Below are 71,799 nucleotides of genomic sequence, written 5' to 3'. Positions count from 1 at the left end.
GGAGGGGGCCGGCCCCCCCAAGACCCTCGCTTGGCCGCCCCTTGAGTGGCCGGCCACCCCCTCCCAAACCCTAGCTTTGCTCCTCCACTTCATATTGTCCGGTTTGCTTAGCGAAGCTCCGCCGGACTTCTACACCGCCACCGACACCACGCCGTCGTGCTGTCGGATTCAAGAGGAGCTACTACTTCCGCTGCCCGCTGGAACGGGGAGGTGGACGTCGTCTTCATCAACAACCGAACGTGTGACCGAGTACGGAGGTGCTGCCCGTTCGTGGCGCCGGAACCGATCGTGATCAAGATCTTCTACGCGCTTTTGCAAGCGGCAAGTGATCGTCTACCGCAGCAACAAGAGCCTCCTCTTGTAGGCTTTGGAATCTCTTCAAGGGTGAGACTCGATACCCCCTCGTTGCTACCGTCTTCTAGATTGCATCTTGGCTTGGATTGCGTGTTCGCGGTAGGAAATTTTTTGTTTTCTATGCTACGTTATCCTACACATCACTCAACTCAAGGTCAATCGAGACTGAGCCGCAATCATGTCCAAGCCCTCGCACTCAGAGGCAGCCGACTCGTGAGGGAGCGATGATGGGCCACGAGGAGAGAAACAACCGTGGAGGTGCTCTTCCTCAACCACCGACTTCTGCTCAGAGGAGTCAAGCGCGACCGAAGCCTGCACTTTGGCGAGCTCCAAACTAACATAAGGACATGCCTCAGTTGGCTCCACAGAAACACCAGCACGCGCCAACAACAGCTTGAGAGCTGCCACCTCTTCACGAAGTGGGCGAGACGCCTCCTCGACATGGACATCAACCAGCTGAAGGAGCTCCATGCGCATCAAGGCAACCTGGGACTGAAAGAGAGAGTCCAGAGTGGCGTTGATCTTGAACTGCTCGTAACTTGTAGGAGAGGGTCTTGGCGCCACCGCCGAGTGGTCCACGACCTCAACCCAACTCCGAGGCGATGAAGGATGACGAGGCTGAGCAGACAGAGAGTTGCCCCGCTGGCAAGGAGCAAAAGCGACCGGAGATCCAACACAAGGGAGCACCTCTTCACCCATAGTGGCGGGAAATCGAGCATGAAAGAAACGCTCCCGGTGACTAGGACGACGACAACGGATGCATCTGAAGGGCCCATGACATGTGCTGACCTGGTGGTCACGCTCGAGGCACCTGAAACATCTCCCACGAGCCCAACGCTTGAAGGCGAGACTACACTCAAGACCTTCTCCTCGAAGCAAAGGTGTTGGCTCACGGCCAGGGCGGCCGCCTGATGACGCGTAAAGCACACGCCCATTGGGAACCCCAAGAGGAAGGTGTGATGCGTACAGCAGCAAGTTTTCCCTCAGTAAAAAACCAAGGTTATCGAACCAGTAGGAGTCAAGGAGCACGTGAAGGTTGTTGGTGACGGATTGTAGTGTGGCGCAACACCAGGGATTCCGGCGCCAACGTGGAACCTGCACAACATAATCCAAATACTTTGCCCCAACTTAACAGCGAGGTTGTCAATCTCACCGGCTTGCTGTAACAAAGGATTAAATGTATAGTGTGGAAGATGATGTTTGCGAAGAACAGTAAGAACAAGTATTGCAGTAGATTGTATTCAGATGTAAAGAATGGACCGGGGTCCACAGTTCACTAGTGGTGTCTCTCCAATAAGAAATAGCATGTTGGGTGAACAAATTATGGATCCAAAGCTTTGGGTCAACATGAGAAATATGCTGCAAAAGTAATTATTTTCAATCATTTGCGGTCTATATCGATCGGCTTCTTTCGTTCATTTCCTAATATCAAGTAACTAATAACTCCCTTGTTCATTTAATTTTCTTTGCCCTGTAGGGTTTGGAGACGGTTCTCATATCAAACGGTCGGTGAATTCAAAAAAGAGCTAGAATTTAGAAGGTTACTGTTTAGGGATATTCAGCCACCGGAGACCAATCTATGTGGATACTTGATGACCCACAAGTATAGGGGGTGTATCGTAGTATTTTCGATAAGTAAGAATGTCGATCCCAACGAGGAGCAGAAGGTGTTGACAAGCAGTTTCGATGAAGGATTCCCTGTAAATGCTCACAGACAAGTATTCAGGGGGTTTTGATGTAACAGTTGAATAAAATACGAGTAAGTAAATTGCGAGAATAACAATTGCAGCGAGTGGCCCAATCCTTTTTAGCACAAAGGACAAGCCGGTTTGTTTACTTATAATGACCAAACGTTCTCGAGGACACACGGGATTTTAGTCTAGTGCTTTCGCTACATACGGCTAAATAATCTTCATTGTTATGATAAGTGTTGTGTGGGTGAACCTATGCTAATGTACCGCCCTTCCTAGGACTAATACATACTTGTGATTATACCCCTTGCAAGCATCCGCAACTACAAGAAAGTAATTAAGAATAAATCTAACCACAGCCTTAAACTCTGAGATCCTGTTATCCCTCCTGCATCGATATACCAACGGGGGTTTAGGTTTCTGTCACTCCGGCAACCCCGCAATTGGCAAACGAGTACAAGATGCATTCCCCTAGGCCCATAAAGGTGAAGTGTCATGTAGTCGACGTTCACATGACACCACTAGAAGAATAGCACCACAACTTAAATATCATAACATTGAATATTATTCAAACATAGTTCACTACTAACATTTAGACTTCACCCATGTCCTCAAGAACTAAACGAACTACTCACGAGATATCATATGGAACATGATCAGAGGTGATATGATGATGAATAACAATCTGAACATAAACCTTGGTTCAATGGTTTCACTCAATAGCATCAACAACAAGTAGAAATCGATACCGGGAGAGTTTCCCCTATCAAACAATCAAGATCAAACCCAAATTGCTACGGCGGTGACGGTGTCCAGCGGTGGAGACGGCGGTGATGATGGTGGAGATGATGATGATGGTGATGGAGATGATGTCCAGCTCGATGACGGTGACGATGGCGTCGATTTCCCCCCCCCCCCCGGAGGGAATTTCCCCGGCGGATCTCAGCCCGCCGGAGAGCTCTTTTCTCTCTGGTGCTCTCCGCCCCGCAGAGGCGGCTGTAACTCTTCGTGAGGTATCCTCTGTGGCTTAGGTCTTCGGGACGAAGGGTTTCGCGAAGAAAAGGAGGCGAAAGGGGCTGTGGGGCCCCCACACCACAAGGTGGCGCGGCCAGGCCATGGGCCGCGCCGGCCTATGGTCTGGCCCCACCTTGGGCCTTCTCAGCTCCTCCTTCTGGCTTCCTTCGTCATCTTGAAAAATAGGATTTTTGGCATAATTTCCTTCCACAGTTGATCTTCCGAAATATTGCGTTCTGACGGTGCTTTTTCCAATGAGAATCCACGGCTCCGGTGCTTGATCCTCCAATAATGATGAAACATGCAAAATAGATGAAATAACATAAGTATTGTGTCCAAATATGAAATATATCAATGAATAACAGCAAATTATGATACAAAATAGTGATGCAAATTGGACGTATCAACTCCCCCCAAGCTTAGACTTCGCTTGTCCCCAAGCGAAACGAACTCGATAAACAGGACCACATGTTTATGGAGTGAAGAGTCGATAAATAAAATACGGACAAGAAGCATCATATTCATTCACACAAGACATTCTAGTAAACAACTTCCTCATATAACTCAACTTGAAACAAGTATAAAGTAATCACAAATAAAGGTGCATAAGAAATCATAGTTGGTGATGGCAAACTTCGTTCTTGGTCAGAGAACAATTAACAGATTATACTTATCTCATTGAGCAGCGCTCTCATGTTAAAGTTTATATGGCACAACTTGCATACTCAATCATAATGGTCTCCTCATGATCATTGATAACTTGCAAAGCTATATTCATTCAGATAAAACTTGTACTAAACAAGGAAGAATAAAAGACATGATAAAGCAAATCACAATATAATGGTTTGATCACAACTACTCAAATGCTTGCTTGAGATGGAGGGAAATAGGTTTACTGACTCAACATAAAGTAAAAGACAGGCCCTTCGCAGAGGGAAGCAGTGATTAAATCATGTGCTAGAGCTTTTTCAGTTTTGAAATCATATAGAGATAATAAAAGTAACATTTTGAGAGGTGTTTGTTGTTGTCAACGACTGGTAGCGGGTACTCTAACCCCCTTGCTAGACAACCTTCAAAGAGCGGCTCCCATTTTATTTTCATTTTGTGTGGCACTCCTTCCAACCTTTCTTTCACAAACCATGGCTAACCGAATCCTCGGGTGCCTGCCAACAATCTCATACCATGAAGGAGTGCCTTTTTATTTTAGTTTTATTATGATGATGACACTCCCCCCAACCTTTGCTTACACAAGCCATGGCTAACCGAATCCTTCGGGTGCCGTCCATCAATCACATACCATGGAGGAGTGTCTATTTAGTTTAATTAATTTGGGACTGGGAATCCCATTGCCAGCTCTTTTTGCAAAATTATTGGATAAGCGGATGAAGCCACTAGTCCATTGGTGAAAGTTGCCCAACAAGATTGAAAGATAAAACTCCACATACTTCCTCATGAGCTATAAAACATTGACACAAATAAGAGATAATAAGTTTTGAATTGTTTAAAGGTAGCACATGAAGTATTTACTTGGAATGGCAGAAAATACCATGTAGTAGGTAGGTATGGTGGACACAAATGGCATAGGTTTGGGCTAAGGTTTGGATGTACGAGAAGTATTCCCACTCAGTACAGGTCTTTGGCTAGCAAGGTTAATTAGCAAGCATAAGAGTTGAAGGAAACAAACAAATATACATGTGATAGAAACAATCATGCATCTTCCTTGTAAGCACAAACAATTTTAACTTCAGAATAATAAGCTATGAGCTAACAAGAAAGAAAGACAATGAAACATCTACATGTATTTCTCTTTTCTACTTAAACCTCAAAGTGTTGTTGCTAATGACCAATGCTAAGTTTGCCAAAACCAAATAGATTTATTCAATGCTCCCAAAGTGATACCAATACTAACAACAAGGTAAATCATATAATAGAGATTGCAAACTAAAATAAGATGTGCAATACGCAAATGATAAGACTTCTCATTGATATTCCATAATGATAACTCACACCAAGGGATACACAGATAACCAACTAAAGGAGAGATACTTCCAAACTGCAACCCATCTTATATGATAACTGCCCTACTCATGATATGACAATACTTGACAATAAAAAGTAAAAGGTAGTGATGATGTGATACCGCGGCACTCCCCCAAAGCTTGGAACAAACCAAGGGGATGCCAATACCGATGATGAATTACTCCTTCGGTGATGGTGGTGATAGATTCCTGACAAGCTTCTCAACAAGCTCCTGAAGCTCATCAATCTTGTACGTGAGGTTGCGAATCATCTCCGAATTGTGCTCGACGCGATTAAGAAGTATGTCCGACGGCGAGTCCCAATTCTTGGAGTTATTTCCCCACTCTTCCCCCTCAGGCTTCGTCCTTCCTGCAGTGTCAGAACGATCTATATCCCAATTGCTAGGCAATGCTGCCCTGGGAATCCTTTCAATTTGATTATTGAAAATTAGATTGCGGAAGGGATGGTGAGTGCCTGATAAAGATGTCTTCGGAGCTAGGTAATGACGTGGAACCCATCCTCCGGTGCGAATTCTTGCGCTTTTGTTTGCACTAAAAGGGTTGTCCACCACCTTGATGCTTGCGACGGTAGCACGCGGGTGTGTGCGCGAGTCTTCCTCCACCTCTTCTTCATCCTCCTCCTTGACGCTCTTGTCCTCCTCTTTCCACTCACGATCTTGATTATCTTCATCCGGAAGCTCCTTGCCCTTGTTCTTGGAGACCATGGTGCTTCTAAACTGAAAACAGATCCTGGCAGAAACAGCTCGAAACAAAACACGTCGAGAAAACGATATACGGACCTCCAGGGGTCCGGGGGATTATATAGCAAAAAATTTCACGACAAAAGGAAAGTACCAGATCGAACTAGAGTCGGAAAGGGGCGACGAGGCGGCCAGACCATAGGGCGGCGCGGGCCCAGGCCAGGCCGCGCCAGCCTATGGTGGCACGCCCTCGTGCGTCTTTTCCACTCCGTTTCGATCTCGTAATTTTTCATATTTTCCAAAAACAGCAAAAATATTGTTCGGAAAGTAAATTGCGTACTTTTCATTACCGATCTTTGTTACCTATTCAAAGTCGAGTTCTGGCGGACTGTCTATTTGCCCTTTGATGAAAGCCTCCGGCGTTTCCACTCGAATAATATCAACATCAACATTATAGGAATCACCTGAGATATAATGCTTGAGTCTTTGTCCATTTACCATTTGCGTGGCATTGCCTTGGAGAGAGCTAATTTTGATTGCTCCTGAACGATACACCTCCTCGACAACATATGGTCCTTCCCATTTCGAGAGTAATTTCCCTGCAAAGAATCTGAGACGAGACCGATACAATAGGACTTTATCCCCAATATTAAATTCTCTTTTGATAATCCTTCTATCATGCCATTTTTTAACTTTCTCTTTAAAGAGTTTAGCATTTTCATAAGCTTCACTTCTCCATTCATCTAGAGAACTTAATTGCAACAACCTCTTATTACCGGCAAGTTTAGGATCTTTATTTAATTCTCTAACTGCCCAATAAGCTTTGTGTTCTAGTTCTAAAGGTAAATGACAAGCTTTCCCATAAACCATTTTATAAGGTGACATTCCCATGGGATTTTTATAAGCAGTTCTATAAGCCCAAAGTGCATCCTTCAATTTACTAGCCCAATTCTTTCTAGTTTTATTAACAGTCTTTTGCAAGATAGATTTAATCTCTCTATTTGATAATTCTACTTGCCCACTAGTTTGAGGATGATAAGCGGAAGCAATTCTATGATTAATACCATATCTAGCAAGAGTCTTTCTAAAACCACCATGAATAAAATGAGAACCTCCATCAGTTATAATATACCTAGGAACTCCAAATCTAGGAAAAATAATATCTAAAAGCATTCTTAAAGAGGTCTCACCATCAGCACTTTTTGTAGGTATGGCTTCCACCCATTTAGTAACATAATCAACAGCAACAAGTATATGAGTGTTACCTTCTGAAGAGGGAAAAGGTCCCATGAAGTCAAATCCCCAACAATCAAACGGTTCAATAACAAGAGTATAATTCATCGGCATTTCATTGCGTCTAGAGATATTACCAACCCTTTGACATTCATCACAAGATAAAATAAACTTCCTTGCATCTTTGAAGAGAGTTGGCCAATAAAAACCTGATTGTAGAACCTTTTGCGCGGTCCTTTCTCCGGCGTGATGTCCTCCATAAGCACTACCATGGCATTTACTCAATATCTCCTGTTGTTCATATTCGGGAACACATCTTCGCATAATACCATCCACTCCTTCTTTATATAAGTGTGGGTCATCCCAGAAATAATGCCTCAAATCATAAAAGAATTTCCTCCTTTGCTGAGCTGAAAAGGTTGGAGGCAAATACTTGGAAATAATAAAGTTAGCATAATCAGCATACCAAGGACTGTCTCGCGAACTCACCTTTATTGCAGCCAATTGTTCATTTGGAAAACTATCATTAACAGGAACAGGATCATAAGCAATATTTTCCAATCTAGACAAATTATCAGCAACAGGATTATCAGCACCTTTCCTATCTACAATATGTAAATCAAATTCTTGCAACAGAAGTACCCATCTAATAAGCCTTGGCTTAGCATCTTTCTTTTGCATAAGGTATCTGATTGCAGCATGATCAGTATGAATAGTAACTTTTGAATCAACAATATAAGATCTAAACTTATCACAAGCAAAGACTACAGCTAACAATTCCTTTTCAGTAGTAGCATAATTTCTTTGAGCAGCATCAAGAGTTTTACTAGCATAATGAATAACATTCAATTTTTTATTTACCCGCTGTCCAAGAACAGCGCCTACAGCAAAATCACTAGCATCACACATAATTTCAAATGGTAAGTTCCAATCAGGAGGTTCAACTATAGGAGCGGTTGTTAAGGCTTTCTTAAGAGTTTCAAAAGCTTCCTTACAATCATCATCAAAAACAAAAGGTACATCTTTTTGAAGAAGATTAGTAAGAGGCTTTGAAATCTTGGAGAAATCTTTAATAAACCTCCTATAAAACCCAGCATGACCAAGAACACTACGAATACCTTTAACATCCCTAGGATAGGGCATCTTTTCAATTGCTTCAACTTTAGCTCTATCAACTTCAATACCTCTCTCGGAAATTTTATGTCCCAATACAATTCCTTCATTAACCATAAAGTGGCATTTCTCCCAATTAAGAACAAGGTTAGTTTCTTCACATCTCTGCAAAACTTTATCGAGGTTTCGCAAGCAATTATCAAAAGAATTCCCATAGACAGAAAAATCATCCATGAATACCTCTACAATACTTTCGCAAAAACCATGAAAAATAGCAGACATGCATCTTTGAAAAGTAGCAGGAGCATTACACAAACCAAAAGGCATACGTCTATAAGCGTAAGTTCCATAGGGACAAGTGAAAGTGGTTTTCTCTTGATCTTTAGTTTTAACAGCAATTTGTGAAAACCTAGAATAGCCATCAAGAAAACAAAAATGAGTATTTTTAGATAACCTTTCTAACATTTGATCAATAAAAGGCAAAGGGTAATGATCTTTCTTAGTAACCTTATTAACTTTTCGATAATCAATGCACATTCTATATCCTACAACCACTCTTTGAGGTATGAGCTCATCATTATCATTAGGCACAACAGTCATTCCTCCTTTCTTAGGAACACAATGCACATGACTAACCCATCTACTATCAGCAATAGGATATATAATACCAGCTTCAAGAAGTCGTAATACCTCATTTCTTACCACATCCTTCATTTTGGGAATTAGACGACGCTGAGGTTCAACAATAGGCTTCGCATCATCTTCCATATTGATGGCGTGTTGGCATATAGAGGGAGAAATCCCCTTCAAGTCATCAAGAGTGTAGCCAATAGCGCCTCGGTGTTTCTTCAATATTTCCAATAGCCTTTCTTCTTCAAACTCTGTAAGCTTAGAACTAATAATAACAGGATATATTTTCTTATCATCAATATGAGCATATTTAAGATTATCAGGCAAAGGTTTTAAATCAAAGACAGGATCTTCCTTTGGTGGTGGTGTTGTACCCAGATCTTCCACCGGTAAATCATGCTTGAGAATAGGTTGGCGAAGAAAAATTTCTTCAAGCTCATCTCTTTCTTTCCTAAAAACTTCACTCTCGCTATTCTCCAAATGTTGCTGCAAAGGATTAGTAGGAACAAGAACAATAGATGCACACTGTTCCATTTTAAAATCATTACTAGGCAAATCAGCTTTATAAGGAGCTTTGGTAAATTTAGAGAAGTTAAACTCATAAGATTCACCAGCAAATTTAGTCAAAATTTTCTCTTTCTTGCAATCTATAATAGCTCCACAAGTATTTAGAAAAGGTCTACCAAAAATAATAGGACAATAATCACTAGCAGCAGAACCAAGTACCAAAAAGTCAGCAGGATATTTAATCTTACCACATAGAACTTCCACATCTCGAACAATACCAATTGGAGAAATAGTTTCTCTATTAGCCAGCTGAATAACCACATCAATATCTTCAAGTTCACAAGAACCAATTTCGTGCATAATCTCCGTATAAAGCTCATAAGGAATAGCACTAATACTTGCACCAATATCACATAAACCATAATAGCAATGATCACCAATTCTAACAGATAGCATAGGAACACTAGCTTGCTTGGGTTTATTAGGATGTGAAACAATATTAGAAGCATCTTCACAGAAAATAATATGACCTTCCTCCAAATTTTCAGTCACAAGATCTTTAACTGTTGCAACAATGAGGTTCAACTTTTATTTGTTCTTCGGGTTCTATAGGTTTCTTTTCACTTTTATGAACCGCACTATTTATAACAGTACTCCTTCATTTTAGCAGGGAAAGGAGTTTTTTCAATATAAGCTTCAGGAATAACATGATCAACAGTTTCAACTACAACGCATTTATTAATAGATGAATCAATTTTATCTTTATACGGTTCATGATACTTATCAAAATTCTTCTTAGGCAATTCATAATGACAGGCAAAAGCTTTATAAAGTTTTGCAGCAACTTGAGAATCAAGACCATAAGTAGCACTCATATTACGAAATTTATCAGTATCCATAAAAGCTTCAATGCATTTGTAATCATAATTTATACCTGATTCTTGATCTTTGTCGATCTCCCATCCTTCAGTATTTTCCTGGATCCGATTAAGAAGGTCCCTTTTAAACTCTTCCTTATTGCGCGTGAATGATCCAGAACAAGAAGTATCCAGCAAGGTCTTGTCTTCAAAAGAAAGTCTTGCATAGAAATTATCAATAATAACATTACCAGGAAGCTCATGAATGGGGCATTTGAGCATTAAAGACTTCAATCTCCCCCAAGCTTGGGCAATACTCTCTCCATCATGAGGCCAAAAAATATATATGCGATTCCGATCCTTGTGAATTTCACTTGGAGGATAGAACTTAGAATAAAACCGGGGCACAATATCATTCCATTCAAGAGTATCCCCATTATCCAGTAATTTATACCAATGCGCCGCTTTACCAGACAGCGATATAGAGAATAGTTTCTTCCTCACTTCATCCATAGCAATACCTGCACACTTGAATAAACCGCATAATTCATGTAAGAACAGTAAATGATCTCCAGGGTGGACAGTTCCATCCCCTGTATAACGGTTATCCACTACACGTTCAATAATTTTCATAGGTATTTTGTATGGTATCTCTTCTTTACCTGGCGCCTCATCCACTACCTTTGCAGTAGTAGCGGATTTCCCAAATAAACATTCGAGAGAAGATCTCTCCATAATGAATTATGGCAGCAGGCAGAAATAAAATCAGCACAAACAATAGATATTTCCCTTACCAATTCCACTTACCAATAGCGCTTCACTCCCCGGCAACGGCGCCAGAAAATAGTCTTGATGACCCACAAGTATAGGGGGTGTATCTTAGTATTTTCGATAAGTAAGAATGTCGATCCCAACGAGGAGCAGAAGGTGTTGACAAGCAGTTTCGATGAAGGATTCCCTGTAAATCCTCACAGACAAGTATTCAGGGGGTTTTGATGTAACAGTTGAATAAAATACGAGTAAGTAAATTGCGAGAATAACAATTGCAGCGAGTGGCCCAATCCTTTTTAGCACAAAGGACAAGCCGGTTTGTTTACTTATAATGACCAAACGTTCTCGAGGACACACGGGATTTTAGTCTAGTGCTTTCGCTACATACGGCTAAATAATCTTCATTGTTATGATAAGTGTTGTGTGGGTGAACCTATGCTAATGTACCGCCCTTCCTAGGACTAATACATACTTGTGATTATACCCCTTGCAAGCATCCGCAACTACAAGAAAGTAATTAAGAATAAATCTAACCACAGCCTTAAACTCTGAGATCCTGCTATCCCCCCTGCATCGATATACCAACGGGGGTTTAGGTTTCTGTCACTCCGGCAACCCCGCAATTGGCAAACGAGTACAAGATGCATTCCCCTAGGCCCATAAAGGTGAAGTGTCATGTAGTCGACGTTCACATGACACCACTAGAAGAATAGCACCACAACTTAAATATCATAACATTGAATATTATTCAACCATAGTTCACTACTAACATTTAGACTTCACCCATGTCCTCAAGAACTAAACAAACTACTCACGAGACATCATATGGAACATGATCAGAGGTGATATGATGATGAATAACAATCTGAACATAAACCTTGGTTCAATGGTTTTACTCAATAGCATCAACAACAAGTAGAAATCGATACCGGGAGAGTTTCCCCTATCAAACAATCAAGATCAAACCCAAATTGCTACGGCGGTGACGGTGTCCAGCGGTGGATACGGCGGTGATGATGGTGGAGATGATGATGATGGTGATGGAGATGATGTCCAGCTCGATGACGGTGACGATGGCGTCGATTCCCGCCCCCCCGGAGGGAATTTCCCCGGCGGATCTCAGCCCGCCGGAGAGCTCTTTTCTCTCTGGTGCTCTCCGCCCCGCAGAGGCGGCTGTAACTCTTCGTGAGGTATCCTCTGTGGCTTAGGTCTTCGGGACGAAGGGTTTCGCGAAGAAAAGGAGGCGAAAGGGGCTGTGGGGCCCCCACACCACAAGGTGGCGCGGCCAGGCCATGGGCCGCGTCGGCCTGTGGTCTGGCCCCACCTTGGGCCTTCTCAGCTCCTCCTTCTGGCTTCCTTCGTCATCTTGAAAAATAGGATTTTTGGCATAATTTCCTTCCACAGTTGATCTTCCGAAATATTGCGTTCTGACGGTGCTTTTTCCAGCAGAATCCTGGCTCCGGTGCTTGATCCTCCAATAATGATGAAACATGCAAAATAGATGAAATAACATAAGTATTGTGTCCAAATATGAAATATATCAATGAATAACTGATGGCGTGTAACTCACACGTTCGTTGGGAACCCCAAGAGGAAGGTATGATGCGCACAGCAGCAAGTTTTCCCTCGGAAAGAAACCAAGGTTTATCGAACCAGGAGGAGCCAAGAAGCACGTTGAAGGTTGATGGCGGCGGGATGTAGTGCGGCGCAACACCAGGGATTCCGGCGCCAACGTGGAACCTGTACAACACAACCAAAGTACTTTGCCCCAACGAAACAGTGAGGTTGTCAATCTCACCGGCTTGCTGTAACAAAGGATTAACCGTATTGTGTGGAAGATGATTGTTTGCAGAAAACAGTAGCACATGTATTGCAAAGAGATTGTATTTCAGTAAAGAGAATTGGACCGGGGTCCACAGTTCACTAGAGGTGTCTCTCCCATAAGACAAACAGCATGTTGGGTGAACAAATTACAGTTGGGCAATTGACAAATAAAGAGAGCATGACCATGCACATACATATCATGATGAGTATAGTGAGATTTAATTGGGCATTACGACAAAGTACATAGACCGCCATCCAACTGCATCTATGCCTAAAAAGTCCACCTTCAGGTTATCATCCGAACCCCCTCCAGTATTAAGTTGCTAACAACAGACAATTGCATTAAGTATTGCGCGTAATGTAACTAGTGACTACATCCTTGAACATAGCACTAATGTTTTATCCCTAGTGGCAACAGCACATCCATAACCTTAGAGGTTCTTGTCACCCCTCTAGATTCACGGAGACATGAACCCACTATCGAGCATAAATACTCCCTCTTGGAGTTACTAGCATCAACTTGGCCAGAGCATCTACTAATAACGGAGAGCATGCAAGATCATAAACAACACATAGATATAACTTTGATAATCAACATAACAAGTATTCTCTATTCATCGGATCCCAACAAACGCAACATATAGAATTACAGATAGATGATCTTGATCATGTTAGGCAGCTCACAAGATCCGACAATGATAGCACAATGGGGAGAAGACAACCATCGCTACTGCTATGGACCCATAGTCCAGGGGTAGACTACTCACACATCACACCGGAGGCGACCATGGCGGCGTAGAGTCCTCCGGGGAGATGATTCCCCTCTCCGGCAGGGTGCCGGAGGCGATCTCTGGATCCCCCGAGATGGGATCGGCGTTGGCGGCGTCTCGGAAGGTTTTCCGTATCGTGGTTCTCGGTGCGGGGGTTTCGTCACGGAGGCTATTTGTAGGCGGAAGGGCAGGTCAAGAGGCGGCACGGGGGCCCCACACCACAGGCCGCGCGGCCAAGGGGGCCGCGCCGCCTAGGGTGTGGCCCTCGTGGCCCCTCTTCGTCTCTCCTTCGGACTTGGAAGCTTCGTGGAAAAATAGGCCCCTGGGCTTTGATTTCGTCCAATTCCGAGAATATTTCCTTACTAGGATTTCTGAAACCAAAAACAGCAGAAACAAAGAATCGGCACTTCGGCATCTTGTTAATAGGTTAGTTCCAGAAAATGCACGAATATGACATAAAGTGTGCATAAAACATGTAGATAACATCAATAATGTGGCATGGAACATAAGAAATTATCGATACGTTGGAGACGTATCAGCATCCCCAAGCTTAGTTCTGCTCGTCCCGAGCAGGTAAAACGATAACACAGATAATTTCTGGAGTGACATGCCATCATAATCTTGATCATACTATTTGTAAAGCATATGTAGTGAATGCAGCGATCAAAACAATGTATATGACATGAGTAAACAAGTGAATCATAAAGCAAAGACTTTTCATGAATAGCACTTCAAGACAAGCATCAATAAGTCTTGCATAAGAGTTAACTCATAAAGCAATAATTCAAAGTAAAAGCATTGAAGCAACACAAAAGAAGATTAAGTTTCAGCGGTTGCTTTCAACTTGTAACATGTATATCTCATGGATATTGTCAACATAGAGTAATATAATAAGTGCAATAAGCAATTATGTAGGAATCAATGCACAGTTCACACAAGTGTTTGCTTCTTGAGGTGGGGAGAAATAGGTGAACTGACTCAACATTGAAAGTAAAAGAATGGTCCTCATAGAGGAAAAGCATCGATTGCTATATTTGTGCTAGAGCTTTGATTTTGAAAACATGAAACAATTTTGTCAACGGTAGTAATAAAGCATATGCATCATGTAAATTATATCTTATAAGTTGCAAGCCTCATGCATAGTGTACCAATAGTGCCCGCACCTTGTCCTAATTAGCTTGGACTACCGGATCATCACAATGCATTGTTTTTACCAAGTGTCACAAAGGGGTACCTCTATGCACTTTGTACAAAGGTCTAAGGAGAAAGCTCGCATTGGATTTCTCGCTATTGATTATTCTTCAACTTAGACATCCATACCGGGACAACATAGACAACAGATAATGGACTCCTCTTTTATGCATAAGCATATAACAACAATTAATAATTTTCTCATTTGAGATTTGAGGATTGTTGTCCAAAACTGAAACTTCCACCATGGATCATGGCTTTAGTTAGCGGCCCAATGTTCTTCTCTAACATATGCATGCTTAACCATATGGTGGTAGATCTCTCTTACTTCAGACAAGACGGACATGCATAGCAACTCACATGAAATTCAACAATGAATAGTTGATGGCGTCCCCAGTGAACATGGTTATCGCACAACAAGCAACTTAATAAGAGATAAAGTGCATAATTACATATTCAATACCACAATAGTTTTTAAGCTATTTGTCCCATGAGCTATATATTGCAAAGGTGAATGATGGAATTTTAAAGGTAGCACTCAAGCAATTTACTTTGGAATGGCGGAAAATACCATGTAGTAGGTAGGTATAGTGGACACAAATGGCATAGTGGTTGGCTCAAGTATTTTGGATGCATGAGAAGTATTCCCTCTCGATACAAGGTTTAGGCTAGCAAGGCTTATTTGAAACAAACACAAGGATGAACCGGTGCAGCAAAACTCACATAAAAGACATATTGAAAACATTATAAGACTCTACACCGTCTTCCTTGTTGTTCAAACTCAATGCTAGAAATTATCTAGACCTTAGAGAAACCAAATATGCAAACCAAATTTTAGCATGCTCTATGTATTTCTTCATTAATGGGTGCAAAGCATATGATGCAAGAGCTTAAACATGAGCACAACAATTGCCAAGTATCACATTACCCAAGACATTTATAGCAACTACTACATGTATCATTTTCCAATTCCAACCATATAACAATTTAACGAAGGAGAAACTTCGCCATGAATACTATGAGTAGAAACCAAGGACATACTTGTCCATATGCTACAGCGGAGCGTGTCTCTCTCCCATAAAGTGAATGCTAGGATCCATTTTATTCAAACAAAACAAAAAAACAAAAACAAACCGACGCTCCAAGCAAAAGCACATAAGATGTGATGGAATAAAAATATAGTTTCAGGGGAGGAACCTGATAATGTTGTCGATGAAGAAGGGGATGCCTTGGGCATCCCCAAGCTTAGACGCTTGAGTCTTCTTGATATATGCAGGGGTGAACCACCGGGGCATCCCCAAGCTTAGAGCTTTCACTCTCCTTGATCATGTTGCATCATACTCCTCTCTTGATCCTTGAAAACTTCCTCCACACCAAACTCGAAACAACTCATTAGAGGGTTAGTGCACAATATAAATTGACATATTCAGAGGTGACACAATCATTCTTAACACTTCTGGACATTGCATAATGCTACTGGACATTAGTGGATCAAATAAATTCATCCAACATAGCAAAAGAGGCAATGCGAAATAAAAGGCAGAATCTGTCAAAACAGAACAGTTCGTATTGACGAATTTTAAAATGGCACCAGACTTGCTCAAATGAAAATGCTCAAATTGAATGAAAGTTGCGTACATATCTGAGGATCATGCACGTAAATTGGCTTGATTTTCTGAGCTACCTACAGGGAGGTGGACTCAGATTCGTGACAGCAAAGAAATCTGGAACTGTGCAGTAATCCAAATCTAGTACTTACTTTTCTATCAACGGCTTAACTTGGCACAACAAAACACAAAACTAAGATAAGGAGAGGTTGCTACAGTAGTAAACAACTTCCAAGACACAAAATAAAAACAAAGTACTGTAGGTAAAAAAACATGGGTTGTCTCCCATAAGCGCTTTTCTTTAACGCCTTTCAGCTAGGCGTAGAAAGTGTGTATCAAGTATTATCGAGGGGTGGTGCATTCTCAGCGGGGTGCGGAGTTTTCTCAACCAGGCATAATATATTAGATACATAAGTTTTAGCATCCCCTTTTTCATTAGTCTTAGGCGTGCTACTCTCATCAAACAAATTTTCAGGAACAAGCCAAGCATAGTTATTTTCTAGTGCATCATTCATAGCTAGGAGTTTACATGGTATTGGTGCTTTGATCTCCCCACCATCATCAATATTATTAGTGCATCTTATTCTATCCATGTCCATCTTTTCAAGGAGACTAACAAAATTAGTATGAGAACCAAGCATATTAAATTTAGCAAAGACCTTCCTAGCTTCTCTTGCTAGACCACCAAATTCTCTAAGAAGGGTTTCTAAAACAAAATCTTTCTTTTCCCCTTCTTCCATATCGCCAAGTGTGAAAAACATGTGTTGGATTATAGGATTAAGATTAACAAATTTAGTTTCCAACATGCGAACTAAATGCGCAGCAGCAATTTCATAAGTAGGCGCAAGGTCTACCAAGTGTCTATCTTCAAAATTTTCAATAGTACTAACATGATTGAAAAATTCTTCTATATTATTTCTCCCAACTATAGACCCACGTCCTACCGGTATGTCTTTTGTGGTAAAATTAAAAGGAAACATGATGAATCAAGTAAAGTAAATGCAAGTAAACTAATTTTTTTGTGTTTTTGATATAGCAAACAAGATAGCAAATAAAGTAAAACTAGCAACTAATTTTTTTGTATTTTGATTTAGTGCAACAAACAAAGTAGTAAATAAAACTAAGCAAGACAAAAACAAAGTAAAGAGATTGAGAAGTGGAGACTCCCCTTGCAGCGTGTCTTGATCTCCCCGGCAACGGCGCCAGAAAATATGCTTGATGGCGTGTAACTCACACGTTCGTTGGGAACCCCAAGAGGAAGGTATGATGCGCACAGCAGCAAGTTTTCCCTCAGAAAGAAACCAAGGTTTATCGAACCAGGAGGAGCCAAGAAGCACGTTGAAGGTTGATGGCGGCGGGATGTAGTGCGGCGCAACACCAGGGATTCCGGCGCCAACGTGGAACCTGTACAACACAACCAAATTACTTTGCCCCAACGAAACAGTGAGGTTGTCAATCTCACCGGCTTGCTGTAACAAAGGATTAACCGTATTGTGTGGAAGATGATTGTTTGCAGAAAACAATAGAACAAGTATTGCAGTAGATTGTATTTCAGTAAAGAGAATTGGACCGGGGTCCACAGTTCACTAGAGGTGTCTCTCCCATAAGACAAACAGCATGTTGGGTGAACAAATTACAGTTGGGCAATTGACAAATAAAGAGAGCATGACCATGCACATACATATCATGATGAGTATAGTGAGATTTAATTGGGCATTACGACAAAGTACATAGACCGCCATCCAACTGCATCTATGCCTAAAAAGTCCACCTTCAGGTTATCATCCGAACCCCCTCCAGTATTAAGTTGCTAACAACAGACAATTGCATTAAGTATTGCGCGTAATGTAACTAGTGACTACATCCTTGAACATAGCACTAATGTTTTATCCCTAGTGGCAACAGCACATCCATAACCTTAGAGGTTCTTGTCACCCCTCCAGATTCACGGAGACATGAACCCACTATCGAGCATAAATACTCCCTCTTGGAGTTACTAGCATCAACTTGGCCAGAGCATCTACTAATAACGGAGAGCATGCAAGATCATAAACAACACATAGATATAACTTTGATAATCAACATAACAAGTATTCTCTATTCATCGGATCCCAACAAACGCAACATATAGAATTACAGATAGATGATCTTGATCATGTTAGGCAGCTCACAAGATCCGACAATGATAGCACAATGGGGAGAAGACAACCATACGCTCTTGCTATGGACCCATAGTCCAGGGGTAGACTACTCACACATCACACCGGAGGCGACCATGGCGGCGTAGAGTCCTCCGGAGATGATTCCCCTCTCGGCAGGTGCCGGAGGTGATCTCCTGGATCCCCCGAGATGGGATCGGCGTTGGTGGCGTCTCTGGAAGGTTTTCCGTATCGTGGTTCTCGGTACTGGGGGTTTCGTCACGGAGGCTATTTGTAGGCGGAAGGGCAGGTCAAGAGGCGGCACGGGGGCCCCACACCACAGGGCCGCGCGGCCAAGGGGGGGCCGCGCCGCCCTAGGGTGTGGCCCCCTCGTGGCCCCTCTTCGTCTCTCCTTCGGACTTCTGGAAGCTTCGTGGAAAAATAGGCCCCTGGGCTTTGAATTCGTCCAATTCCGAGAATATTTCCTTACTAGGATTTCTGAAACCAAAAACAGCAGAAACAAAGAATCGGCACTTCGGCATCTTGTTAATAGGTTAGTTCCAGAAAATGCACGAATATGACATAAAGTGTGCATAAAACATGTAGATAACATCAATAATGTGGCATGGAACATAAGAAATTATCGATACGTTGGAGACGTATCAATAACAGCAAATTATGATACAAAATAGTGATGCAAATTGGACGTATCAATACTATGTTTGTGAGTTCATCCGGAAATACACCTCTGAGCGGACGCCGTCGGATAACAACGTCAAGAGGAATAACTTCCGGAAGACGCTTAGTCCAAAAGCTCTCTTTCGACCAATTCAAGAGGAACTAGCAGGATTTTTGATGAGGGAAGTCCTCCATCCTAAAAGCCCACACTATTACGAGGACGTAGAACTTCTGATGCCGTAAATTGTGTATGGAAACTTGTTCGAAATTGTATATATATATATGGTCATCCGAGATTGAATATATATTGTATATTCCTCTTGAATTCTTCTTGGTTCTAATTTCAAACTTGTTTGAATTTGTACATTCATATGCATATGTATATAGTGGCGTAGAATATGTGTACTGAAACTTCTTCAAAATTAAAACAAAACATAAAATAAAATAAAAAAGAAATTAAAAAATACAAATTAAAAAGAAACCAGATTTAGGTGGGGGGCTAAACCCTAAACCTACGGAGGCCTTTTTAGTCGCGGTTGGCCAGGAGAACCACGACTAAAGGTGCTCCTCCCCGACGGACGGCTGGCGCCCACGTGGATGGGCCTTTAGTAGCGGTTCGTAAGCAACCGCGACTAAAGGGGGGGCCTTTAGTCCCGCAATTTAATCCCGGTTGCGCAACCGGGATTAATGGCAGTTGCGAACCGGGATTAAAGGCCCTTTTTCTACCAGTGATAAGCCAGCCAGACCCAGCACTTAGAAACGTATGCCCCATCTGCCGCCTCCAAAAACTTCCACATTTTGTTAGAGCATGTCTAATAGGCCCCCTAAAATGCTGAAACCCGTAAAATAACCGCATGAATACGTCGGCGCTTCCGCAGCATTTATCAGGCCCCGTAACACAGTCGGCCCGTATCGAAAATTCTCAGTTCTGGCCCGGATCGGCTCCTCGACCCCTACTAGTGGGGGTTGGAAGGCCAAACTGGAGGCCGACCCCCACTCCTCCCTTCACAGCGTGCGAAGGATTTCAGCTCGCCCAATCCCCGCCAACCCGCGCTGCCGCTCGGATCTCCAACGCCCTGCCCTTTTCGGCCACCACGCGGCCCGATCTCGCCGCCATGGACCTCCCGCAGGCCCTGCCGAGGGCTGAAGGTGTATCGCCGTCGTCAATGGTGGTGGACGTCCCCGTGGCCGTCATGGGAGGTCAACCGAACACCGGTGATGTAGCGGCCATGATCTCCGCCACCATGCCCGGGAAGAGGAAGCGGGTCACGAAACCCCTCTTCCAAGCCCCGGCGGCGGCCGCTGCTGCGCCGTCTATGACCCATGTCGCTGCTTCGAAGGGGAGTCGCGTGAAGACAAAGGCCTCAGGGCCGAGGGCAGCCCAACCATCCAAGGCGAAGAAGCCATCCACCTGTGTTGGCCTCGCCGTCCCGCCGTCCAAGGCCGCGGCCCCTCCTACCTCCGTTCCATCGCATCCGATTCCACCCTTCACCGATGCCAACAGGGTGTTCAATGGTGCATCCACAACATCATACATGGACATGCTCAACGGTTCCGCGGTGGACCTGGACGCCGGTGAAAGGACATGGAGCCCCCATGTGTGGTTTTGGTAATTGATGACAATACCTATGGACTAATGGTTGTATTGAGATTCTCTCTAAGGTCGTGTTCATAGGAAATGCTTGAGCCATATGTTGGTCTTAAGGTTGCAAGATGAAGAAGATCGAGTGCAATGTAGAAGACGGATGAAGACGGTGTTGAAGAGAGATGAAGACGGTGTAGAAGATGAAGAGGGAGGAAGACGGCGTAGAAGAGGGATAAAGACGGCGGCGTGTATGTTGGAGAAGTTGGGTGAAGATGGTGTCATGTGAAATGTTCAAGAAGGATGAAGACGGAGCTTGTCGCCTCGAGTGGAACGCGCAAGGCCAAGGTTGGTGCTCGGTAGGGTAGTTGGTCGCATCGTCGAAGAGAGCTTAAACCTTGCATGCATTGCATCGTGTTTCTTAGCTGTTGTTGGTTCTTATCCATGAGATTTTCTAGAGCTTGTGTTCACTCTCATGACAACCTTTAGAACATCGGAAGCGGATTCCGGGTGCATCTCATATTACGTGTTCGAGTTGGATGATTTTCCCAGTTTACCATATTGAGAGGTTACACCTCTATACTAATGGGAAAATCATCCCCTCATGTTTCCATATTTTGATTTTTTGTAGGGGTGGCTCTTGTCGTCCTCTTTCCAACAAAATTGGTTTCATCCTAATCGGAGTTCCCAATCTTGAGTTATTGCATTTCTCGTATCGCAGTTCCAGCATGCCCAGTAGTACCGGTACCAAGAGCGGTAGTACCGCTACCACTATTGGTACCGATCACTAGTACCATGGCTATCCTCGAACGAGGGAAAGGCTTGCAGCAGGCATGGCAGTACCTTAACGGTACCTCGACCGGTAGTACCGCTCCCAAGCGGTACTTCCGACAAGGTACCGGTTAGGTACCTTAATGCCAGATACGACACTTCCGCCCTAGTACCGCTATTGTACCGGGGAGGAGTCCGGAGCTCCCAGAGACCCTGCCGGTACCTTAGCGGTACCTGCAACGGTAGTACCGCTTGAGCCCCACGTTTCAGCGATCCAGGCAAATTTCAGACCCAGAGCGGTAGTACCGCTCCCAGGAGCGGTAGTACCGGTCGTGCGGGAACTAGGCATAACGGTTGGATTTGAGGGCCCCTATAAAAGAGGGCCTTCTTCCCCAGCCCGAGTTAGCTCTTCCACATCTTTTATCTCTCCTCCATTGTTGACCTTGAAGAGCTTGTTCATCCTCTCGATCCCCCACTATTTGTTGCATATTTTTGGGGGAAGGGAGAGAGGAGATCTAGATCTAGTGCTCCACCAAGTGAATCCCTCTCCATGTGAGGGGATCTTGCTAGATCTAGATCTTGGAGTAATTTGGTGTTCCTCCTCCTATTTGTTCTTCCTCCCTTATTCCCCTAATAGCTTTTTTAGCTTTGTTGGAATTTGGGAGAGAAGAACTTGGCATCTTAGTGGTGTTCTTAGCCATTGCATTAGGTGCATCGGTTTGGGTTCTTTCCGGGGTTTCGGTCTCGTGTGAGTTCGTGTGTGTGTTCCCTCTAGGGTTCTTGGAACCCTAGAGGATTTGTTGACCTTAGTGGTGATGTAGCCTTCGTGGCCTTGTCGTCTTTGTGGCGTAGTAGCCTTCGTGGCCTTGTAGCCTTTGTGGCCTTACCGCCTTTGTGGCGTGGTAGCCTTTGTGGCATTGGAGCCTTTGTGGCCTTGTTGCGTATGTGGCGTGTTGTAGCCTTTGTGGTCTTGTACTTGAGAGTCTCCGGTGTTGTGGAGTTTGCCTCAAGCTTGATATTTGGGTGTTTGCCCCAACCTTGTACGGGTTCGGTGACCACCCTCAAGGGTCCCTTAGTGGATGGAGGCTTTCCCTTTGGTAGGAAAGGCTCGAGGAGAATACGGTGGTCCTAGCGGCTTATTGGAGTGTCTTGTGCATCCACAACGCTCCAACGGAGAGTAGCACCCGCAAGGGTGTGAACTTCGGGAAAATATCGTCGTCTCCTTGTGCACCGGTTACTTCTCAACCCGAGCTCCTTTACCTATGCGCTTTACATTGTGATAGCCTTCGTGCTTGATGTTCTATATCTAGTTTACTATCACCTTGTTGCTTATCTTGCTTAGCATAGGTTGTTGGTGCACATAGGCAAACCGTAGTTTGTAGGCTTAGTGCTTAATAAGTAAAACATAATTTTTATTCCGTCTTGTTAAGCCCTCAAGTAGAATTTATTATAGCTCGCCTATTCACCCCCCTCTAGGCGACATCCTTGTACATTCAGCCGGCATCGATCCGTTTGATGAAGAGGTTCATGTCGAGGAGATTGATGATGATGATAGCGGCGAATAGGTTGATGATGCGATGAAGAGGTCGACGATGAAGTAATTGAGGTCGAGCCGACTGTTGCCGAGATGGGTGCGGCCGCGCTACCAAAGCCGCGCACGTCCAACTACACCAAGGTTGAAGACGTGACTTTGATCCTTGCTTGGGGCAGGGTGGGGTTGGATGCGTGCACAGGCACAGATCAAATCGTCAAGTGCTATTGGCAACGCATTGAGGATCAATATCACAAGCTCAACATCTTCCCAAGTGGAAGTTGAGGGACCAAGAAATTGCACCAAAGAAGTCGGCAATGGTTAAGATGGATGATGAAGAGGAGGACAAGAGTGCAAGAAACAAAGGCAAGCCTGAGGACACCAAGAAAGCGAAGGAGAGGATGAAGGTAGAAGCCGAGACAGCTAGCTTTAAGGAGAAGATGGATCAAATGATGAAGTCAAGGGAGACATTGACAATGAAGATTTTGGAGACTATGCTTCTCATCACCGAGAAGAAGAAATAGGTGAAGCTTGCCAAGGTGGAAGCTAGGCGGGAAGATGTCAAGCACAAGATCGAGTTGGATGAGAGGATGCTCGCACTCAAGGAAGCCAAGGCGATGAAGGAGCTCTTGACCGAGTAGAAGGAGATCATGATGATGTCAACCAGGGACATGGACGAGGATCAATTGGCATGGTGGAAGGAGACCAATGCGGACATCATGGCGAGGAAGATGCTCGCGCGTCAAGGTCGCGGGGCTAGCGGTGGTGGAGCGTCGACTCCTCGAGGTGAGTCTCCGATGAGTGGTGGTGGTGGTGGCGATGGACTCATCTACCACTCTTTCGATGTTTGATGCTTGATCGCGTTGTGATGGCGAGTTGCAAATTTTTGGGTACCGCTGTGACTTGAACATTGCCCATGATTTTAACAATTTGATGTAAAATTTTTGAACTATGCATCACATATTTTGTATAGATCATGTTTAATCTGAAATATCTATCTAAAACCCTATTTTTATGACCGAAATCGCGTGAGAAATAGTCCCAACTCCTAAGGCTGGTGCCAACGCGGGCGGCAGCGCGGGCGCTAGCGGCGGCGACGGGGCGAGAGAGGGGCGAGAGTGGGGCGAGACGGTAGCGCGGGGCGGTGGCGCGGGCGCCGGCGCTATCGCCCGCTACCGCCCAGCTACCGCCAAATTGAAGCGAGAGGGATGCGAGAGGCAGGCGATAGCGAGGCGGCAGCGTTGGCGGCGCGGGGCGAGAGAGGGGCGGGCGAGAGCGGGCGAGTGGCGGGCGAGATGCGGGCGAGAGGCGGGCGAGAGCGGGCGAGAGGCGGGCGGTAGGGTGTAACGGCTAGCTGACGTGGCGCGATCTGATTCGTCCACGTCAGCTAGCCATTGGGTAGCCGTTGCTGGTTAAAAAAAACCCTAAAATTTCATCCCCACCCCCTATAAATACCCCCATATGGTTTCACTCACTCCACACCCATTTCATCTCATTCATCTCCTTCACTCTCTCAAATCTTCTCCACCATGTCCGGTTGGACTCCACCAGATTTGACCACGTTCACGGATCTCTTGGGTCCCGATGGGTCACCAGTACCGCTAGATGATGTCTCTCCGACACATCGTCGCACCAATGTCGGTTCTTCGCCGCTTCCTCGAGTTTTATACCCCTCCGGCACACCAGCTCCGGGGCCATATGGGCCATACGCTCCACCTCCGGCGCCATATGGTTCATACCCTCCGCCTCCGTATCCATACCCCCAACCACCTCCTACAGGTAGCGGGAGTAACACTGTACCTCCTTACCCACCACCTTCGTACGGTTCATACCCTCCACCTCCGTATCCATACGCGCCATATGGTCCGTACCCTCCACCACCTCCTGAAGCCACTGCACCAAGCTCCGAGTCCAATGCCACGGAAACAATCGTATCACCGCGTGCAAAGAGGCTTGACTGGACACCTGCGGAAGAGGAAAAACTGGTACTTTACTTACCCATCACATATTTATTTCGGGGTTGGTTCTTGCTTGGATTTTTCACTTACAATATATATTTCGGTGTAGGTGCATGCTTGGATTTTTAACTCCAAGGACTCTGTCGCCGGTAATTGCAAGACCGACACTAGTTTTTGGGGCCAGATAGCTGAAACCTTCAACTCTACCTCCGAGCCTACCCGTCGTCGGACCTCCAAGCAACTGAAGGATCATTGGAACTCCTACAACAAGGAGGTGTCCCTGTTCAATGGATACTACATCCAAGAAGAATCGTTACGTCAGAGTGGAGCAGACGATGGAATGGTCATGAGGGCGGCAATGGAGAGGTACGTCAACGACAAAAGAGTGACTCAGCCGTTCAGACGGCACCACTGGTGGGAAGCTGTTCGCAATGAAGCGAAGTGGAAAGGACAACATGGTCCTGGTAGTGGAACCGATTCCACATCGAAGAGAATCCGTTTGGGAGTTTCTGGTGAGTACAGCTCTGGCGACGCGACTACGGAGGAGGAGCGTCCACCGGGCCGCGATAGGGCGAAGGCCGCGGCACGTAAGGGTAGGAGGAAGGGGAAGGAAACCTCATCAAGCAGTGAGGTAGGAAGTAAATCCTTCGCGATGAGGAACATGATGAAGGGTTTAGTGAAGGCTAAGCTATTCAAGCAATGGAACAAAATGAAAGACCGATCAACCGACGACATGAACGAAGCAGAAAAGCGCAAACATGCGAAGGCCATCAAGATGTGCGAAAAAGAGCTTGGTCTGGAAGATGATGAGGACGAGGAGGAGCAGCAGGAAGAAGAGGAAGAGGAAGAGGAAGAGGAGTAGAATTTTTATTTATTATGTAATTTTTAAAAATTTTATACAATTTCATTAATTATTATGTAATCGGTAACATTTTTAGTTGAATAAAATAATTTTTCTTGCATTATTTTGAATGTCTATAAAAAATCGAGTGAAATAACTTAATCTAAAAATGAAATAGTGATGTGGAGGATAGAGAAGTGAGAGGTGACACTATAGCCTGTGCACTGGCATCGTGGGGTGAGAGTGGGTTGAGAGTGGGGTGAGAGTGAGAAAAAAAGCTGACGTGGCGGGTGAGAGTGGTGTGGTGCATTGGCACCAGCCTAAGGGCTCGTTTGGTTACTCGAATCCCGGCGGGTTCCCGGCCTTTCCCCGGGGAGATTTTTCCCCTAGTCCGGAGCTCGGGAATATAATCCCGGAGTTTTGCTCCTATTTCAGTCTATTCCCGGCCGGGAATATTTTCCCCGGGAATTTTAGTCCCAGCAGCCAAACGAGCCCTAACCCGTCTGTTTTACGGAATACTTTTACGGGGCTGTTAAACATGCTCTTATAATCGCCGACCCCGTCCCGTCCGGCACTTCCTCTCTCACTCCATCCGCCTCATCGATCGACGCCGACTGCTCCGTGCCGTGATTTCTTGCTCGCGCTGCCTCGCCGAATCGCTGCGCTAGGGTTTCCCCTCCCGCGGCGGCCGTCGGCTCGTACTCGGTTCGGAAGGTACGTCCCTATGCACCTACCAGTTTAGGCTTTAATTTGGTGCCTCCTGGCGGTCAAATTCCTTTCCTCGTTGTGTGTGCGGGGCTATAAAGCTGTGAGACATTGGGCAGATCAGATCCGTTTAAGCCTTGTTCCGGGTGGTGAAACTGTGTTGAATATAGAGTGGCCTCGCTAGATGGCTCATTATCGGGAGCTTAGCTAGGACTCTTTATGGTTTCAGTTTTTTTTTTTTTTTTTTTTTTTTTGAGGTTAAAGCCAGGTGCACTGCAATCCGATTACAAGAAGTGGAGCCGAAAACCATGGTTTCAGAGCTTTGGTGGTTAGACAGGTAGTGTTGTTTCAGTTGGCACTGCGTTGCACACGTTTATTTGCTCTGGCCTTGCTGTGTGGAACATACTATTTTGAAGCGCAATTAATACGCTTTGGTGCCTCAGGTGTGGTGGATGGATTGATGTGTAGTTTGTTCGTTTTCTCGGTTACACTATTGCTTAGGTTCTGAAATTTCAAACATACATCGTGGGTAGTTTTTCTGTGTGGACGTTTCTGTATGATCGCTTCTCCTTTGCAGGAAGTGGTTATATGGATCACTTTCATGCGTATTTTTTTATTTTCGATTGGGAACAGATGGTTATTTTTTGTAGTATAATTTGGAAGAATTGAAGAACAGATGCTATGTACGATGGGTTCAGATGCTCACAAGGCACTTAATGTCTTTGTGGGTTAGGGTTAGGGTTAGGGTAGGGTAACAGCAGGTTCCTTTTTTATTTGTGCGGGTAACGGAAGGTTCAGTTATGTGCTGCTTACAATCTCACTGTATAATTACAAAGATATTTTAAATTATTTCAGCGGTTTTGGCAATATTAGGGAAGAGAAATGGGATTTCTATAAAATTCTTTCAGTGTGTTTGGCAATGTTAGGGAAGAGGAGTGGGATTTTGGTGAGGGATGAGACATGGGAAATTGATTTTTATTCCCTTTCCTTTGTTTGGTACATGATGGGAGCTATTAGTGGGAATTTGAGAAGTTTATATTTATGAAGGGAAAAAAGCTTGTAGACTATGGCCTTTGTGACTCTTGCTCCTGATCTCCAAAGGGGAAAAGAAAATAATGAAGTAAATCTTGAACATGTGAAGGCAAAAAAAAAGGAGGGACTACAAACGGGATTTCTTTGATTGATTTATGAAGGGAAAATAAAAGAATCAAACTTTCATAGCAATATCAGATAGAGATAGATACACAGGTGCAAGAGAAAAACTAGCTCGTGGCATGTAGATTGTCATGAATGCTCTGCTTGTGCCTTGACGGCGTCTCTGCATATTATGCTGGTAGTTAGCGCTCGCCAAATTCATGCCAGAAAAAGGTGGTGCCGCCGCTGGATGCGTATCTAGCTCCGGGTATTATTTAAGATATCTGTTGTGTTTGTTCCATCCCTTCTGACGCGCTACGTGGATGGACAGCACAAGGGTGTCTTTGATACGTTTTATACACTAATTCTCTTTCTGTAGTCGAATTAGGGAACAGTTATCAGTTCTGCAAGTTCTAGATAGGTTGCTTCAAGCCTTGGTTATTGTTTTTAATGTAAACCAAGAATAGCTATAGCAGCAGAATTGCTGGATACGAGGAGATATTCAGTTCAGCAACAACGGTAGGTTGGTGTTCAGTTAGAATGGGTCTCTAAAATAAGTTGTAGAATATGTTCCAGTCTTTCCATAAAGTACCTGATTGTGCAAATTGGTTGGGCAGATTGCAAGCAGTAATTACTTGAGTAATCTGTCTATAACATAGTTATTTCCGTGCAATGATCCTACAATTCACATTCGGTGACCCCTGACCCCTGATAAACTATTTTCAGTTGCAGTATTTAATACGGTTGCCAGTTGATGTTTTGTGGTAGAGTTATAACAATTTATTCATATTAACTAATCAAAACATTTAACGTCTTGCCTGCTGATGTTTGTTCCGATCTGGGCCAAAAGTTATATCTTCATGATCCGAGTTGTATGGAGATCTTGCTGGTCAAAGCAGCTATTCAATCAGACCCTCTTGAATATTAAATCATCTGCTTTATTTTTCAATAATCTTTACTGGCATGCACCACACAGTTCATGCTTCTACGAAGTATCGAAAGTGGGGCATACAAAGTTACAAACTCACATTTAGTCTCCAATTGACCTACGCTACCTTTTAGTTAAAATGCAGCTGTAGTGTTATTACGAGAGTTTCGATCCGATCATTCAAATTGACAACCATTATTGTCATCTAGTGTTCATACTGCATGGGGAAGCAAAACCTTACGTGTTATTATCCATTGCTTGAATCTTTTGTATTATATCCATATTCACTACCTATCTTGGTTACTGATATTAGTGCAATGCAAATCCATGCTAATGTGATTTTTGTTTATTTTGTGTGCAGACATACTTGGCATACAGATATTTTGGTTTTACTTCAAGTGCACTAGGTGCTCAGCTAAGATTATTTTTAAAACAGACCCCCAAAATTCATATTATACAGTGGAATCTGGGGCTAGTCGAAATTTTGATCCCTTGGCGTGAATAGGATGAGGGGAAAGGTATAGGGCATATTCTGAGCAGCTTCAGTTTTTCTGTCAGTTTGAGCTTGAATTTAATCATGGTGATGTATTTTCTTTTGTTCAGGTTGTGGACAACGAGAAGAGAAAACGAGCAGCAGAGGACATGGGCGATGCAATGAGAGCACTGAAGAACAGAGCAAACCACGCAAAGCAGGACATGGACATACTTGCTGCTTTAGAAGAGATGCGGTCCATGAAGGTGCAATCTGGGTTTAATTTCGGTTACACTGTACTTGTGTATCCACATCAAATGTTGACTTCCTGACTACTAACATTAATTTTGTGTGCTGTTTGCAGTCGAGACATGCAGGAGTGTCCGTTAACCGGATGCTCGAAATTTTGAAGCACTCCACTCACCTTAAGGCAAGTCCTCACACACTTTTTTTTTTTCTAGATGTTTAATAAAGAAAGTTCCATGTAGTGTTTCATCTCTTCGGGAACTACTTAGAGTACCTTGCTTATGACATGGTCTCCTGGTATTATTTTCTTACCTCTCTCTAACATTTGTGATTTTGTGTGATTACAGGAGGAAAAAATAGTAGCAGAACTAGATGATGAAGATGAAGAACTCATCAAATCAATCACTTCCCGAGTAATCCTCTATGTCGACTTCCATATGTACCTGCAGGTGCAAAGTTGTGCATGAGTTTTTTCTAACCCTCTTATACCATTGGCTATTGTAGAACTCGAAAGTTTATGTGAAAAGGATCGAAGACGACGATGGTGATGAAGATTTCGTTATACCAGGCCAGTTAAGGTTCATGGCAGAGGTAATTGTTGTCTCATTATATTCTCCCTTTTCGTTTATGTTTTTATTTCTACCTGTTAGTGTTATGTTCTTAATCATCAATAGTTATAAGAAAACTGTAGCCCATCAGCTTGAATTTTATTTCATCCTCCCAAACTAGTCGACCTGACACAGTTACAACCTCAAAATATGCTGAATTATCATTTGTGTATGACTTCTATTTGAAGCATTTTGGAATTTCTCTTCTTGATGTGTAACTGTAAATATGTGGCCTTTTTATGTTGATTTTTTCAAAATGCAAGATAGCTGTAATACTAAGCTTCAAATACTGAAATACTAGTTTTGTGTGAAGTGTTTATTGTCATTTCTCTAGGATGTTTTCAGTTTGCATTAGGTTAGTCATAGTGCATATGTTAGTAGTCTATGTTAGTATCTCCATAGTGGGCAGTGTCATAGAGTGTGATTACATAGAGACTTTCATTTATTACTTTGTAGAGTCATTTTTCATTAGGAAGTGCTATGTGATGGTAACATATTATGTTACCCCAATTGTCTCTCCTCTTTAATTAATTGCCACATCATTGTTTTTCCTAGGTGGTATGCATGTTACCACCTATGTTACTCGCACTATGGGAGGTCTAAGATATAGCAACAGTTAGAGTTAAATGGACGGTAAGCCGTTTTGAAACGAAAAAAATCACTGATAAGAGTAAATGCTGGTCATTCGGCAATAGGAAACATTGGCACTAATCTGATTGTGTTATGGATTAGCAATTTATGTTGAAGATATTTCTGCAGTTTTTTCTGTGAAGCGTTTATTACCTGCTTTTCTGTCTTGCCATGAATATTTTCCTATATTTCTAGTTTTCAATTCGATGTCTCGTGAATTTGTTTGTTTGGTCGGCTGAGAGTTCTGTTATTTTGTTTTGCAGATCAATGGATCTTCTGAATCAGTGTTACATCCAACAGTTGTGTTGACCAACAATAATAGTACCTAGAGTTCCACTAAACAAGGTAGGCAATAATTTCTTCACTGTATCACTTAAACTGTTAAGGTCCATGACTGCACATACAGGACCCGAAATTTGATAATTTGCTATTTTAACGTGCACTGAGAGTGATCGTGTTCCACATCATGCACTTAGGCAGCTTATCTTGCCAGGACCATCATTATCGTTGATTACCAACGTCCACCTGTTTATGTTGCTATTCGCCTTTAGTTTTACCAGTCTTATTCTTTTTTCCCTGCAGGAAACAAGGCCGTGGGATCTAAGATGCCCAAAATGCATAGTAAAACCAAGGCCTTTTGGCGCAAATCCTCAGAGGAAACAGATGACTGAGTCCGGCAAAGCAAGCACCTGCCTCAGAGGAAAAAAGTGGAGATTCAGAAGAGAAAATGAATGTTCTTCAGTCCCTCTGCCAGACTGAAGGCAACGGGTTCTTGGAAGTTACAACTGCGTCGGAGGAGACGAGCCCCTGTAGCACGATGGTGCAACTCAGTATGTATTGCCGATTTCTTGTACTACCTCTGTCCATAAATAGATGCCAAAAGTTTGTCTAAATTTGAATGTATCTAGACACGATTTAATGTATAGATACATCCGAATTTAAATAAATCTTTGTCATCTATTTATGGACGGAGGGAGTAAAAGAATTGACAAATTCCACGGAAGCAACCCTCAGATTGTGGATAGCTCTTGTGTTCATGTCTTAGTCGTGTGAGTCGATGTTTCTGTACATTTCTTCTGTGCTATTTTATTAACCAGTACTCCATTAGTCTTGTAATATAAAACGTATGTTTTTTCGAGACTGAAAAGATAGAAGTTCTACAATCCTTCTAGGAGGCGATTACAAGTGATTAAAGGAGTCTAAATGAATCTTAATGGACGTACAGCTTGTCGGCAAGTTGACATGCAGTCCATGGATGACGCACAGTCCATGTGCTGTTTCCACACCATCCACGGCATGAGCAAGGCTGCATATGACATTCCTTTGCGCGTGGGCTTGGGTGTTCTCTCACGGGCATCCGTCCGCCAGTCCAACAAAGAGGCAGTGTCTTGGCATGGCGGGTCGCAATGCTGCTAGCAGCCTTTCCTTGCACCGGTGGAGATCTTCTCATGGAGCCATGTTTAACTCAACTAACTTCAAAACCATATTGTGCATTTTGTTTGGTTGCTAACAATTCATTTTTCGTCTTCGATGGAGAAACGGAACCTGATGTTTGGTTGCGCACAATTTCATGTCTCTGAAAAATACTTACGTTCGTTTGCATGCCGATGAAAGATTTCTCAACTCTAATCTACCGCACTAGTTCACTAATAATGGTAGCATTCATGTATGTCTTATTCGCGCCATCGGCAGCAGAATCGGAGCAGAGCCAGCACGAGCAGCGCCGAATGGCCTGGCGCGCGCCCGCCGGTGGCCTACCGATGTTGACGAGTCGACGGCGATCTGTATGGTTGCAGGTGGCGCTGACCCCGAAAAAGTCAGCGGCCGCACGAGGTGAAGGATCATTATTTGGATCGCCGTCGGAGCGGTTGTATTTCCATCGCCATTACCTTCTTACCCTCCTCTCTATCTCTGATCTTCACCCTAGCCTTTTCCGCGTTCAACAGTTTTAGACCCTCCATCGGACCTTGCACCGACTCCATCCTTCCTCCAAACCTCCGGCCGATCACCGTAAGACAAAACTAGGTCAGGTTGGTTTACGATCAGGTGCCCTAGCCACACCCGAAAGGCTTTATTTGTGGGGTGTGTCTATGTCTTAGTTCACCGAGTCTCAGCCACACCGAGTCTCAGGCCGTTGCTAGCTAGTCGCCACGCGAATTGCCGGACTAACCGTCACCCTTGGGACCAACGGAGGTAGAGTCAATCTTCGCCCAACAACGTTTTGTTACGCATGGTATATAATCAAGAGGATAAAATGTGAAATAAAGCTAGTCCAAATGCATTCGAGAATCAACCCAAGGTTCGGTGGTTAAAAAAAAAGTAAAAAAAAAAGTCCAAATGCCTTCCCTTAAAACAATATTTTGTTGCATTTTTTTGTTTATCAAAGCTTGTGTGGAGGTAGTAGTAGTACTATTGTCTAGTCTGGTATGCATTGAAGCTGCGCCGGCCCACTAGTTTCCGCTTGGTCTCGTCTAGGCCCCCCGTTTGTCTGGGTGTCTGCGGCGAGGCGGCAGGTTGGTCGGACGGACGGTCCGATCGATCTCTCTCCGCGATCTGATTTTGTTCTTGCCGTGCCCTATTTGTCTCCCATGGAATCAAAAACTGCGACATGGCATCCCCAACGTCTCTCCTCCCTCCCGCTCCTTGGCCGCCGCCCCGATCCACCGCCGACGTACGGCGAACCGCTCCTGGCCAAGCCGGTGCGGCGCGGAGGCGGCAGCGCGCGGGCTCCCCGACAATTGTTCGTCGCCGCGGCCACAACTCGGCGGGCGCGCATGTACTACTTAGGCCGCTCCAGAACCGAGGTCGCGGCACGGCGTACGCGCCGGTCACCATCGCTGGCTCCAGGGACCCACGCCACCGCCTCGGGGACCCACGGCCGCGCTAACTCACTTCACTTCACCACTCACTCAGTCAGTCACGGCACATGCTCTGTCTCGCTGCCCGCCGGTCCCACCACTTCTCGTCGACGTGAGCCTCGTGTCCGTCGAGACGAGATGGCGAAAAGCGAAAGAGAAAATAAACTAGTACTACCCGGCAGTGGCCACCATTAAAGACAAAGACAAACAAAGGCGACGCCATTAGCAGCAGCAGCAGCAGCCCACGCTTTGCTCTGCCTCACGCCTCGCTCCCACTGCTCCCCCCACTCCCGCTTCCCACTCCCCACACTCACCACGCGCAAACCCTAGCCGCGCTCTGCTACCGCTACCGTTGCTCTCCCTCCTCCTCCTCCTCCTTCTGCCGGAGCGCGCCGCCATTCCGCGAGGCGGCCGACGCGGGCTGCTCGACCGATCGAGGCAGGGCGGCGGCAGAGCTGCACCGGGGAATGCTTGGCTTCTCAATCTCAGGTGATTTCCCCGTTCCCCGATTCGCATTTCTAGCTCCCTGTACAGACCGAGATATTTCGTGTGCCTGTTCTTTTCTTTTCGATATTTTACCTTTATTCACTATTTTATTTACGGCGTCCGGAGTATAGCATCAATGGCCACATCATCCGGGGATTCAATCTTTCTTTTCTTAACGCGCCTTGGTTCCACGAAAACAAGAGTTTTTCTTTACCTGACCCACGGCTCTACCTCTGCTCGTGCTCAAATCATCTATAGCTTCAGGTTAACCCCGTCATTTCCTTCGTCCGGCTGTGATTTAGTACCGTTTAGCTTTTACAATGCATTAATAGTCTGTCTTTGTTTTCTTGGTTCACTTCGTGGTCAGGGGTACCATTTCAGTTTAATTTTTTAAACTTAAGGCCAATGGCCCAGCTTTAACTTAATTTCAGTTTAATCTGATTACCCACCTGCTCCAGTGAGGACAATGGAGAGTCATTTTCTTTCTCCGCCTGTGATTTACTACTGTTTCGTCTTTACATTGCTCATTAATAGTCTTTTTTTTGGGTTCAGTTTGTGGTCAGGGAATCCTTTGTTTATGTGACGTTCTTAACTGGATCATACACTGATAGTAGCATTTCAGTTTAATCTGAATACCCACCTGCTCCCCACTGAGGACAATGGAGTGGTGATTAAAAATGTATGCACCGCACATGCGAGGTAGCTAGCCGTTTAAACTGCTACTAGCACCGTTCTTCCTTCCTCAGAACCCCTAACAGTATCCTTCTGAATGGCCATAAATACCACCGGGCAGCCTGATTTAAGAGGCCCCATCCATAAATGGGCCGTCATGGGAGACCTATGAGATCGGCAACTCCGGCATCACATAACAACCGTGGGCACCCCCCACGGGGACCGTTCCCGTCACTCTGGCACTGCGCGATTTACTATAGCGGTACTGCCGCAGACATGTTAGTCGTTGCACATTTGCTATCCCACTAGTGCCCAAGAGCTGCAACTGTTGCTCATGGAGTGTTAATAAGTGCCTGTCTCTGATATAGTCTCTTTTTTCAAAGGTTCCCCAGCATTGCTGTTCAGAGATTGGTGAAGATGGAGGGGCTCCGCATTGCCTGTCTGCTTCTTCTTGCATTTGTGCCGCAAGTAGTGCTTGGGACACATGATGTGTACATCGTTACCATGGAGGGTGACCCGGTTGTGAGCTATACAGGCGGAGTCGAAGGGTTTCCGGCGACCGCAGCGGATTTGGATGAAGCGATGGATATTACCAGGTATTCTATTCTATTCTATTCTTGTTGCTGGTTTTCACCTTGTCTCTTGACATTTATTATTTGTGTTGCCTGCCATGCATGATTCTTCAAATCTATCCTGGGGGACTTCGCACTGTTGTTACATAGGATTGGTTACTGGTGAACTGCAACTTTACTTCCTTTGCACTTTAGACTTGCTAGATAAGGTTGGAACTGTTCTTTACTCACTGAACTAGCAATTTTCAAGTTCCATTGCACTTTGAACCTGATATTCAGGAAGCTGTCTCCCTAACAGAAGTATGAAGAGATATTATTTCTCCTGTAGGCTGTAGTAGTGTAGTAGTCTAGTGGATGAGGTTTTGCTGCATGTTCATTACTCCTGAACTAACTACTTGTCTTTGACCTTAACACCATATTATTATTGTCCACTTTGTAAACCTTAAATTTATATGATCATCAACATGTTATATATACCTTTAGGCCCCTTAGTATCAAAGCTGAAAATAATTCTCATTGAAGTGTCCATTGCAGCCTGATTGTTCTTATGACGCAAATAGTTTGTGATACCTTTAGGCCCCTTAGTATCAAAGCTGAAAATAATTCTCATTGAAGTGTCCATTGCAGCCTGATTGTTCTTATGACGCAAATAGTTTGTGCTTACTGTAAATTTTCCTGATTTGCAGTGAGGCCGTGACATCATACTCGCTTCACCTTCGAACGCACCATGAGAAGCTTCTAGATTCTCTTTTTGTGGAAGGAACTTACGAGAAGCTTTATAGTTACCATCATCTTATTAATGGTTTTGCAGTTCACATGTCATCTTTACAGGTAATTGCCATCCCAAATTTGCTGAGAGGCATCTATTTTTTCCAGCTATGGGTTATTATTGTGGCTGAATACAGTGATTTTATACTGTGTTAGGCTGAGTTCTTAAGGAAAGCCCCAGGTGTTAAGTACGTGGAGAGAGATACAAAGATACATAAATTGACAACGCACACTCCACAGTTTCTCGGATTGACAACAGCGGTATGGCCAACTGGAGGTGGATTCGATAGAGCAGGTGAAGATGTGGTCATTGGTTTTGTGGATTCAGGAATTTACCCCGAACATCCAAGCTTCTCTACCCACAAAACTGATCCTTATGGACCTGTTCTTCGTTACAAGGGGAAATGTGAGATAGATCCAACAACACAAAGAAGCTTCTGCAATGGAAAGATAGTTGGGGCCCAACATTTTGCAAAAGCTGCGATTGCTGCTGGAGCATTTGATCCTGATGTTGAATTTGCATCTCCGTTAGATGGTGATGGCCATGGAAGGTCATGCTCCTGATGATCCTCCTTATTGTTTTGCTTTTGTGGCCCACCAACAATAATGCACACGTGAAACCTTTCTATTTTAAGCATCCTTTTCTGTATATTTAGTTACTGTGGCTATTCTCGGTCTTGAAAAGACCATCAGACCTTATCTAACACATGTATACCTTTTACCATCAACAGTCATATAGCCGCAATTGCTGCTGGCAACAATGGGATTCCAGTGCGAATGCATGGTTATGAATTTGGGAAAGCAAGTGGCATGGCTCCACGAGCTAGGTATGTTTTGATTCTGTAGATTTTTTTGAACAAAGCTAGAGCCTATGCGTTCAACAACAATTCCTTCATCACCCACCTCAAAGACAGGGGTTTTGTTCATCCTATCTTTTGCAAAGTTGCATCGTTCTGCTATGCCAAATACAAGACCTGTACCTTCCAAAACATAAAAACAACATCTGTAGCTCTCTTTTGGGGAAGAATAGAAGCACTCTTCAGTAGTCACTATTATCATAGCTGGATTTATGGATAGTGCCTTTGTAATCTTGCTTCCTCATCATGAGATTCTATACCTTACTTTCTTGAGTTTGCGCTCTTCAGGATAGCTGTGTACAAGGTTCTTTACAGGCTTTTTGGTGGTTATGTATCTGACGTTGTCGCAGCAATTGATCAGGTACCTTATATGATTTAGCCAAACTTCTCTCAACACATACATTTAATTTTACAATTCTTTCTACCAACTAATCCACTGTATTTGGGGGCAACTTTGTGATCTCTGGAGTGTATTTGGCGGCAACAGTTTCTAACAACAACAACAACAACAACAACAACAACAACAACCAAGCCTTTCAGCCCCAAACAAGTTGGGGTAGGCTAGAGTTGAAACCCATAAGATCTCGAAGCCAAGTCATGGTTCCGGAACGTGGATAGCTAACTTCCACGCACCCCTATCCATGGCTAAATCTTTGTCGATATTCCAAACCTTCAGGTCTCTCTTAACGGACTCCTCCCATGTCAAGTTTGGTCTACCACGATCCCTCTTAACATTCTCATCACGCTTTATCCGTCCGCTATGCACTGGCGCTTCCGGAGGCCTCCGTTGGATATGTCCAAACCATCTGAGACGATGTTGGACCAGCTTCTCTTCAATCGGTGCTACCCCAACTCTCTCCCGTATATCGTCGTTCCGTACCCGATCTTGTGTGGCCACATATCCATCTCAACATGTGCATCTCTGCTACACTTAACTGTTGGATATGTCGTCTCTTCGTTGGCCAACACTTAGCGCCATACAACATCGCAGGTCGGATAGCTGTCCTATAAAACCTGCCTTTTAGCTTTTGTGGCACTCTCTTATCACAGAGTACGCCAGAAGCTTGGCGCCACTTCATCCAACCAGCCTTGATTCGGTGGCCCACATCTTCATCGATATCGCCATCCTTCTGCAACATGGACCCCAAATATCGAAAAGTGTCTCTCTCCGGTACCACCTGCCCATCAAGGCTAACCTCTCCCTCCTCGTGCCTAGTAGAACTGAAACTGCACCTCATGTATTCAGTTTTAGTTCTACTAAGCCTAAAACCTTTCGATTCGAGAGTTCGCCTCCACAACTCTAACTTTCTATTAACCCCCGTTCGGCTATCATCGACTAGCACCACATCATCCGCAAAGAGCATACACCATGGGATGTCTCCTTGTATATCCCTTGTGACCTCATCCATCACCAAATCAAAAAGATAAGGGCTCAAAGCTGACCCTTGGTGTAGCCCTATTCTAATTGGGAAGTCATCAGTGTCGCCTTCGCTTGTTCGAACACTTGTCACAACATTATCATACATATCCTTGATGAGGGTAATGTACTTTATTGGGACTTTGTGTTTCTCCAAGGCCCACCACATGACATTCCGAGGTATCTTATCATAGGCCTTCTCCAAATCAATGAACACCATATGAAGGTCCTTCTTTTGCTCCCTGTATCTCTCCATCAACAGTTTCTAACAGTTTGAAAAAAAATTATATTTGTTTGAGAGGTTGACTGATAAATATAGGCATGTTTGTTCAAGCAAACTAGATCAGTTGGTACTGGTATGATAGATCATCTAAGTGGCGCTGATGTGGAGCTCATGAAGGCCCCAAATAGAGCCTCACACGTCGAAATGGGAGTTATTGTCTTCAGTTACTGATATGCTCTAGGTTTTACTTTTGCTGTGTATTTACTATTATGGCTTAGAATTTGAGTTCCATTTCATGCAAGATGTACACTGAAACATGCGTAATGGTAACTTGACACTCATTTCTGGAAAATTGTAACTTGCTACTACTTATACTTTTTTTTTTTGCGAATAACTTGCTACTACTTATACGTAGATGCATTCTGCGATTATGAATATAATGCCTGCTGGATAGCTGTAATTCATGTCAGTAGTGTAAGCTTCCAACATGAAGGAGCTAACACATATGAATGGATACCTGCAGGCTGTTCAAGATGGTGTTGACATTCTCAACCTTTCTGTTGGACCAAATAGTCCATCAACAGCTACACGCACTACATTTTTGAATCCTTTCGATGCTGCGCTTCTTTCCGCCGTGAAAGCTGGTGTGTTTGTCGCCCAAGCTGCAGGAAATGGAGGACCATTTCCAAAAACACTGGTTTCTTTCAGCCCATGGATAACCACTGTTGCAGCTGGAGTTGATGACCGCAGATACAAGAATCATTTGATACTTGGAAATGGAAAGCGTCTTGGTGGACTTGGAGTATCACGTAAGTCCATTCCGTGCATGTTTTCTAGAAAAATATTGCCTGAAATTTGTCAATATAATTTGCATATGGTATCCTTGGCTACATCCCACACATAGAAGTGTTAATGATCACACATGAACTTTACTTTGGGTTCCCATTTTTAATGTGTACCAGACTCTTATAGTCTTATTGGATCCTAATAAACTATTTCTCCAGCACTTTGTATGTAATTGTGAAAATAATTTGGTTGGATGATACATTCTGAATTTTGTTCATTTTGTAATTCCACAAAGACTCTGGAGGTAGAGTTGTAGTCTTTTTGTGTCGTCTTGTTATTACTGTCAGTGAATGTCCATTATGCCATAGATGGTGCTGGCATTCTTACAGTTAACTAAAAGTTTCTCTGTTTAGTTAATAATTCTCTGATCTTTCATCTGACTGCAGCCGCAACACATGGAAATAAATCTTTCGGCCTTATTTCTGCTACTGATGCTCTGCTGGGTTCATCTGCAACCAAGTACAGTGCACTAGATTGTCAAAGACCAGAACTCCTAAATAAGAGAAAGGTTCAGGGAAAAATTCTTTTGTGTGGCTATTCTTATAATTATATTGCTGGGACAGCTTCAATCAAGAAAGTGTCTCAAACGGCCAGGAGTCTTGGTGCAGCTGGCTTTGTTGTTGCTGTTGAGAATAGTTACCCAGGAACAAAGTTTGATCCTGTGCCTGTGAATATTCCCGGGATTCTCATCACAGATGTCAGCAAAACAAAGGTAGTTTATCCCTGATGGAACCTTATTGTGAGTGTCACCCATAGAAAAACACCATCTACAAATTTATAAAAATAAGAAAATGCGACTTGCAATATAAGCATAGAAATATATCAGCCTGCTATTTGTTGTCTGTCTATCAGTTGCTTAGAAGTTATGATTCCAAATGTTAGTTCTCTAATCTCAAGGAACCAACTTGCAGTTATAGAGCAGTAGCATGGACTGTGTTCGCTGCTGCTATTTGTAGGCTTACTTGGCAAATAAGAAAAAATGTTAAAATACGACAAGTTTGTCTATAATGATTTTTCTGATACAGTATGATGACACCAGTTCTGGCCATGTAGGATCTTATAGACTACTACAACTCGTCCACAGCCAGGGATTGGGCTGGAAGGGCTACGGTGTTCCAAGCAACAGTTGGTATCGCAGATGGTTTGGCACCCACACTGTTCAATTCAGCTCCCCAGGTTGCTTTGTTCTCTTCTCGGGGGCCTGATGTAAAAGATTTCAGCTTTCAAGATGCTGATGTTCTTAAGCCCGACATACTCGCCCCTGGAAATCTTATATGGGCCGCATGGGCGCCTAATGGAACAGATGAAGCAAACTACGCTGGTAAGTTCTTGTCAGAGTTTTTCCCCTCAGTGACGCAAATGCTTGTTTTCAGTATGGTCTGTCAAATATTAATCTTGCTAAAATAAGAAATGCCACTTTAGTTCCTCTTTGCCCACATGCTTCGAGACTATCTATTTTCAGTAATCTTGTCTCTTTTGATGGTTGTGATCTGTAAAGATGGAGACAGCCATTCAATCTGAGTTAACTGAATTCCGTGTCATGCTCAATATTATTTTGTAGGAGAGGGGTTTGCAATGATGTCTGGAACTAGCATGGCTGCACCACATATTTCTGGCATTGCAGCACTGATAAAACAGAAGTACCCAAAGTGGAGTCCCTCAGCAATAAAGTCTGCCTTGATGACTACCGCCAATACTATCGACAAGGGGAGCCATCCTCTTAGAGCGCAGCAATACTCCACGTCAGAAATGCTGACACTTACACGGGCCACACCATTTGATTATGGTAGTGGCGCGGTTAACCCAAAAGCCGCCCTGGATCCTGGCCTTGTTCTAGATGCAAGTAAGTAAAAAAAAAACGAATGCAAGTTCTCTCTTCTGCGGCAGTGCTATTCCAATGCATGTCTGTTGTTAGTAACCATTTCCGAGTTATTATGGTACTATGGCATATTCAAGTCTAACACTGCATTGTTTGTGCTTGCAGCTCATCAAGATTACATCACATTTTTGTGCTCGATCCCCGACGTTGATCAGAGCGAAGTATCAAACATAACCGGTTCGCACTGCAGCTCCAGTCCAAAGGGGCAGAGACCCTACGACCTCAACATCCCCTCGATCACGGTCTCCCAGCTGAAAGGCACGCAAACAGTGAAGCGGACCGTCACGAATGTGGCCGACGAGGCAGAAACCTACACCATCATGACCAGGATGTCCTCGGAGATCGCCCTGGAGGTTTCACCTCCCGCGTTGACGGTGCTCCCGGGGTCATCGAGAGAGATCGCGGCGACCCTCACGACAAGGTCGGTGACTGGCACCTACAGTTTTGGAGAGATCACCATGAAGGGTGACCGGGGACACCTAGTCAGGATCCCAGTGGTAGCTATGGGGTTCAAATAGAGTTATGTACGGGTCTCTGAAGCCATGAGCTGAGGAGTGTTGTAATATTTTGTAGCTTTGTAGGAAAAATAATACTAAGAGCTACTGTAATGATGTATTTCTGTCTGTTATGGTAGTGCTCCAGGTTGTGAAAATGCTAGTGATCTCCAGTCCACTCTCGAAGGCGAAGCAGAGTTCGGCTTCTAAATTTCAAATACGGGATGGTTTCCGACTTTACATCGAATAAAAGGGGAGTATCTTGGTTAGTGTGATCAAGACTTCAAGAGCATCTTTGCTCTGTTTGCAGTAAGAAAAAAATCGTTAAAATGACTGAGCGTTCCAGTGAGGGGAGGCGGGGCATTTTTTGGTCGATGCGTAGAGTGGACTTTGACGGCGTTAAACGCAGACCAACCAGCTGGACTCCCCGTTAGGGCTGATTAGGACGCCAGGTCCAGGTCTGAGCCTCCCTTTAAAGAAGAGGGCCTCCAGTGCTCACCCAGTCCTCACCTCACCAGATCTGAATCTCGCAGTCCGCCCCGCCGCCTCTAGGTAATCACCATCTTCTTTCTTCCTCTTGTCGAAGTTTGGTGGTAGATCTTGCATATGCTCCTCTCGTATGCTATCTGATTGTCGCTGCTTGCTTAGCCCCGCTCCATGCTGATGTCCATCTATTTTTATGATGCTGTTAGGTTCACGCTGTATACTTAGCACCAGTTTCTTGGTGATTTCGTCGGTAGTTTCCGCCCGCGGCTTATACTCCCTGTTTATTTGTCTGTGTTGACAATATTTGTCTGTTTTATTGACGGTGTTGTTACACACTTTTACCCAGTTGTTAGTTAGATTGTAGCCACAAAAGTTTCCCTAGCATCTATCTCTGTTGTTATAGATATAGATATGGGCATAAGTTTACTTGAGTAACCAGTAGTTGGATCTGGTAGCTTCATAAATAGCACTTCTAATCTAAGTTATGCTGTATATACTCCCTGTGTGTCTATTGACAATATTGGTCTATTGACAATATTGGTCTATTGACAATATTGGTCTGGTCCTGGCATGTATCTCTGCTGCTATAGATATGAGCACAAGTTTACTTGACTAGCTAGGAGTTGGATCTGGTAGCTTCATAAATAGTAACATGTTTTTCTCTTGTTTGACAGCTACTAGTATGGAAGAGATGAGTGGATGAAAGCTTAAACCCGGCATTCATAGATCCTAGCGGTTTTGAAGTAATAGCGGGCCTGGTTTTGCTTTTCATCAAAGCATCTTGACAGACCAAAATCTGCAATTTTTGGCACCATGTTGTCATCTAGTAGTATATTTGCAGGTTTGAGATCCGAGTGAAGAGTATGAATCTCGAGTGAAGTGTAACCCGTGCAAATCCCTTGATTATTTTGTAGCGCGCTCTCCATTCAAGCTCTCTCAATTCAGGTATGATGACTCTTATTTCTAAGGGTTATAATCATAGTTAATCTGAAAACTCAATTTGATACTTCTTTTGTGGGAAACTCAATGTGATACTGATAGTACCTTTTGTGACATGTAGGAGTGATTGGGCATTGTACAACTGCAATGAAGTTGTCCAACACACGTATGCATGAGAAGTTCCACCAAGTGGTTGAACTTAAAGAACAAAAAAATGTGTTGACACACCAAGAAAGACGGAAATATAAAACAGAAAATTTGTCAAGCTAGACAAATTCTCTTATTTGAATGTCTATCTAGATGGAGCCTTCATGCTCATATGAAAGGTAGGATCATGTGTCACATAACATTGCTTTCTATCTTTTGTTTTTGATAGGCTGTTTATGATTGTCTGCATACTTTCCATGTGGTTTAGTAAATACAATTTGTTTCAAGCATCCCACTCATGTAATAGAAATTACTCCCCATGCATGTGTACTATCTAGCCTTTCTGAAGATTAAGAGCTTCGAGTATCTCGAATATTTAACAAACTTCTCTCTTATTTATAGATGCATGAATCTGCATGGCTAAAGCGCTATAAAATAATCAAGGGATTTGAAAGGGTCGACATCATCTTCGCAAGAGTTGCGTCGTTCACTTACATCTCAGACCTACAAATATATTTCTGGATAACAATGTGGTGACAAAAATTGCTGATTTTTGTCTGACAAGTTGCTTGGAGGAAAATCAAAACCAAGCTGTTGCTTCAAAACAGCTCGGATCTATGTGGCCTATTGAGATTGCCATGGATAGTTCAGCAGTTGTGCAGGTAAGCTCAATATGGCATTCTCCACTAACCTCTTTTTCTTTTGAGCCAGCATACTTCCCCATTTCACCTTTGTTGCTCCGAGCTGGTGGATGATTGCAAGCATCGTTGATTCTCCAACAGAAAAGGGTTCCAGTAGGCGGCAGTGAAGTTCAGCTAAGGTACAAGAGTTCTTGTTTAGCACTAGGACGATAGCACACATTTGTTTCCTTATAACAAGGAAGAACCTGATCTGTTCCCAAAAAAACAGAGACAAGTAGATTTCCATCTCAAAATATTGATAATTACCAGTAGGGAACTTGCATCACAAGTGCTTGTTTCATAAGGATAGATATCACGTATACATGCTATATGAGTATTATAAGTCCTTTGATAAGAAATATTTTTGAAGAGTTGTTGTGTGCAACTGTGTTCTCTCTGTCTTGTTTTCCAAATGAGATCTGTTCTCTGTCCTGTTGGGATCATGCCTGCACATTTAGAAGTATGGCGTGCTGCAAATTATCAATTATGTTGTTGCCTAATTTCTCTAAGTTGCTAAAGTAGCATAATTCCTTGTAGCATGTTCTTTTTTCATAAAAAATGTAGTGTGGCTCTAGGATGTTATATGGATGCTATGATATCTGAAACAGAGGTATATGGATTGTTGGTATATGTGGTAGTTTATAGCTGAGAGAATTACATATGCTTTTGTTTCTGTTAGCACTTCCCTAAAGAGTTAAATGTATGAGCTATCTTACTAATGCTATTAACTCTGTTGCAATGCAGAGATGTTGGGAAACTGTCTGTTCATCGATATAGTGGTGGCTGAACTAGAGGATATTCGGGCAGAAGCTCAGGTATCTATCACCATAAAAATCTCCCACAGTTCTCAAACCAAGCTCTGTTCAGTTCCTAATAGTGCCATGTTTTCTACTGTTACAGGGAGCAACATCAGGATTCAGGGGGAGACAAGCCAGGAAGAAGGGATGGCTACTCCAGTTATCTGCTCGGCAGAGAGTTAGGATGGTGTCTCAAACATTCGAGAAAGAAGCATGTCGGCCCGTTTCGGTTGAATGATTTTCACAGACTTTTGCTTGATTTCCATTACGGCTTTAGCCTCTTTGTACCTTCACAGTAGGGCACAATGGAGTTGTTGTGTAAACATTCGGATTGAATGGATCTATGAATGTATTGGTATTCTTACATATAAAAATAGCTGATATTCCAGTGAAAAAGTTTCGTACCACATTTGTTTTTGTTTTACGAAGTTATTTACACCTTTGGTTTTAGCTTGATTTTTGCCAATTACCTGTGCAATTTCGTTCTTCTTAACTTTTGCCTCTGCTTAGAAAAAACAATTTCATGTCCTGGGACTATCGACTGCTCAGATGTTTAATAGGTGTAGCATTACTGATGTGTCAGCACATGCGCTAGTTGGGTCAGCTCATGTATTTAAAATGATGTCAAATGTGATGCCTATCGCGAACGCTACTACAGCGTGGTGGCCACGAGCCTGCTCCCTCTAGTTGGAGATTGCCGACCCGGTTTCGACACCTGGGTATCGCACTAAAAAACCCCTCGATTCATCCCCATTATGGGCGCCGTTGGGGTTTCTCACCTCTGCTGTGAGTTTTTATTTAATGAAAAAAAAATCATTTTTGGTATTTTTGGCTTACCAGCATAAATTTTTGGCTTACCATTTATAGTTAGTCTAATATATTTTCTACAAAGCTCTCTCAAAATTTCATTTTCTACGGAAGTAAGAGTTAAACTTAAAATGCCAATTTACATAATACGGAAATATCTTTTATAGCCCGGGCTACATGTAGCCGTTTTCTTTGTTTTTTCTTAAAAACTTTTAATTTATAGTTCTAGAAAATTATGAAAAAAAATACATAGACGTAGAGAATATGGAATCTATCAATGTGTAATTTTTCAGATTAAATTACATGTTATTTTCCCTCAGTGAAAATGACAAAATCAAACAAATAATAAAATCTAGATTATAGTGTACTGGTCATTACTATTCACCAATAATGAAATCATGATTTGTTAATTTTGCTGAGTTCAAAATACAACATATTTAATTCTGAAAATTGAAATATTTTCAGATTACAATATTATCTATATGATGAAAAAAATCTGACATATCTAAAATGATGTTTTCATAGATTCAAAAAACGGCCTATGTATCGCCACTCTCAATTTACATGCGGCTGATATAGTAGTTTCAAATTTTAGAAGCATACAGGGCCCTTCTTGTCATTTATCCCATAGCACTCAAATCAAATGCCACGGGTGTGCCGATGCCGCCATGACCCATGAGCGCCGCCGCCGCCACCGGCTTGCGCGACGCCGCGGCCATCCTCGGCGCCCTCTCCGCCGCCTCGGCCGCCGAGCTCCACGCGCACGCCCTAAAGCTCGGACTCCTCCCCTCCTGCCTGCACCTCTGCTCCTCCTTCCTCAAGTCCTACGCCGCCTCCGGCCGCCTCGCCGCCGCGCGCCAGCTGTTCGACGAAACGCCCCGCCGCGACATCCCTCTATGGAACACCCTCCTCTCCGCATGCGCGCGCTCCCGTCAGCCCCACCACGCCCTGCTCGCCGCGTCCGCCATGGTAGGCGCGGGTTCCCGGCCCAACAACCTCTCCGTCACGAGCCTCCTCTCCGCTTGCGCGCAGCTGAGGGGTCTGGTGCACGGGAGAGAGCTCCACGGGTATGCCGTGAGGAATATCCCCGCTATCGATCTGCGCCTTCGCAACGCGCTGGTGAGCATGTACGGGAGGTGCGGACGGCTTGCTGAAGCGAACACGGTGTTCGCCGGCATGGGAGACACCAAGAGCGTGGTTTCTTGGACCTGCATGATCAATGCCTGCTGCGAGAACGGACGCCCGGAGGAGGCATTGGAAGTGTTTCAGGATATGAGGCTTTCTGTTGTCAAGGTCGATGAGGTCACCCTGCTCGCGGTCATCTCGGCGTGCGCGAAATTGGATTGCACTACATCGGAATTGCCCAACTGGGTGGACCAGCATGCATGTGAGAATGGCTTCTTGGAGAACAACGCCCGTGTCGCCAACGCGCTCATCCATATGCATGGTAAGCTTGGTAGGCTGACAAGGTCATGCGAGATATTTGACTCGATGGGCACGAAGAGGACCGTGGTCTCCTGGACGGCCATGATACAGGCGCTCGCCGTGCACGGGCATGGCGTGGCTGCCCTTGTCCGGTTTTCGCAGATGCTCAGGCAAGGGTTCTGGCCTGACGAGGTTATCTTCTTGACCATGATCAATGCCTGCTGCCACTCCGCGCTTGTGAGCGAAGGGCGCCAGCTATTCAAGTCCATGGTCGAAGACTATCAGATCACGCCATGGATGGAGCACTACGGAAGCATGGTGGACCTTCTGTGCAGATCTGGCATGTTGGACGAGGCGTTTGGGTTCATCCTGGCCATGCCTGTGAAGCCTGATCCTGTAATATGGCGTGTATTGACCGGAGCATGTCGTGATCATGGAAATATCAGTTTAGCAAGGAAGGTGGTTGATCATGTGATCGACATGGATCCTGACCATCGGGGGAATTATGTGCTCGCGTCAAACTTATATGCTGCTGATGAGAGCTGGGGGCGTGTTGTGGATGTAAGGGTGGAGATGGGTGTGAGGAAAGACACGTCAAGATGCAGTACTGCTGTGTCATCTTACATCGAAATCAATGATGAAGAAGATGCAGAAAGCTTCTCTTCTACGCAGCTCCAGTAACTTTTCCAACTCCACTACTATGACATATGCTTCAAGTACAATCATGTATTTTATGTTCTGTTACTAGCTAGGATGCAGAATTGTGCAAGTTTCTATGCAAATCAAGATTAACCTGAAGAAAGAATTCGATATTTCTTACTCTTCTGAAAAAGATGAAAAAAGTTAGGCAGTTGGTCAAATTGGAATAGTAGCGGGGTGGAGTCTTCTTATAAGGCGTAAGTTAACTGTCATTACTCCTTTCATTTGAACATTTTGGAAATATCATGTTGGTATCCCGGTACCCCTATATATCATGCTTGTTGATTAGTAGTCTGAGGTCATGGTCTGTGTCGATTTTGCTGCTATAATTCATAACCTCACCCACAAAGAAAGAGGTATTCAGTGCTCCCTCCATTCCCATTTATACCGTTAGAAAGTATTTTTTCAATACGAATCTAGCACTATTAGTTTTGTACAAAATAATCTAGATTTTATGCTCAAAGTTTGTCTCGAAATGCACACACCTTATAAACGGGAACAGAGGGAGTATTTATTTTCGTTTGCGGACATTATTTTTCTGCAACACGTTCTCACAACAAGCAGTAAAAACAGCGCCACTGGGTTCACAAAGTCCTGGACAACCACATCAGGCCACCAGGTTTGTCCCTATATATATGGATTTCCACCAAAAAAAAGTTGGCGTCCTGTATCATGGTTTTTTGGGGTTTAGGGTGATGGACCAAGCATTGAACTTTTGACCGGGCACGTACTGTCAACGACAAATGGTGGCAGGCACATTTCCATTGTTTACCTCGGTGTAGTCTCTCTTGAAAACTTGACCATGTCAACCGCCACGCCATGTCACTTGACCATGTCAACCGCCACGCCATGTCCGTGACAAGTGGCAACACAGATCCGTTCTTCCTAGGTTTACCAAGATCGGCCTGAAAGAGTTAGGATGGTCACGCTTGGGCTAGTGACTCTGTATGTACTATGAAAGGTTGGTCACCCATGGTGCGATATTTCCACAGGTTAAGTCAGCTAAAGGCGATGGCGAGGAGCAAAGCCTGCAACTTGGGTCATCTTTGTGTATACCGTTCTTTGTTTCTATGTTGGCATATGAACCAGGGTGGTGAAAGAGACGGCTTGGCTAACTTGGTGTTAAAGACAGTATGTGTAAAACCTGGGAGAAATTGTTCAGAGGTTTTGCGTGTCGATCGTTTATGTTGCCAGTTTCACATCTGCACTAGTATTATTATCTATTCGTGCTGACACGAGCAACCTAGCCTAGTTAGCAAGGGTATAGCGGGCAGTGAGATGGATGGGTTCTGCAAGCAGTTCTTGTTAAGACAAACCCGACCTACAAAACTGCAAGATTAAAAAGTTAATTTTTCTGCTTGATGAAGAATCAGCATGCAGGATCATAGAGGAGAAATAAAAATTTATATTTTTACTTAGAAATGAACTAATTATGTCTGGTTGTGAAGACATCGACCTGGCAAATATATCACTAACAGCCTATCCTATCCTAGCAGGGTGTAGTGAGTGGCCCACATATCCAGCTTGCTGGGCAGTCACATGGATGAGGCTGTGTTCTTCTGGTTGACCAACTTATGTTAGGTTCAAGATAAACAAACTTATTTTAGGCATCTTGCATTGTCTAGCTGAAATTATGAAAGGTAGCACTCTAGTTGCATCCATTAACTTCATGAAATCGTCTGTGCAAGGCACTCCATCTGTTGAATATACGTGACGTTTTAGATATGGATGTGCTTTATGGATGCACCCTTAACTTTATACTCAATTTTAGTGAAATACGTTGAAATATTATAGTGAAGTATCAGTTTTATTATTTTAGATGTCACAAATCTAAATACCTTTTTACATACATATAGTCAAATCAATAAGTGTGAGTAGTACTATACATCTTTATATGCCAAAAGTCATCTAGTTCGAATGAATATAGTAAAAGACAAAGGCGGTTTAATTACAACATACATCAGAGTGTGGTGCATTTTGGATTTATCTGGTGGGTGTTGTTTCCACATGAAGAAAAAAGAAATAAAGGAAATGTTAGCTGGGGTGGCAGTTTCGCATTACATGGAGGGAGAGTGACCTCCGCAGGCAGCCTGCTCCCACTCTCCTCTTGTCTTGGCACTAACTAATAATTAATCAGCAGTTTTGCACATAGATTATGAAGCATCAATCCCACGAGCGCGAAAGTCAAATGAATTATGCTATGCTATTTGCTCCACCTGCCTAGCTACTTGCCTGCGGAGTCCAGAGGAATTGCAGAGCAAGACCTGCATGTAGCAATCAAACTGGAGTTCTGGACAAGTTGCTCCTGCCTAATTAACCTACGGAGTACATGTTCCTGTTATTAATTTATTATCAGGATTGGATCAGGTGCTGATACAAGCAGCCAGCAGACATCTAACTGATGGTGCTCACCGGGGGGAAAAAGCTAAACGAAATTTCCATTGTAGAAATCACAAATAACGGCAGCTGCTGAGTGAAGGACACCAGTTATTCAAGTCCATGGTCGAAGAGTATCACATCACGCCATGGATGGAGCACTATGGAAGCATGGTGGACCTGCTGTGCAGATCTGGCATGTTGGATTAGGTGTTTGGGTTTGCCCTGGCGATGCCTTCGAAACCAGATCCTGTAATATGGTGTATACTGGCCGCAGCATGTCGTGATCATGGAAACACCAGTTTAGCTAGGAAGGTGATTGATCATGTGATCAACATGCAGCATGGGGGATTTATGTGCTAGCGTCAAACTTATATGCTGCTGATGAGAATTGGGGACACGTTGTGGATGTAAGGGTGGATATGGGTGTGAACAAAGAGACGGCAAGTTACAGTACCAGGGTGTCTTACATTGAAGTCAATGGAGAAGAAATTGGAGAAAGCTTCACTTCTAGGCAGCACCAGTAACTTTTTTACTCCACTATTATGAGATATGCTTGAGGTACAATTATGAATTTTATTTCCTGTTACTAGCTAGCACCCAAATGTGCAAGTTTTTAACTTTTTATGCAAATCCAAATTAACCTGAAGAAAGAATTTGATATTCTGTACTCCTGAGCTAAATATGCAAAAAAAGGTAGGCTGTTGGTCAAATTGGAATATCAGTATAGTTAACTCTTCTTATCAGACATATGTCAACTGTCAACATGCCTGTCCTTAAAACAATTCGGAAATATCATGTTCGTATACATATCTATCACTCGTTGATTAGTAGTCCGAGGTCATGATCGTGTTCATGTAGCCATTGTAATTGATAACCTCACACCCAAAGGACCAATTATTGTAGTTATTTCTGTATGTAGGCATTATTTCCTCGAACAGGCGATAGCATTTCATGTCTTTTTCCAACAAAATGTTATACAGCCATTTGTCCACTGGCAAGTAGCGACCTTCCTCGCTAGCCAATAGGTGAGATCCAAACTAAGAAAAGATGAAAATAAAATGAAGAAAGAATGTCACGGTCCTCACCAGGCGACAGGTCAGGCTCTTGCGCTTCGACCCACAACATCACGATAATCATATGATTTTAAATAGCTCACTTCAGCATATAAATTTATAATCGGTGTAGTTACTTTATCTATTACCGTCATGTGGATGCATCTTCTGTAAGCAGTGGCGGACCCAGAACATTTGCAAAGCCCGGACAAACATGGTTAAAATGTCTGTTTTTCGAACAAAATTGCTATGGAAAAGTAAGAAAGACAAGCAAGCGCGCCGCCGCCAAGCCTGGGCGACTGCCCGGGCAGGAGGCATGCTAGATCCGCCCCTGTCTGTAAGTTGATCTACCTGCTAAAAACAGTAAAAAATAGCATCGCTGACACTTTTCCGAGAAAACGCAAAGGACTCTTTGCGTTTCATTTCATTGAAAAGATAGAAAGTTTTTACAACCCTCCTAATTATAAGAGTGAATGCTTAATGGACGTCCAAAGTTGTCGGCAAGAGGATACGCAGTCCCAGGGCGCCAGCTCTCGACCACATTCTGACTTCATCCTTGATCAGGGCAACTCTGGCGCTGACGAAAGGATGTGCTCCCTCGAAGACGCAGTCATTCTGTTGTGTCACCGACATTGATTTTGGATCTTCTGTAAGTTAAACTAGCCTGGTGGTAGTGTCCCAGGGATTTGCGGTTGCTCTATCCAGCTTGCCAGTGACATGGATGGGGATGTGCAGTTCTGGTTAACTAACCTAAAAGGCTCAAGATAAACTGCTCCCTCTGATCCAAAATAAGTGCAGGATACCTCTCATCAGCAACCCTGCACTAAGGCTGGTGCCAATGCATCACTCACTATAGCCTCGCCACGTCAGCTTTTTTCCTCACTCTCACCCCACTTTCACCACACTCTCACCCCACGGTGCAGTGCACGGACTATAGTGCCAGCTCTCACTTCTCTCTCCTCCACATCAGCTTTTCTCTCTCCTCGACATCAGCATTTCTTTTTCAGATTACAACATTCAAAATAATGCAAGAAAATTATTTTATTCAACTAAAATTGTTACCGATTACATTATAAAAAAATTACATAAAAATTTGAAAAAATTACATAATCTAGGCATTAGCCCACACATGCTCAATCAAATCATGCTGGAGCTGTGTATACATCGGTGAGTCCCTCATTTCGTTGTCCATCTGAATCCTGGCTGCTAGGCTTAGTGGTGCATGGTTGTGTATCGCAGGGCCGACATTGGAATCAACTGTCTCATAGATGTTCTCCAAATTTGTATCACGCTCATCGTCGATGATCATGTTGTGCAGAATGACACATGCACGCATGATCAACCCAAAAGTACGCCTCGAGTAGGAGCATCCCGGAACTGCTAGAATGTTGAACCTAGCCTTCAGCACTCCAAAGGCACACTCGACATCTTTGCGCCAAGCTGATTGAGCAGCAGTGAACAGTCGATGCTTTTCACTTTGTGGAAGAGTAACACCTTTCATGAACACCGGCCAGGAGGGGTAGATGCCGTCGGCAAGGTAGTAACCATAGTTGTACTCGTGTCCATTCACCGTGAAGTTCACTATGGGTGCTTCTCCCATAAGCACATCAGTGAACAACGACGACTGGTTGAGTACATTGATGTCGTTGTTGGACCCGGCCACTCCAAAAAAGGCATGCCAGATCCAACGATCATACGACGCAACGGCTTCTAAGATTATGGTAGGGTGTTTGATGTCTCCCCTTGTGAATTGACCGGCATGCGCCACTGGGCAGTTCCTCCAGTGCCAATACATGCAATCGATGCTCCCTAACATGCCCGGAAAGCCACGCTCCTCGGCTTTCGCTAACAGACGCTGAGTATCCTCGACATTTGGTCGACGGCAAAACTGTTCCCCGTAACAGCCAATGATGCCTTCACAGAATCTATCTAGACAATCTGATGAAGTTTGTCTAGCTAACTTAAGCCACTCATCTATCTTATCTGCAGCGGCTCCATAAGCTAACAGACGCAAAGCCGCAGTACACTTTTGTAGGGGAGAAAAACCGGCACGGTTGAGAGCATCAACTCTTTGGGTGAAATACGGAGAGTATTCACCCAATCTATCCACAATGCGCAGAAAAAGGGATCGCCTCATCCGATACCTTCGCCCAAAGAAGCTCGGAGGATAATTGCAGTCGTCGGCGAAGTAGTCCTCGAAGAGCCCATCGTGGGCACCCAGACGATCACGCCTGATGAACTCTCGGCGGCGTCGCGGCCGTCTTGGCTCCGCCTCCTCGTTGAGCATCGCCTCCTCATACTCCGCCTGGAATGCACCGATCATATCACCCTCCATTCCGTCGCTCGAACTGCTGCTAGACGAAGACATGGCGTTGAGAGGAGTGGAAATGGAGAGTGGAGGAGATGAAGTGAGGTGTGGAATGAGTGAAACCATATGGGGGTATTTATAGGGGGTGGGGATGAAATTTTGGGGTTTTTGGCATTTTTTTCGAATTTTTTGAGCCAGCAATGGCTACCCCAACGGCTAGCTGAGGTGGACGAATCAGATCGCGCCACCTCAGCTAGCCGTTACCCCCTCCCTCTCGCCCCGCCTATCGCCCCGCTGGTGCCAACGCTGCCGCCTCCCTCTCGCCCCCCTCTCGCCCCCCTATCGCCCCCAGCGCGGGCGGCAGCCGGGCGGTAGCGGGCGCTACCGCCGGGCGCCCGCGCCACCACCCCGCGCTCTCGTCTCGCCCCCCTCTCGCCTCCCTCTCGCCCCGACGCCGGCGCTACCGCCCCTCCTACCGCCCGCGTTGGCACCAGCCTAACTACTCTACAGAAAACAGATGTAGATGAAACAGCATAACCTTGCCTGAATCTATTATAGATTATCTATACAGCAAGCTCAGCGACTCGTTGATAAAACTGGACAAGTACTTTAGTTGTTTTGTCCTTTTTCCACTATGGTATAAATCAACACCTGAAACTGCAGCTCCAAATATACTGAATCTAACTGTAACTAGGCAGCAAACATGTTCATGTTTTTTGAATGCACCGAACCATAAAATTTAGACTAAATACGCCACTGCTGACAATAGATAATTCATTACGTTCCCCTCTAGTGGCGCATAGAGGCAGACCATTATCCTGGGCATCGCTAGCGGCCTGTTCTACCACCACGAGGAGTCCTACCTCAAGATCGTCCACCGGGACCTCAAGGCCAACCTGAAGAAAGAATTCGACATTTCGTACTCCTGAGCTAAATATGCAAAAAGGTAGGCTATTGATCAAATTGGGATATCAGTGTGATTAACTCTTCTTATCAGACATATGTCAACTGTCAACACGCCAGTCCTTTGAAATTTTTTGGAAATATCATGTTTGTATACATATCTATCACTCATTGATTTGTAGTCCGAGGACATGATCGTGTCGATGTCGCTATTATAATTTATAACCTCACACCCAAAGGACCAAGTATTGTAGTTAATTCTTTATGTGGGCATTTTTTTTCCTCGAACACACAATAGCATTTCATGTCTTTTTTTAACAAAATGTTATACAACCATTTGTTTACAGGCAAGAAGCGACCCTCCTCGCAAGCCAATTGGCAAGATCCAAACTAGGAAAAGATGAAAATAAATTGAAGAAAGAATGTGACAATCCTCACCAAGCAGCTGGCATCAGGCCCTTGCGTTTCGACCCACAACATCACGAGATTCATATGATTTTAAATAGCTCACTTCAGCATATAAATTTATAATCGGTGTAGTTACTTTATCTATTACCCTTATGTCAATGCATCTTCTGTAAGTTGATCTCCCCGCTGAAAAGCAGTAAAAAATAGTGTCACCGGGAGTCCTAGACCACGGGTTTGTCCCTAATCTCTGGATCTTCCACCAAAAATTGCATTTCACATCATGATTTCTTGGGGTTTAAAGTTGGACCAAGCATAGAACTTTACTTGGCACGTACTGTCAGCGACAAATGGCGGCAGGCACATCGCCATTGCCTACTCCGGTGTATCAGCTGCGTCGGACACTTGACAATGTCAGCTGCTACACCACACCAGCGACAAGTGGCGGCACATATGTGTTCTTCCTAGGTTACATAAGATCGATCTTAAGGAGTTTGGATGCATGGTCGCGCTCGGGCTAGTGACGCTGCAAGTATCCCTAGTTGGTCACCCATGGCACAGTATTTCCACAGGTTCAGTCAAGCCGCCGCTGATGGCGAGGAACAAACCCTGCAACTTGGTTCATGTTTCCCTACATATACTGTTATTTGTTTGTCGACGGGTGTACGTAACAGGGGCTGAAAGAGACACCCTGGCCAACTTGATGTTAAAAACAGTATGTAGTTCCTGGGAGGAATTGTTCAGAGGTTTTTTCCTGCGTATGGTTTTCTGTCGCCGGTTTCACATCTCTACTGGTATTATTAGTATTTATTCTGTCGATAGAGACATTGCGAATATCTCAGTAGCAGCTTAGCTACTAGGGTATAGTGGCCAATGAGATGGATGGGTTCTGTAGGCGAAACCAAACCTACAAAACTAACAGCTTAGCATATACTAGTATATCCAAGAACTAGCATGGTGGTAGTGTCCCAGGGATTTGCGGTTGCTGTGTCCAGCTTGCCGGTGACATGGATGGGGATGTGCAGTTCTGGTTAACCAACCTAAAAGTCTGAAGATAAACTGCTCCCTCTGATCCAAAATAAGTATCGGTTACTTAGTAAAAACTTATTTCTCTGTTTGGTACTGCAGTGGCCTTTCTTTTTGTTAAAATAAAGCATGCATGTTGTTGCATCTTCTACCTGAAATCTGGAGTATATTTGAATTTGATTGGCATGACACTCCATCGGTTCGAAGATACGTGACGTTTTAGACATGACAGATCTCTCATGCCAAAGCACAGTGCACCCATGATCAGTAGAGCGGGTGGCTATCTTCCTGCCTCGGGATACTTAAGGGGGAGGGTTTGATGGAGATGCCTCCAAGGAGGAGAGCGGCGCCCAAGGGCGTCGACATCACCCGCATTGGCCGAGGCCTTGCCGAGCTTTCGCCCTAGCCCAACCACCACCCCTCAAGACGCAGCCTTGACACTTATCCTACGCCACATTGATCCCACGGTGTAAGGAAGAAACCACCAGCATCACCTGTGGCATGACGCCGACCTAGAAAACCACCCATGGGTATCTAGGAGGCCGCCCAAACCAGACCGAAAACCGTGTAAAAGTAGCCAAGGAGACAATGGCAGCAATAAGCACAAAGAAGGTGAAGAGGGTGTGCCTAAAGCCAAAGAAGAACTTTGCGCCATCGGAGAAGCGCACAAGTTAAGCACGACGGTGTGATCCAACTACGATAAAGGAGGGACATTTGGTGGCGCCTCCAAGAAGGAAAACGACGTTGAGGATGTCGTCTCCACCCGCAACGGCCAAGACCTTGCACGGCTTTCGCCGACGTCCCACCCAAAACCTGAAGCCGGCCACCACCATGAGACCGCAGAATGGGAAACAGAGCGGCACCATCGACAACCCTACAACCAGTATTGCCAGCCTAGGGACGCAGTGACCGAGACCCCAAGTCAACTGCGCCGAGCTCATCGCCGACACCAGCCACATTCCACCATACTGTCGTCGCATCCATAGCGCGTACGGCCCATCTATACCTCTCTGGAGCAACCCAGCCATCTGTGGTGAAGCATAGCACCCCGCCAAGTTTATGGTGAGGCGACGACAAGAGACGGGTGCTACCACCGCCACCACCGCATCGCCCGCGCGCGACCGACAACCGGTAAGCACCAGCGAGTGCCACCCACCCCTGGAGCAACATCGCACCACTGCCCGGAGCCCCTGCTCCGGCAGCCAAGACAAAGTTCAAACGGTGCCTCTGGTAACACGGACCCGACTGTGCCGCCTACCTGACTCCACCAACACAGGGAGCAGCCAGACTAGATGCTTATCCCGAGCAAATCCAGGCCCGGCACCCACCACCATGGCGGGAGGACGACGCCGGATCTGCAGAGGTCTGCAGCTACGGTCGAATCCGTCCAGATACAATGTTGGGACCCGTCACCAAGACGGGGCGGCATCGGAGCTGCACAGGGAGCCCGCAACAGGCCTAGACCGCTGGAGACGACGCTGACCTCCATCCTGCAACAAGAAGGGGCACGAGGCCAGATCCCCACCGCCCCCATCACCGGCGCAGCACGGCCTTTGCCGGCGGTGGCCTCCGAGGGCGATGAGGCGGGGAGGGAGAGGAGGGGGGTGGCGGTGTTGCCGTGTTGGGGGGCTAGGGTTCGCCCCCTGCGTCGCCTGGAGGAGATGACGTGAGGGCGTTTCTGATTTTGTTTTAAGTCTCAGTGACTGGTGGATTGTCAAACTGTCGTCATTTAGGGGCTGTTTGGTTTATGCTCAGGCCCGCCACGCCAAATCAGGGGCATGCCAATATTTTGGCGAAGCAATCGCTCGCCCCTGTTTCGCCAGCGCGTGGGCGCAAAAACGTGAGCAGCGACCAAAATTTTGGTATGGCTTGGTTAGTTGGGCTACAATCCAAATGGTGGCCTACAATGCCGGTCAACGCCAATCTTTTGGTGTGGCAGCCGCCGGCCACAATCCAAACAGTCCCTTAGTTTTTGAATAGGTAAGACAAAGACCGTTTCATAGTCATTTGCCAGATAGTAGAATAGATGGGTGAACATTTGGATTTTTCCCGTGGGTGTTGTTTGGATCGTGAGAAAAGGAAATAAAGGAAATGTTAGTTGGGATGGCAGCTTTGCATTGCATCGAGGAGGGAGAGTGACACCCACACAGCAGCCCGTCCGCACACTCCTCTCATGTCTTAACACTACCTGATTAATAAAATCATCAACTTTGCCCATAGATTACTATGAATTAATCCTTCACGCGCGAAGTCAAATGAATTAGTGTGCTAGTAGCTTCACTTGCGTAGTTGCCTGCGGATGCCGAGTCCAAAGCTATCTCAGATCAAGACCTCTTACCTAATTAACCTACCTATTCATGCTATTATCGTTATTATTTACATCGTTATTATTTACTTCTTTATCGAAAAAATCGTTATTATTTACATCTGTCACTACTAATCCGATGTAGTAGGAGATCTTAATCATTTTAAGAGCACAGTTAAAAACGGGTCTCTTAGACCTGCATGATCAATGCTTACTGTGGGATCAGATGTCCAGCAGAGGCGGCAGAAGTGTTTAGCGAGGTGAGGCTTGTTGTAACCATGGTCGAAAAGGTCAATGGTGAAGAAAATGAAGAAAGCTTATCTTCTGCGCAGCACCAGTAATTTTTCCGACTAGCCTACTACTCCGTATGAGATATGCTGGAAGTATGATCCTGAATTCTGTTTCCTATTACTAGTTTGCTAGCATCTAGAACTGTGGAAATTTCTAACTAATCCAGACAAACCACCTGGAGAAAGAATTCGATATTTCTCACTGTTCTGCAAATATTCCAAAGGTGGGCTGTTGCTCAAATTAGACCAGTATTATGTGTGCTGGATTCTTCTTTTCAGACTTATGTCAACTGTCAACATGCCTGTCCTTCCAAGGTTTTGGAAATATGGTGTTGGTATCCGTATCTATCATACCTCTTTCATTAGTAGTCCGGTGTCATGATAGCGTCAATGTTGCCTTTATAATTGGTAACATCCCACCCAAAGAACCAGGTATTCAGTAGTTACTTTTGTTTGTGGACACTTTTTTCCCGAACACGCCACATCTTTCTGTAAGAAATATTATCGAACCATTTGGCCATAGTGAAGGATCCCTCTTCGCTAGCCAATCGTTAAAATGAAGAAATAATGTGACCAACTATCCTCACCAAGCGACCAGCATCAGGAATTCAGGGCCCTTGCCCTTCGACCCGCAACAGCAGGAGAATCATATAATTTGGTAGCCTGAAGTATGCGAATTAATATTTTGTACGTGGCACAAATTTAGCTGATAAATTAACAATCGCTGCAGTCTCCTTTGTTTATTACCTTCGAGCAGGTGCCTCTTCTGCTTTCTGCTACAAAGCAGTAAAAAAACAGGGTCACCGGGTTGACAAAGTCTTAGACAGCTGCACCGAGGACCTGGTTTTGTCCCTAATCTATGGATGATCCACCAACAACTTGGCATCTTGCATCATGGTTTCTTGGGGTTTAGAGACGGGCCAAGCATAGAGCTTGAGACTGGGTACTGCCATCAACAAATGGCGGCAGGCACATTGCAAGTGCCGACTCCAGTTGAACACTTGACCATATCAACCACTATGTATGCCGCGTCAGCGACAAGTGGCGGCACAGATCTGTTCTTCCTAGGTTACCCAAGATCGGCCTGAAAAAAGTTAGGATGGTCGCTCTCTGGCTAGTGACGCTGCAAGAATCGAAGGTCCCTGGTGGGTCACCATGGCGAATATTTCCACAGAGGCCAGTCAGCCGACGATGACGGCGATGCTAAACTAAGGGTAACTTTTTCCTGCATATGATCTTTCTCCTTTGTCTGTGGGCGTACGAAACAGGGCGCGGAAAGGAACGGCCTCGTCCAACTTGATAGTATTAGAAAACGTTGTGTGTGAATCCCGGGAGGAATTGTTCAGAGGTTTGCCGTGCCTATCATATAGTATGTCGATTGTTCCACAGCTCTACTGATGTTTTTGTCTATTCGTGCTGGCAGAGACGTCGCGAATATCTCACGAGCAGCTTTTCTATAGCAGGATATAGTGCGGAAATCCATTTCGGCTCACAAATCTAGATGAACCTATTGTCTTCAAAATATTTCAAAATATCGAAAAATATATCCAGATGTAGACTCAAATATTCTACTGTATGTTTTTTTCGAAACGGGGAAAAATCGTCCCAGCTTCTGCATCCAAGGGATGCACACAGTTTTTTTATTAGATTATTCGCAACATCTTACAAGAGCAATGCAAAAGATTAAACTCGAAACCACCTCGATAAACCTACAGAGGGATGAAGGGGTAACAACCAACTCACATTATCCAAACAACCAAATGCCTTCCCAAGCCACCCAATAGTAGGTGAGAAGCACATCCAGTCAAGCAGACTCTTAGCGCATGCCAACACACAGGCCGCAGAAATCGCTACCGCCGTCTTCCTCGCACCCATCTTCAAGAGGGATCACCGCATTGACCTTGCCAGACCTACCGTCGATGTCACCATGACGCCAGACAACTCCACCATCCTGCACGTGTCCTGCGGTCCGCGCCCATCTTCGATACCCTGCAGCACCACGCCGCCGAGAATCATCAACGTCAACATGATAGATGAACACCACTCCACCAAAGATCCACCTCCATCCAGCCGCTGCTCCAAAAATAATGCCCCAAGTGGTATAACGACGCAGGAAGCACCGCCATCATCCGATCCGGGAGACCCGGATCTAGGGTTTCCCTCGGAGCAGCACGAGTAAGTAGCCGCAGACTGTGACGACGATGCCTTCAAGAAGGAAGCGACGCTTAACACCGCCATCGCCCGCCAATCATGGCACGGTTTTCACCGACAGCCGCTAATCCCCAACTCGAAATATCCACAGTAAGATGACCATTGAAGAGAAACTGATTTTTAGCCTAGCTGATGCTTTATTTCAAATGTTACATCATATGTAGTGTTGGAGGGCCCTAGTCAGACCGAGGAACAAGAACCTGCTAGACGTTGCACGAGATGCGGTTAGAGGGCTTCATGGAAGGATCAGTGCTGAAGCTTCATGTTGCTGATGAGAGATACTCCAACCTTGGAGTTATGCTTTCCTTTTATGTATTTGGAGACTGTTATCACCCGATTTTGGCCAAATCAGGAGGTGGGCCGTAAGGGAGATGGGCTTGGAAGATTACACGTGGAAGATCTCTGAAGCGGCCTTACACGAAGGGTTTGGGCTAGATTGCCCGTGTATCTGTATTATAGTAGATCGCATCTTAGATTAAAAGTTAGAGTTTGTCTCGTGCACGGTGGGGATTATTCCCACGTTAGAAAGTCCCCTGGACTATAAATATGTATCTAGGGTTTATGGAATAAACAACAACCAACGTTCAACCACAAATCAATCTCGGCGCATCGCCAACTCCTTCGTCTCGAGGGTTTCTACCGGTAAGCATCATGCTGCCTAGATCGCATCTTGCGATCTAGGCAGCATAAGCTTATTTACGTTGTTCATGCGTTGCTCGTACTGAAGCCTTTTTGATGGCGAGCAACGTAGTTATCATAGATGTGTTAGGGTTAGCATTGTTCTTCGTATCATATGCTGTCGTAGTGCAACCCTTGCATATCTAGCCGCCCTTACACCTATCTTAGGTGTAGGGGCGGCACCCCGCTTGATCATTATTTAGTAGATCCGATCCGTTACGGTTGCTCCTTGTTCTTCAAGGATTAGTTTAATATCTGCAATAGTTAGGCCTTACAAAGGGTTGGAGGATCCAGCGGCACGTAGGGTGTCGTTTGCTAGTCCTAGACAGGATGTTCCGGGGATCAACCTCGTGTTGGTTTTTAGGCCTTGTCTAGGATCGGCTTACGATCACCGTGCGTGGCCGCGAGGCCCAATCGTGAGTAGGATGATCCGATTATGCGGTGAAAACCCTAAATCGTCGTAGATCGTTTTAGCTTTATCTTGATCAAGCAGGACCACCATATATTCGTGCACCTCGTACGAATCATGGGTGGATCAGCTCCTTGAGCCGATTCACAGGATAACCTGAGAGCCGATCGAGGCTCGTATTTAATGTTTACGTGTATGCCATGCAGGAAACTAAGCGAGGCATCTCCATCACCTTCCTGACCAGGTATAGGTCAGGTGGCACGCCCTTGCATCAGCATCGGACGTGTGTACCAGAGGCTTTGCGGGCCGTCGCTCGGAGGGACCAGGGCCAGCCGCAGCCCTAAGTTGTTCCCGGCTCTACTGTGTTGCCCGTCGTTACTCGCCGGTGGGTTTTGACCGCAACACATTCTGGCACGCCCGGTGGGACGAGCTTCGTCATCAACCACATCGCCATCTACATCTGAGATGGCGGACGGCACTCCAGTCACGTACGAGGATCTGACCGACGAGCTCAAGAAGAAGTATGACGAGGTCAAAGCCATCCTCGAAGCCGACCTCATCGGCTCTTTTCACAGAACCCGTTCACATGGCATCAGGTGGAAGGGGTTCTCGCCTGATGGTGCACTCGATGGGATAGACCTCTCTGCCCCGTCAGAAGAACGCACCAGGTCCCTACGTCAGGAGATCAACTACTTGGTGGCTCACTCGCTGCACCGCCACTCTGAGAACCTGGTGAACACTTTGGAGCGTGTCGCTCTCCGGGTGATCCAGGAGATCATGAGACACCAGTACTCTCCGTCAGGACCAGCTCTCGGGACACACCAAGGAGAGATGCCACTCCAGTCCCGTCCACCGCTGCCATTGGCGTTGGTAGCACCAGAAGTGCCGAATTCACCGGCATTCGTCGTCTACAAGATCGGTGGTGATCCTAGTGACTGCCAGTTCTTGCATGAGGCACCTAAGGAGATCCCTCACGGGTACATGTGCACGTATGTGCGATGCGGCACAGCTGGGCGCTCACAAGCCAGGCCGCGACATCAGGGACTTCTGGGAAAGCAGGAGGAACGTCAGCAACAGATCTTGAGAAGCAGACGTGGCTGACTAAATATGCCACCCCGACGAACCTCCAGAGCTCAGCTCCTGCAGTTGGCTCAGAGCTGGAAAAGCAAGCATGGCTGGCTAAGTACGCCACCCCGGCGAATCTTCAGAGTTCAACTCCTGCAGCCAAAGACAATGGATCAGATCAGTACCATACTGAGAGACCAGTTCGGCATGGTGCCGAAAAGGAGGGCAATCGGCTATTCCAAGCCGTACCCCGACGAGTACGAGTTGATCCCGCTACCACCTAAATATCGGCTCCCTGATTTCTCCAAATTCAGTGGATCAGATGGTTCCAGCTCCATCGAGCATGTGAGCCGATATTTGGCACAGCTAGGAACGGCCTCAGTGTCGGATCCACTACGCGTGAGGTTCTTCTCACAGTCCCTCACGGGATCGGCTTTCGGGTGGTACACCTCGTTGCCACCAGACTCGATCCGGACTTGGAAGCAGTTGGAAGAACAGTTCCATACGCAGTACCACTCAGAGGCTTCCGAGTCTGGCCTTGCCGATCTAGCACAAATACGTCAGAAGCGTGGAGAAACTGTGACAGAATACATCCAGCGCTTCAGGAATCTTAGGAACCGATGTTATTCGGTTCGTGTGACTGAAAAGGAAGCAGTCGAGTTGGCAGTGGCGGGCCTTGCAGCGCCGCTCAAGGACATGGCCTCCCAAGCAGACTACCCCTCACTGGCGCACATGGTTCAGAAACTGTCGGCATATGAGCAGCGCCACCCGGACTTGTACCAGGACAAATTCAAACGTGCAGTAGTCCTGGTCGAAGCAGAGGAAGACGAAGTGTCTGCGGGAGATCAAGAGGTAGCAGTGGCTGAATGGACTCGGGGGGCAACCCCCGTGTCCTGCAAATGGGTTAAGCCACCAGGTCCGCCCAAGGGGTTTGATTTTGACGTAACCAAAACTGAGCAAATCTTCGACCTCCTGCTCAAGGAAAAGCAGTTGAAGATACCCGAAGGTCTCAAATTCCCCACGGTACAGGAGCTGAACGGAAAGCCATACTGCAAATGGCATAACTCGCTCTCCCATGCCACCAACGACTGCAGGGTGTGGCGTCAGCAGATCCAAATGGCGATAGAACAAGGACGTCTGATTTTCAACCAGTACGCCATGAAGGTCGACACCCAACCCTTCCCCGCCGTTAACATGGTGGAATGCACTTACCCTGAAGGTTGCCAGCCAGGATCCTCGTTCAGTATCAACATGATAGGACCTGGGCACCACTCTGGCAAGGATGGAGACGAGGGCAGCTGCTCTCGTAGCAAGGACACAGAGGAGGCCGCTCCACGCGATCGGCTCCGTCATGATGGCAAGCGCTACGTCACAGAGGGAGAAGTGAAGAACATAAGATATCAGCGACCCCTCTCTGATCACCTCCTCAACAAGTATGTGAGTCAGTATGACCAACGCCGACGATCCAGCGATGATGATGCAAGAGATCGTCTGGCTAGAGAAGCCAGAAGATATCGTCGGCATGATCGCGATGAGGAGGAGCACGAGCGCCGTGCCAAAGGAAAATCAAGGGAGCAAGACGACAACGATAGGCACTGGGACTGCCCCTTCTTCAGACACTGCTGGGATTCAGGAATGAGCCGATTGCCCACAATCGGCAATTGCCCAGAATGCAACCAGAAGAAGAAGGATGCAGCCAACGTGTCCGTGTTCAAGCGTCTAGGGCCTCTCCCAACACAAAGTGAACGCGCGGAGTCCCCTCGGTTGGAAGATCTCGAGGATTCAGAAGACGAGGGAGAAGAAGAAGACAGGTACCACCGGCCAAGGTGGTGCCCTGACGGGCTCAGCCGTTCCCAAAAGCGCAGGGTTCAGCGATTGCGCGGCTTGGAGGAAGCCGAAAGGTTATACTTGCATACGCTAAGGAAGGCGCGACCTGATCTGGCTGCGAAAGTTCAGCGGACCCTGGATGAAGAGGGTCGTCCACGGAAAATGGAGTGGCGCCCCAAGCAAAGGAAAGCCGATGATGAAACATCGGCTGGCACAAACATGGTATTCATCCTCCCTTCGGAGTTCAGTGCTCCAGGATTAAACGACACACTCAAGGTGGACGACAACGAGTGCATCAACATGACAAAGGATGAGGTTGGGCTGGTTTTATCCACCGGCCTGACCGTGTAGCAAGAATAAACCGATGAGCAAACGTGGCGAGGCCGGTCCTTGGGATCGGCCCCAAAGATCTATGAAGGAACATTACAAAACCTTCATTGAAGCGCTTCGATCAATGTGGAGGCCGATCCCAGCAATCGGTCAAAAAATTATCCTCACCACATGTTCTGCTTGTGCTCAACATCAATGTACTTGGCAGCAGTTTTACGTCGGCTGAGGAGTTAAGAAGAGGCAACTTTGGTCATACCGGAGCCGACGTGCAAATGCAATGCCTTGGCTGAACTACAGAGCCGATATCTGCAGTTACCTGACAGATTCGATTCGGGGGGGCACCTAAACCAGATGAACATGTGAGCATGTGCAGATAAACACATAAGCAGTGAAATATTGGGGGCCGATTAGAAAAATCGGCCAGTAAAAAAAAAAAAATTTTACAGCCGATGCAAGGGCATCGACTTTAGAACTAAGGAACAAAGCCGATGCACAGTCATCGACTCTAGTACAGTTACACAAGACCAAGACCTGCCGGCTATGTGCTCAACCCTTTGCGTCAGTTAAGCTGTTGGTGTTTCATCTACAACATCGGCGTTCAGCGGAAGAAAGCTGATCAATGAGGGCAAGCTCGGTTGACTCTTCATGGTGGCTATCTCGGATTGCCAGATTGCCTAAGGTCAAAGCCTTTTTGTTTGACCTGTGCATCCTCGCTGGTATTCTCGCCTTGATTAAGGCTCGGGGGGCAGCTAACTTGGTAGATGCTCTGTTTTTGGAGCCGATTGGAGTTGCATCGGCTGACCCTGCATCGTGGTCTTCTCTGAAAGCAGTGAGGTGTTGCAGAAGAAGACTGCTAAAGCTACGGAGAGGAGCCGGAAAAGGAGGCCGTCGGCTTTTACAGGTTTTGGATCGTCCTGTTGCTGCAAGAAAGGGAAGGGACTGGATTCTCAAAATAGCCGATGAATAGTCATCGGCTATGGGATTGCGAAAATTTATGGTCAGGTATCAAATCGCAGTCTGAATTTGAGAAGCGCTTGGCTGACGGTCTAATCGATATTTGAGTCCGGCTTCATGGGCGTCTAAGGGAAAAAGAATCCGATACGTTGCTATCGGTCTTGGTGTGGCAAGCGGAAGGATTGAAATTGGATTAATTGAAAGATGAATTGAAGGAACAATTTTCATTAATTCAAAGGAGCGGCTTGACAAGAAAGAGCCGATGGCTCTCAAAGAAGGATCTAATGCCTAGTGCACCGCTACTGCTAGTCCTACTCTACTAGTCGTCGCTGTCCTCATCGTCGCCGTCGTCGATGTCGTCGGCGCTGCTCCCAGGAAGTTCCTCGTCGCTGCTGCCCCAGCCCTCGGCCGGAGCTGCGTCTTCCTCGTCATCATCATCATCCTCGCTGTCCGCCCAAGAGCGGAAGCGCTTTGTCGGCGGGTACCCGATGGAGGAGGAGGATTCATCCTCCTCCTCTTCCTCCTCGTCATCATCATCGTCTTCGCTGTCCGCCCAAGCGCGGAATCGCTTGGCCAGCAGAAGCTTAGCGGGGGAGGAGGGTCCGCCCTCCTCTTTTTCTTCTTCTTCCTCTACTTCTTTCCCCTTCCCGTCGGAGGAGGTGGGTTTCACCCAGGGATGGAGGTCATCTTCACTTTCGCTTATCAGCTCCCCTTCGATGAGGAACTTGAGGTCGTCTTCCCCATCGGTCAGAGGCAGGTCGCCGTCTGGTCCGTGATCGGAGTTCCACTCCGGCTCGCTCGAGGAGAAGGATTGGAGGGAGAGGCCGGAGGAGACAGAGGAAGAGGAAGACATTGCTACAGGGGGAGAGGGTTTTTGGGTGCCGATAGCTAGAACAGAGGAAGGGGATGAAGAGGGCTAATCGATCAGCATGGTTAAATAATGAGGAGCCTGGTGGAGATTTAATGCCATTGCAGTTTCCGAGGAGGTGATGCTAAAGCTATCGAATTTTGCAGAGAAGCTGAAAAGACAGGGCATCATGACGAAGGATACTGCAACGGTTCTGCTCTGCCACGACATGACCCCTCGAAGGAGAAACAGAGTGGTTTTGAAATTATCATTACCAAAACCAGGGGGGCATGTGTTATCACCCGATTTTGGCCAAATCAGGAGGTGGGCCGTAAGGGAGATGGGCTTGGAAGATTACACGTGGAAGATCTCTGAAGCGGCCTTACACGAAGGGTTTGGGCTAGATTGCCCGTGTATCTGTATTATAGTAGATCGCATCTTAGATTAAAAGTTAGAGTTTGTCTCGTGCACGGTGGGGATTATTCCCACGTTAGAAAGTCCCCTGGACTATAAATATGTATCTAGGGTTTATGGAATAAACAACAACCAACGTTCAACCACAAATCAATCTCGGCGCATCGCCAACTCCTTCGCCTCGAGGGTTTCTACCGGTAAGCATCATGCTGCCTAGATCGCATCTTGCGATCTAGGCAGCATAAGCTTATTTACGTTGTTCATGCGTTGCTCGTACTGAAGCCTTTTTGATGGCGAGCAACGTAGTTATCATAGATGTGTTAGGGTTAGCATTGTTCTTCGCATCATATGCTGTCGTAGTGCAACCCTTGCATATCTAGCCGCCCTTACACCTATCTTAGGTGTAGGGGCGGCACCCCGCTTGATCATTATTTAGTAGATCCGATCCGTTACGGTTGCTCCTTGTTCTTCAAGGATTAGTTTAATATCTGCAATAGTTAGGCCTTACAAAGGGTTGGAGGATCCAGCGGCACGTAGGGTGTCGTTTGCTAGTCCTAGACAGGATGTTCCGGGGATCAACCTCGTGTTGGTTTTTAGGCCTTGTCTAGGATCGGCTTACGATCACCGTGCGTGGCCGCGAGGCCCAATCGTGAATAGGATGATCCGATTATGCGGTGAAAACCCTAAATCGTCGTAGATCGTTTTAGCTTTATCTTGATCAAGCAGGACCACCATATATTCGTGCACCTCGTACGAATCATGGGTGGATCGACTCCTTGAGCCGATTCACAGGATAACCTGAGAGCCGATCGAGGCTCGTATTTAATGTTTACGTGTATACCATGCAGGAAACTAAGCGAGGCATCTCCATCACCTTCCTGACCAGGTATAGGTCAGGTGGCACGCCCTTGCATCAGCATCGGACGTGTGTACCAGAGGCTTTGCGGGCCGTCGCTCGGAGGGACCAGGGCCAGCCGCAGCCCTAAGTTGTTCCCGGCTCTACTGTGTTGCCCGTCGTTACTCGCCGGTGGGTTTTGACCGCAACATAGACCCCATGTTTCGTTGTTGCATGTTTTAGTCTTCCTAGGTCTATGTCCTATCGCATGTGTGCATGATCCATGAGTGATCGGGAATTTTATGAATACTCTCAGATTTGTGTTTGTGATGCCTTTGTAGCTTTGTATATAAAGCCAGGTCGAGGGTGTTATGTTTAAAAACCTATAAACTTAAAAATGGAATATTTAATTTTTTTCTCGATTCAGAATCAGAATTTCTTGGGACTATCCTAGAAATATTTTTTCCTATTTAGAAACTAGACACCTCCTTTGTTATTTCCATGGTTTTGTACGTGTTGTAGTTGTCATGGAGATATCGACATGACAACCAATATCTCACTAGCAGCCTAACGTATCTCATGCTAGTTGTAGCGCGGGTAGTGACTAGCCCGGAGTTGCAGTAGACAAATGATAAATTATCGTCGAATGCATCAAAGAACCAACACATCAAAGCAACAACAATCGCTAATGATGAAAACCATAGATTGATGGAGTCACACTATCCAACACGAAAACCGACCATTTTCTCGTGAGGCCCGCCAGACACGCAACTCCACACTCCCTTCACCGGCGCTAGGAATACCACTTGAGTGAGGGTAGGACGGAGAGGACCATATTCTGCATTCAAGATAACGCTGCCACCTCACCATCTCAAAGAAGACATTAAAAAAGAACTAAGAAAAAAAGGGAAGCCCCTCGCCAGCGAGCGGCCGACCAGTGACATTGATATGAGGTTGTGCTCTCTTCTTGTTAACCAACTCCTTCCTTCCCAAATTAGGATGTATACAGTTTTCAGTCGAAGTCAAAAAATTTAAAGTTTGAGCAACTATATACAAAAAATATCAACATCTAAAACTTTAAATGCATATAATATGAAAAATATATTTCATGATGGTTCCAAAAATATTAATTTAAAATTATAAATGTTGACACTTTTTTCTATATACTTGATCAATCTTTGAGAAGTTTGATTTTATCCAAATATTATAGGCATCATATTTTAGGATAGAGGGAGTATTAGACAGGGTTGTTGCACCATTTAGCGGAACCCAAGATAACCTAGGCAGTGTTGTTGACTGATAGCACTCTAGCCAAGGTTGTTCTTCTCGTCCTAAAAAAATATAGGTGGGCACCGGCATTATCGTTTACCGGAAATATAGTCTGATATTTTTGAACAAAATTCAAATTTTTTCTAACTTATCTAGAATTTATAAAAAGATAAAATTTAAATAATTTGCAAAAAATGGATAAATACCAGCTGGTATTTACTTATACCGGTAGGTATCGAGAAGACCATTTACCGGCGAGATTTCGGAAACTTCGGCCGAGAAAAAGCCCTTGATTCTAGCTGCATCTGAAATATGCTCTTTCTGTAGAAAAAAATGCATGATGTTTTAGATAGGGGCACACGTTTTGGATGCATCATTGTTTTTCTATTTTAAACAGATTGGCAGCTCTGATTATGATGAAAAGATCCGACGTGGAGACATACAAGACTCCCACCGATGAAAACCTTCATGGCTGGACCGCTCGTCGTCGCTTGAACGACGCAAACACAGCTCTGACTTCACAGCTAGGACGCTCAGTTCAACACGAGGATTCGTAGGACACGCCGGAACAAAACGACTACCCAAGTCTTGCCACGACCAAAACATTACTCATCATCATGGTCGTTGCTAGGTACCCCTCAGAAACCACGCATGCCGTATGCAAATTAGTCTGCTATATACTGTACTACGTCAGGACGCCAGCTATAGTCGAACAGGTACAGTGAAATAGAAAGGCGATTAATTGCAAGAAAAAAACCAGTGAGGGCATCTCCAGCGGGGCGACACATATTTATGTCAGTTTGCGTCGAGCACGGACATAAAAAACGTCTGCATGTCCGCATGCGTGGCAGAGACGCATTTATTTGACCGCATGCGTGATTAGCGAGGAGAGAGAATGAGAGATCGTCCGCAGAGACGCATTCCTGACGCATATTTGGTCCATGTTTGCGTCAGGACGGACGCTGCGGACGTTTTGCGTCTAGCCGCTGGAACGTATTTTTTATCCGCGCAGACGCAAACGGACACGCCCGTTGGAGATGCCCTGAGGCTGAGCATTTTGGATTTATGAGGTGGGTGTTGTCTGGATCTTCATAAAAGGAAACAAAGTACTGCCAAGGTTAGCTGGGGTGGCAGCATCGCATTTACATTGAGGAAGGGAGAGTGACCTCCACACAGCAGCCCACCGGCGACCACCACTCTCCTCCTCCTCCTCCTGTCTACACTAAACCACTCCGTTTCATAATTGTTGTCTTGACTTTAGTTTAAATTTAAATTAAAACCAGACAAAAATTATGGAACAGAGAGAATAATCGTCAACTTTGGCCATAGATTAGTTCCCACGCTCGCCAATGTCAAATGGATGAATTACGTACGTTAGCTAGTAGCTCCACCACTTGCCTAGTTGCCTGCCGATGTGGAGTCCCAGAGGAATCTAGGACGAAGAACTCCAAGTAGCATTCAAGCTAGGCCAATGGAGACCCAGAAACTAGACACCTCCTTTGATATGTAGATGGTTCAACATGCGTTGTCGTTGTCATGGCGACACTGACCTGAATATCTCACTGGCATCCTAGCGTATCCCATCCTAGCCGTAGCAGGCGTAGTGAGTGGCTCAGGGGTTTTGCTGTTGCCGTGTCCAGCTTGCTGGCCGGTGAGATGGACGGTGTTGCACTCTTCTGCTTAGAGCAAGTTCAGCAGCGCCCCTATAGCTACCCGATATATACGAAATATAGGGGAGAGAGAGAGAGGGAGGAAATATGGTTCCAACGGTTTCCCTACAGCCTCTCCCAGTAATTAGGTTCCCAACCCAGCCCTCCTTCTCTATAGATTGTGGAGGAGACGTCTTCAATCCGTTGTTGGTGGATCTTGTTGTTGGGTGCTGGCACAAAGTTAGTTAAGATAAACTATTAAAATATAGATAAATATAATATAGAGGAGAGGATGTAAAGGAACTGATGGAAATAAAAAAAGGTAATAATCTTATTCGTGAGTACTCTACGTACGTATATGAAGAGTTGAACCCTTGGAGCATCTCCACCGGCGGTCCGATAGTGTTTTGGGAGCCGTCATCGAAAATGGGCTCGCATCGACACGCCCCAAATAGCGCGAGCGATTTTTCGAGCCCAATAAAAGGGCCAGCATCCTATGTGGCCCCTTCGCGAAGGGCGTGAATCGGGCGCGCCGGCGCCTCGCGGTACGACGGTTTTCTCAGTTGGGGGCGCCTTGTCAGCGAGAGGACGCGACGGTTTGCATCGGTCACGACGCGGGAAGGTTGGTCATCGGCATTTAATGGTCTCCCGCGTGAAAATCGAGGCGGCGACGAGGCTCCACCCTAAAAATGTCGCGCCGTCTTAAGACGACGTACCCCATGCTTGACCTCAACGGCCGCGCGCTGCCTGCGGCGCCTCCACCACCACCGCAGCCGGAGCCGGACCCGGAGCCCGACGCGGACTACAGCTCCGCCGCCGCAGTGGACCCACGGTTCGTGGTGTGGCACGAGGCCTACGTCGCAGACGCGGAAGCTTAGGCGGCAGAGGAGGCGGTGCAGTGGGGCGAGCAGCCGCAGGCCCCCGCCGACCCAGACCAGGCGCGATCCTGGCGTCGTTGAACGCGTAGCGCTTCCGGAGGTTGAAGGAGGAGGAGCGGGAGTTCGTCAACGACGCGAACCTCGAGCACACCCTCGAGATCTCGCGCCAGCGAGCAGCCATGGAGGAGACGGGACGCCTCCTCATGGAGG

General features: G+C 45.4%; 3 protein-coding genes and 1 pseudogene across 3 annotated transcripts; 3 read left to right on the top strand and 1 right to left on the bottom strand.

The window, feature by feature from the left end:
- Positions 1-26,314: 26,314 nt before the first annotated feature.
- LOC127312501 (uncharacterized) lies at positions 26,315-31,666 on the top strand. Its single transcript, XM_051343019.2, has 8 exons — positions 26,315-26,494; positions 28,909-29,065; positions 29,151-29,285; positions 29,384-29,449; positions 29,613-29,678; positions 29,770-29,856; positions 30,767-30,848; positions 31,086-31,666. The coding sequence occupies exons 2-7, from the start codon at positions 29,054-29,056 to the stop codon at positions 30,830-30,832; spliced, it is 432 nt and encodes a 143-aa protein (XP_051198979.1). The 5' UTR covers positions 26,315-26,494; positions 28,909-29,053; the 3' UTR covers positions 30,833-30,848; positions 31,086-31,666.
- A 1,889-nt stretch (positions 31,667-33,555) lies between these two features.
- LOC127312504 (subtilisin-like protease SBT2.6) lies at positions 33,556-41,733 on the top strand. Its single transcript, XM_051343020.2, has 11 exons — positions 33,556-33,850; positions 34,903-35,115; positions 35,778-35,922; positions 36,016-36,410; positions 36,591-36,686; positions 37,005-37,077; positions 38,880-39,165; positions 39,589-39,914; positions 40,256-40,523; positions 40,764-41,045; positions 41,187-41,733. Exons 2-11 carry the CDS (start codon positions 34,937-34,939, stop codon positions 41,597-41,599), a joined length of 2,463 nt encoding a protein of 820 aa, XP_051198980.1. The 5' UTR covers positions 33,556-33,850; positions 34,903-34,936; the 3' UTR covers positions 41,600-41,733.
- A 4,366-nt stretch (positions 41,734-46,099) lies between these two features.
- LOC127312505 (pentatricopeptide repeat-containing protein At1g11290, chloroplastic-like) lies at positions 46,100-50,472 on the top strand (annotated as a pseudogene).
- Positions 50,473-52,097: 1,625 nt separating this feature from the next.
- LOC127317593 (uncharacterized) lies at positions 52,098-53,321 on the bottom strand. Its single transcript, XM_071824332.1, has 3 exons — positions 53,131-53,321; positions 52,837-52,874; positions 52,098-52,648 (listed from the first exon to the last, which is right to left on the bottom strand). The coding sequence occupies exons 1-3, from the start codon at positions 53,319-53,321 to the stop codon at positions 52,098-52,100; spliced, it is 780 nt and encodes a 259-aa protein (XP_071680433.1).
- Positions 53,322-71,799: the final 18,478 nt, after the last annotated feature.

The sequence above is a fragment of the Lolium perenne genome, chromosome 7 (assembly GCF_019359855.2).
Source record: "Lolium perenne isolate Kyuss_39 chromosome 7, Kyuss_2.0, whole genome shotgun sequence".
Classification (NCBI taxonomy): domain Eukaryota; kingdom Viridiplantae; phylum Streptophyta; class Magnoliopsida; order Poales; family Poaceae; genus Lolium; species Lolium perenne.
Note: the sequence above shows the minus strand (reverse complement) of the source record. Positions and strands in the feature narration are given on the sequence as shown.

Coding starts and splice junctions, on each gene's coding strand:
- LOC127312501 (XM_051343019.2), top strand. Junction 29,286..29,383: donor AAGAGATGCGGTCCATGAAG/GTGCAATCTGGG, acceptor TGCTGTTTGCAG/TCGAGACATGCAGGAGTGTC. Junction 29,450..29,612: donor AGCACTCCACTCACCTTAAG/GCAAGTCCTCAC, acceptor GTGTGATTACAG/GAGGAAAAAATAGTAGCAGA.
- LOC127312504 (XM_051343020.2), top strand. CDS start 34,937: ATGGAGGGGCTCCGCATTGCCTGTCTGCTTCTTCTTGCATTTGTGCCG. Junction 36,687..37,004: donor GGCATGGCTCCACGAGCTAG/GTATGTTTTGAT, acceptor TGCGCTCTTCAG/GATAGCTGTGTACAAGGTTC. Junction 39,915..40,255: donor CAGATGTCAGCAAAACAAAG/GTAGTTTATCCC, acceptor CTGGCCATGTAG/GATCTTATAGACTACTACAA.
- LOC127317593 (XM_071824332.1), bottom strand. CDS start 53,321: ATGGAGGGTGATATGATCGGTGCATTCCAGGCGGAGTATGAGGAGGCG. Junction 52,875..53,130: donor CCGAGCTTCTTTGGGCGAAG/GTATCGGATGAG, acceptor TACGGGGAACAG/TTTTGCCGTCGACCAAATGT. Junction 52,649..52,836: donor GTCGAGGATACTCAGCGTCT/GTTAGCGAAAGC, acceptor CCTTTTTTGGAG/TGGCCGGGTCCAACAACGAC.